Genomic DNA, 72,089 nt, shown 5'->3' on the forward strand with positions numbered 1-72,089 from the left:
ACAGATATACACAATCTCCTCAGTGAAGAGGAAACGGACATCCTTTTCCTCAAAGAAGCCTGGCAAATGGATGAATTTAAGGCAGTTGCACAAGAATCCTGCCGTGGCAACTTACAACTGAGGCAAGCCAACTAAGAAGAAAAAAAGAGGAGGTGGCCGTAGCTTACGGAGAACGCCCAAGAATCACAACACCACAGTCGCTTAAAGTTGCGGATTGTGAATCACTCTTCCTCAACCTAGAATGGGGCCACCAAAACAATCTATCCTTCCTACTCATTTGCAGTTGATCAACATACAAAATTATCCTCACCAAATAATGTGCAGACAGCATAACCAGCTTCACAGTCGAACACAACCCTCAGATAATACTAAGAGACTAACATCTTTTTCAAAGAGACTAGCAAGTCTACCAAAACACTAACCACCCACCTAACCAACATGCACCTAAAACAAATGGAGAAGGGGCAACCCACTCTGCCGAGCACACATTAAAAGCAATTGTTTGCAAAGAAAGTCTAACTGCAACTGCTCCCCAGTTCACATTCTCTGGAGCCCTTATGATTCATTTTGTGATCCATGATCCAGTGCGATTATGCGCTGCCCACAAAAGATCTAGCTCCCATCAAGAAAAGAAACTGGATATCCCTCAACATAGCAAAACTCAACACCATATTAGAATCCACAAAACCAGAGACTCTCTCCTAGACACGCTCCTAACCAGAAGAAATAATGGAGGCGCTCCAAACATGGATCACAGAAGCCTTAGATTCTGTAGCACCAAAGAAACTCTTCACTCCCTCCCAAAAGAAATTGCCCACAATATGGTTTACCCACCACCTCTGAGCTTTGCAGAGAAACTGAATATTAGAACAAGCATGGAGATGACCTAAAGAAGAACAAAATCTCCTACCAAAAACAGACAAGGATCTATAAAGCAGAGATCCTAAAAGCAAAGAGAATGCACTATGCTGAATGAATCTCAAAAGCATGCCATACACAAAGATGTTCAACATCGTTAACGAGATAAGAAACCAGACATCATGCTAAAATGTTGGCCAACCCCTCGAGAGAAGCTCTGACAGCTTCGGAAACCACCTTAAAAACAGGACGTAAGCAACTATTTTACTACGCATCCCCAGAAGCAACCACGATGCTGAACTGTTTTTGCAGCGATCTCCACAGAAGACTTTACTAAACTGTAGATGGAAAGCCTCAAAGCCAGCTCACCAGCAGACCGCTTCCCACTAGATACTAAGAAGAACATCTTCAGCAAAGGAACACCTGCACAATACTTCTGCAAACTTCTGCACCAGTCGCTGGAAACAGGATTCGTCCCGAGGAACTGCAAAGGCGCCTACATTAAACCCTTCTATAAGATCTGACAGGAAGAAGTAACAACCCCAGTAACTACCAGCCAATATCAAATATCCCTTAGCTGGCCAAACTCTCAGAAACCTCTGTATATGTAATGTAATTTAATGTAATGTAATTGTAATTTGTCTAGCACCTTTTCCCATCGGTATGATCTCAAAACGCTGTTGCAGAGCATCCTCAGGGGACCGAAGTACAGGTATGGGAAATTAGTCAGAGGAGTTTAGAATGCATTTGTGTATTTTAGCCAATAATGAAGGTAGGCTAGACCCATGTCAAGCTGTCATGTGGATGGGTGCTGGTAGGTTGTCTGGAGAGTATGTGAGAGCAGGAGGATCATTATGTGTGCAGCTAGACCAAATGTGTGTCAAGGGGGATAGCTGCATTCTTATGGCAATGGTGTTGTGCGATGTGTATTAGAGTACTGTATGATAGCAGATGTGTGTGGGTGGTGTAAGGATTGCATGGTATCAAGAATAGACAAACACAAGTGATTACAGAACAGGGTGTTTATTAAACTGTATAGGTAGGGTGGAAAAACACCTAATCTAAGCCTAAATCTAAGATGGGAGCAAGATACGACCATCAAATCAAAATAAGGCAGTCCTAGTGGTGTCTTGTAAAAACAAAAAGCCTATACTAAGAAAAACCTATTGCCAATCCTTACACTAAATACAAAAGAGTGTGGGATAGGGTTCATAAGAAATAGAGAAGTATTCACAAATAATATGTCAGGATGTGGTAGTCTTGGTCTCCCTTCCCCACGTTTTGAGCATGGGACAAGGCGGGACACTGGAGCACAGCACACGCTCGAGCTTTCCCAGTATGAGACGACAGTTCTGTTTTCAGCTATCAGGATGTTCGATGGTCAAGTCTGTACAAAGTCTCTTGCATTCGATGACATGATGTATTCAAAATAACAACACATTTTCTTCTTAATATGTACGTTGGGTGATGACTTTTCACCCCGGGATTCCCCCTCATCCGGGTCCAGATCCCCAAATAATTCTTTACGATATCAGGAACTACGGAGGTTAGCTTTCCTGCTTCCGATGGCCTGAAAGATTTAAAATCAAACAAACAAAAAGTTATTTTTGTGTTGCACTTGCAGTGATGATCCTTCACCATAGGGCCCCCCTCTTCCGGGCCTCAAACCCCTCTGAAAATCTGCCTCCCTCTGTCTGGTTCACTTTAGCTTGTATTCAAAACAATTTCTCGATTGCAATCACGCGTTGTTGGGGTGTGAGTTTTTCATCCTGGATCCCCTTCTTCCGAGCACAGATCCTTCTCAGCTTTTGCCTCCCTCAGTCGGGTTCACTATGGCTTTCAGAACAATCTCCTTTGCTTATATTCTCGAATCTTAATCTCCTTTGAAACAGTTCAATGTGGACCATCCTCTGCCGGGTTCACTCTTGTCAACACAATGTTCCTTTGGGACTTTAGACTTTGCCCCTTTTCATCTGCATCCCTCCTTCGGGTTTCAATCTTGCCAATCTCACAGTTCCTTCAACTTTCTTATGCTGTGGGATTCACGTCCCTTCTTCACGATCATCTGCCGGTCAAAGACTTTCGACTGTACAGAGGATTTTAATAGACCCCCATATAACCACTTTGACCCTCTTCTCACCTTTACCAAAGCTTTCTGGTTATAGTAGTTTCAACAATTGGGTAATCGCCCAGAGTTTCTCGAGTGAACACCCACGTGGTGCCTGGCTCATCTGCAGTTGGCTTTCCCCTTTTACATCAATAGTTCTTTGTACATTCTCCAATCAGCCGTTTTCTACTTTTGTTCAACACAGTTCGGTTTCTTTATCGGTTCTCCCCTTGACTCACTGGCTGTTATGAACCACTTGGCTTTCTTTGTATTGCGAGTGAAGGCCGGTACCACGGTATCAGGTATCTCCCTCTGTCCTGCTTATCAGCGTAGGCACGCTCCATGTACCATTGGCATCTGCTGCAACACACTTGGACTATTGTTTGCGGTCTTAGAATTCCTTCCACGGAGGTCCCAGGGGCCTTGGTCGGAAAGGGCAAGGTCGCTTCTCTCCTTGTCAACCTCTCGGTTCACGCCGTCTTTCTTCTCTTAAACTGCCGTGCCTGGATAGCTGTTAAGTCGAGCGGTCTGCTTTGCTTGTATGGTGATCTCGTGCTCCACCTTTTATCATTCTGGGGAAGGGAGAGGGCCGTCAGGTGTGTGTGATTCTGGTTAATTGCCTGACTTTGCCTGAACCTTGTGTTGGGACACGTCAGGTAAACGGCTCTGGTATTTGTCCGTCATCTTTCGTGATGTGCGAAAGTGTGAGTTGGAAAGGGTGCGGGTAGAGTGTTTGTATATCCTACGGGGTAGGATGGGTGAAAAGGTGTTATAAGAAGGTGGATACCGTGTCTCACCCGTCAGTGTCCCACTTCCACTCCCCAAGGACCTCCCATCCAGGTGATCCTCCCTCACTGGTCCACCCCCAGGAACTGGATCCAATAGCAATGGCAATGTCCTGGCCAGCTGGATGATGTACCCCCAGGGATTTGTACGTGAGACACCTTCAGGTTTCTCACAGTGGTCCTGCCTTTGGCTATGTACCATAAGCATGAAGTGTGATACATACCTGTGTGTCTTGGTATGTATGGACAAATCTTAACACACATGGAAACCAACCATCTACTGTACCAGGCAGAAGCCGGTTTCAGATCTATGAGAGGGACTGAATCAGCTCTACTCTCCAACTGAGACTACATAAAAATGAACTCAGGATCCAACCCCACCTCTGCACTGATATGATTAGACCTTTCAGCTGCTTTTGACACAGTCAACAATACAACTCCAATTAAAAGACTAGAATAAACAGGGGTACACAATATACCACTATAATCGATGAAATCCTTCTTCAAATAGAATGAAACACCATCTGGCTACCCACTTTCAGCTTACCCTCACACACACTCACAAGGGGTGTTCCACAAGGCTCATCTGTCTAACTACTACTGTTCACATCCACATGGCTCCTCTCACCAGAAAACTACAACAAATCCAGAATGCAGCAGTAAGACCCCCTTCTATGACTCAACAAGAGAGAACACAGCACACCAGCGCTAAGATCACTATACTGGCTACTAGTCAAGAAAATAATCTATTTCACAACTCTCTACATTATTCACAGAGCAATTCATGGCCAAGGAGCAAAATTCCTGCAAGAACAAATCTCCATCTACAGACCTAATAGAACCCGAAGGTCTAGCAATGACATACGCCTTGAACCCAAAATGTATCTTGAAAATGAAATATGGTGGATCATCTTTTCCAAGTGTCTCGATGAAACTCTGCAACTTCCTCCAAGGGAATACGCACAATAGAGGAACACATGACCTTCAGGAAAGCAGTAATAACATAGCTGTTTAATATGCCAGGCTAACTCGTAATCTGTAGGTCATTGTCAAAGGGAGACCAAACATAGCTGACCATGGCACACTGGGTTTCAAACAATGAATAAGCTCTCTGTTCTGCCTTGACTTAGGCCGAAGCCATGAGGATTGCACTCTTTGCCTCACTTATCCATACTAAAGCCCTCCATACTGCTGCAAACATACCACACGCAAACTAGCTATTCCACACACACACAGAAACACAACCATAATCCCCCACCCCCACACTGACAAACAGCAGAAATCCACACCATCTCCAATTACTCAAACAATCTCAACACAGCCAATGCATCCTTACACCATGGGCACAGAAGGCATCCCATATGGACAGAAAAACGCCTTGCCTTGGGAGATCTCTAGTTGGAAGGACAATCTGGGGGAACACCACTCTGAATATCTAGACTTTTGGGGAAAAGAACACTCTGATGAGATGAGCACTTGCGCTTGCTGAAATGAAGGAACACATACAATTGGTTATTTTTCAGATTCGTTTTTTGGTTGCGTGGTTGTCAGGATCTGTTCAAGCTACACCCGGCAATTGCAGTTGCGGGCCGTGGCCCATCATCCCAGGGATTCCTGCTGGCATCTGAGTTGATGGTTGCCTTGGAGGCTGTCATGCCCACGCATTGCGGAGGCACACATTCCAACACACTGTGTCAGCACATGATGACAGCATGGCAACCATCCAATGGCGTGGCCTCCTCCGTGATCACTCAGAAATAAGTTTCTCTGGAGGATGATCAACAGTGCTTTTCAAAACAGGTACGTCTCTGTCCTGTACCGAGCAGCTTCTTGTTTGCTTCTGTTTAACTCGTTTTGAATCTGGCTTGTTTGGATACTGAATTATGTATGTTTTCTGATCCCTGGATTTGGCAACATCTTTTGATTTTGTTTTGTTGACCCTGCTTGTTTTCAGTTTTTCTGGTTTTCCGAAAGTTTGTTCCTGCACTCTAGCAAATTAGCATCTTGAATGCCTATAATCCTTTATTTGTCCTATAGTTGGTTTGTTGGAAATCCGTTTTGAAAGCCAGCCTTTTTGCTCTACCTGTGTCATTGTGATCAACCTGAAATCCAATACCTTCTGGGGCCTATTGAGGTGCTAGTGCGTCCTCATGCCGTCGGGCTAGGTCCTTGCAAACTGTGTACCCCTAGTTTGTTGCGGCAGTGTGTGCTGCAGCTTGGGGATTTTTCAGGCGGTTTTCTGACCTATGGACTTGATCATTACTATAGGACATTGTATAGTAATCTAATCACCTATTGGCTCCATCATTGGGACTTGTTCTTCGTGAGATTCCGAGTAAGTGTTTTTTCTTGTTGTCCTTGAAAATCTGGAGAAGAACTGTGCCACAAATACTTTCTTTTTCTGTAGTTGGTGTCCAGTAGGGTCTGTTACCCAGTTGCTGGTTCACGATTCCCTTCTTTTTCATCCAATCCCTCTGGACAGATTGTTGATTAAGTTTGCTCATTCAGAAGTATTGGGAGGAAAATTAGCTCACGCATGTTTTGCTCTTATCTGTAGCGCTTTATCCAGGCTGAGACTTGTTGTGATTAGTGCAAGTATCTTGTCTTGTTGAAATATGTGATAGTGCTAAGATTCCTTGCTTTATACCTGTATGCAACAATGGCGTTGTGTTCTCATAGAATACCAGTTTCTGTCTGCACGACCTACTCATCTAGGTAGATGTAGATGTGCTCATGAAAGAACCTTAGGAAGGCTGTAGTCACCTCCATCAACAGCTAAATGCCCAGTGGACAAAATGTACATGAAGTAAAAGGACCTTGCAATTACAATAGTTCCCTTCTAGCACAGACCAAAGTAGGCTCTTGTGTTGGTTGCCAATAGGTATGTGGAGGTCTGTCAAGTTAAGGGATACCAACCAATGCTCATCTGTAAGGCATAGAAAATCTGTTCCAGGGCCACCACTTTCAATGTTTCTTGTGGACAATCCAATTTAATGAATGCAAGTCCTGTAACTTTAAGTAGGCTACATATGGTGGAACGTTTCATATGGTTAACAACTGCAGCAGCAAAGGTTCAGCTAAAAAAGATTATGGGAAGGAGAAGACAAAGGGTCTGTTGGAGGATGAAGTCTGAACTTCTTCCCCATACCCAAACAATGTCAGCGGTCTATAACTGCTTGTACACCCAACTACCTATCCAAGACCGCTTTGTGAATGGGAGGGGATTGGGAATGATCACATAGTGTCATAGTGTCCTTTCTGAAGGGTGCTCCGGTCAGCAGGACAGAGTCTGTGTGTGCTTGAGGAGGCAGATACTTTGGATTCAGGGGCACCTGAGTGTGATTTTGTGGCTGTGCCATATGTCTGTTCAAGGGAAGGTTCTCCCATTATTACTTTTGATAACAATTCAGTCATAAGGCCAGACCCTATAATAGTCGCATTGCTGGTCCGAAATAAGCATACCATAGGATCTCCATGGACATAGCTCAGTCGAGAAACAAATTCCTTGTTGGGCCACCTATGCGCCTTAAGGTCAAGTGTAGAACTCTCAAATCAAAGGATAGGTTAAAATACATCTCCCATATTGTCCAGGCATTAGCATCAACACTGAGAAGGGACAATCTCATCAGAACCTCTTTACTCTGGGCACCTACAAGCACCAAGCTCCTAGGGTAACAAAGCTATGCAATCCCTGGCTATACCTCCTTCCTACTCTCACTACTGTCTGAGGATTCATACTGTGGATAAAGCAGTTGATTACAGGCAGATAAGATGGCCAGGGGGTTATCTCTGATGACATTGCAAGGAGAAGAAAAGCAGTCATTTCCTATCTCAGCCTCTCAATAGACTTTAGGTATCCTCTCACTGCCTCATAGCTCCTCCCAAATACCTCCAACTCATTACTTCTAACTCACTGTCAGACCCCCTAATTCTCACACTTGCCTTCATGTGATAATGACTTAAGAACATTGATGGTTCCCTCAACCATGTTTTTTCTCTGATTTCTCTCATTTGGATGGGGGCACAAACCCTTCTACTTCTGCGCTACCATTGAAGATGTAAAGTCTCACTGTTTTTTGTTTGATATTTCTATCGGAATCTGCATTTTTCTGTTGGTTAAAGCACTTCTCACTCTTACCTCCGCTCTCAGTCCCTTGTCTGTAGAGTTGCATCATGAGACAATTTTGCTGACAGGGAACCACCCAGCTGATAGGACCAGGCATCGCCTTCACCTTTCTGCTAAGGGACCGACCTCCAGCAGTCAAACACTGCAGTGGTTGCTAACCTTGAAACTGCTGCATCCACTGGGCACTCATTAACAGGGGAGCAACCACCACTGAAATTATGGGTGGGACCAATATTGCCAGAGGTATATTTTGGATTGCGGTGTTGCAGCAGTTTAGTAGCATTACTTTTTAAATTACTGTGTTGTTACTATTGCAAAATAAATTAGTTGCGTACAGTATCAACGTGGTTGCATCCTGCAGGAAGGAACAAATGACTTGACGGAAGGATGGATTCTGTGAGGAATGCCTTTCACTTAGGAAGTATGCATTTGTTTAGAAGCTTTTTTTGGAAAGTATGAGCAAAAGGGATTTATCAAGCCCCATGGAGTGTACCCAAATGACTGATGGTGTCTAGGAGTTTGCCGATGGAAAGAAATGTGTGACATTTAGGGTGTGAGATATGGAAATGTGTTCATCGACAAACTACCTTTTACCTGTAGGGGCAGATGGATTGTGGCATTACCACTGGGACAAAACACTACATTTCACCTTTAAGGAATATACATTATGCCCATTGTTCCAGGGACAACATGCTGCATTTCACCAGTTTTGATGCTAGCTACTGTCTCATTCAAAGGAAGTCTGTAACACATTTACCTGTTGGAACTGTGCGTACATGGGAATTTCCAGTCCCTAGAACAAACCTGAAGGTTAGGTGGCTCTACGGATTGATAGAGGAATATAGAATCTTTGCCCTGTAAGAAGGGTGGATTCTGGGAATTTTCTCAGAGGCAAAAACACCTTTTCCCTTGTAGGAAGTAGGGGTTCTGGGGATTCACACATGGACAAAGAGCCTGTCAACTTCAGGACAGATGAGCTTGTGGGATTCACCCTCTCGACAAAGAACTTTCTACCTGTAGAAAGAATGGGCTCTGGAGATCAGCACAAGGACAGAGAACCTGTCAATAAATTGTGATAACTGCTCCAGTAAGAGTTATGCAAACACAAGTTATTGTAATGTTTATTTCGGTCTGCGTCTACTATGTCCACATATAATAAGATCCTTAGGTCCTACATACACAATTACATTACTGCGGCTTACAAGGTAATATGGATGCAACTATATTTACCAAGATAACAACAGAGGTTTCTCTTTCCTTAGGCCAAATTCCATAGAAACTACTTTTCTTTGGTCAAAACAATACAAGCAACAATATCATGACTGGGTGAAGGACCACAAAGATCAGTTGGCCATTTAAGACAATCAATATATGTTGAATGTGGCAATTAACAACTTCTCCAAGTTGCTCTAAAAGTGCATTAACAATATTAATTCTGAATTATGTATCGATGAATCTAGCTTACTTCGAGAAAAAATTTGGCAATTTGCTCAGTACATTGCCCAAACTCCAGTTAAATTCACTGGGCCCATCACAGGGCGTCTTTTCTAGCCTGGGTATTTTAGATAAGATCAATAAGTCCAAAATCTCAAGGGCAGCGGGGCCAGATTGGCATGCTAACTTGATACTCGAAGGGGACCCTGATTTGTGGGCAGATATACTATTCAAATTATTTATGAAAATTGCGAGGCAGGGGTTTTTCTGCCATTGTGGGACTCTTCTTTCATTGCTCCAATCTTTGAGAAAGGTGACCACACCAACCCGGCACACCATAACCCCACAGCACTACATAACGCGTCCTCAAAAAGTTTTGCATCTTTATTATTAGACGACATAACCACTTGGGTAATGATGGTGAGCCAGCCACTTAAATTATAATCAGGCTCTCATAAAAAAAACTGGAACTTCCCTCAATGAGATAATTATTCAATGGTTGCAAGAGCAATCCTGGCAACAATCTAGCATGCGTTGATTGCATTTGATTTTGTAGATAGGGGAATACCATGGTATTAACTCTGTGCCTGGTAAATTGTGGGTGGGCTATTTAACATGCTGATTCAGCTCCACCAGGAAACTACAATACAAGTTAGATTGAATAAAAGAGGGTATCTTAGGTCAATAGATGAGTACCTCTGTGGGCCTTTGATAGGATTGCATTCTAGCTCCCTGTCTATTCAATCTTTTTTTGTTTGCGATCTGGTGGAAAAATTGGCCACTTCAGATTTCTTGCCTTATTATTTGCTGAGCATATTGTCCTATTTGATAAGGAAAGTTATTCCATCAATGCTATATGGGCTTGAGATGTTTCCCTGGTTAGACTGAAATAATATGAACATCTTGGAAGGTCTCCTTTGGAAAAGGCTTTTGAGCCTTCCAATTACATAGCTCGTCCTTTTTATACGTCATGAACTAGTGATCTAGCCCTGGTATTATGGCATATCATGTGGATGAAAGTAAAACTGTTTTATAAAATCCTAGATTCTCCAGATGGCGTATTGTTTGTCAAACTCAATTATGCAGCTTCGAGAAAATTGTGTCCTCCTCTAAATTCCTTCATGGTTGACTGTGACAATAGCTGTTGAAAGTGAACAGTAATCGTCAAACCCTATTGTCTGATCAAGCTCTCGTAAAAGGTAAACTTAGAGCTGTTGAATGGAGCAGCGATCAAGATCAAATTGGCAAAGCTCTTTTATGTGCATGGAAAAATTCATAGGTATTATACTACACTTCCTAAGTATTTGGTGAGGATTCCATATTTCCAGATCCCAAGTTTCTTCGTATGTATATGTGCTTTCACTTTAATCTCCTTGGAATACTCCAAAAATAGGGCCCTATCAGGGGCATCCCGTCTCAGCGTACGGCTTGTTGCCTCTGTTCACATCCAATAGTACAAAATCACTTAAACATCTCCTAATATGCTGTGTGGCGTGTGTGTGTGTGTGGGTGTGGGTGTGTGTGTATGTGTGTGAGTGAGTGAGAGAGAGAGAGAGAGAGAGAGAGAGAGAGAGAGAGAGAGAGAGAGAGAGAGAGAGAGAGAGAGAGAACGAACCTGTGAGGAACATACTGGGGAATGTGTGTAAGCTTAATGACTCAAGCAAACCTCCAACAATGCCCTATTCAGCCTACCGCAGTCAGAGAGCAACCAAATACCTCTTCAAAGTACACCTACCTTTACACATAGGTAGCATGGGCCAATCTCAAGGCTTATATGACAGATATTGCAATTTATTAATGACCCACAATTACATTTTGATTCCTAAAAAAAGGATGGGAGTCTGTTGACCCCAGGAAGGAAGGGTTCATGCAGGGATAGAGAATCTGCCATCTGCAGAAAACATGAGTCTCGCCATTCTCTCCAGAGACTGATAACTTTGTCGGTAAGAAAGATGGGTAACTGAGGATTTATTTATTGAATTTATTTAAAATGTTTATGGCGCCTATACAGAAAAAAGGGTTTCCAGGCACCACAAGACAGAAAAAAAGGTGTGGGGGTACAGAGGAGAAAACAATAACGGTCCTACTAGGCCTTGTGACATTGGTATCGTGCAAATGCAGTAACAAGAAGTGCAGGGGCAGGTGGCAGATCACGGTGAAGGGATGGGCTAGGAAGAGGGAGAAGTATAGGAGGGAGGGGGCCCCAGAGGCTGGGCATTTGCTAAGAGGAGCTCGGAGGGCAAGTGCCCAGGGAGCCAGGGTTGGGGTCAACAAGTGCAAGGACAGGGATAGAGCAGACTCAGTAGGCTAGTCAGGCAAGGGTGCCCGAGGGCAAGTGCTGGTAAAAACAGGTGTGGGAGAAGACTGATTGAAGGAGGGCCTGGCCCCAGTAAGACTCATAAGGGACACAGGCAACCAGTCGCAGCGTCAGGTAAGGACTAGCAAGGGAGCGGGAGATGAAAGGAGGAGGCAAAAAGGAAGGTTTTGAGAAGCGTCCGGAACTTAAGGAGATCCGAATCAAATCAGAGAGGGGCAGGAAAACCACTCCAGAGGGGGCTCCTGCCAAAGAAAGAGATCTATCCCCTACTCTCTGCTCGGAGAAATGTCTGATCTGCAGAGAGTTAGAGCTAGAGGACCGAAGGACTCTAACAGGGAGGTATTTAGGGAGAGAATGTTGAATGTAGCGAGGTCCCAGACAGCAGAAAGCTTTGTGGATGATACAGAGGGTTTTGAATTTTGAATTTGGTCCTTGCAACCACTGGGAGCCAGTGGAGAGATGCAGTCCCTAAGCTTGAGGCCAAGGATAAATCTTGCAGTCCTATTCTGGATTGGTTGAAGAGGGTAGAGGGAGGAAAGAGACAGATTAAGGAGGAGGCTGTTGCAGTAATCCAGCCTGGAGAGAACCAGAGCTCTGGAGACATTGCGTTTCTGGAGGAAGGAGAGGAAAAGGACAATGCCTCTGAGGAGATGAAGCTAAAAGTGGGCCTTGTTGGCAAGGTCAGCGATATGAGGTGAGAAGGAGAGGGAGGAATCGAATATGACACCCAGGTTTTTAGCCTCACATGAGGTTGAGGGGAAGGGGGCCCAAGGAGGCGGCCAGAGAGTAGGAGGCAAGGAAGGAGCAGGAGTCCCAATGTCTTAATGGCGTTAAGGCAGAGAATGTTAGCAGCACACCGTGCCTGAATAGCAGTCAGACAATCGGGAATGAAAGAGGAAGGAGAAGAGGAAGAGGAAGGGAAATCCAGAGAGAAGGAGGAGATCAAGTGGGCAAGAGGGGCAGGGTAAATGCTGAAAAGCCACATCGCAAGGGATAGAGCCCTGAGGGATGCTGTAAGTAGAGAGAGAGGTAGAGGAGAGAAAAGGGTCCAGTTGTACGTGAGAGGGCCGATTTGAAACAAAAGAGATTAACCAATCCAGTGCCTCGTCCGTTATGCCAAGGGTATCACAGAGCCAATTTATGAGGATTGAATGATTGACTGTGTCAAAGGACAGATTGAGGAGGATGCGAACAGAAGGACAGTTGGAGTCAATGTTTGAGAGCATGTCATCACGGGTGTTCAGGAGAGCAGTTTCCGTGCCTCTGGCTGTTCTGAAGCCAGACTGGTGGTTGTAGAGACAGCCAACAGTGTGATGGATTAGTTGAGAGATTACCAACTACTCCAAGAGTTTGCCGAAGAAGGGGGTGGTGGAGATAGGGCGGTAGTTAGCTGGGCAGGAAGGGTCAGCAGACGGCTTTTTTAGGAGGGGTGCAAAAGGGAGTGCTTGAGGGGTGATGGGAAGAAGTCAGTGGCAGAAGAGTGATTATAGAGCTCAGCCAAGGAGGGAGCGAGAGAGGCAATGTTGTCTTTGATAATTCTAGAGGAGCAGGTAAGCACCTGTTTGGAGGAGACTTTCGTAGAGCAAACTGTCTTGCTAACCTCATCCGGTGCTATGGGTTTGAAAGAAGAGAGTAGGGGGGAAGGAGAGAGGGGGAACAAGGGAGGCGGAGGAGGGATGGTAGTAGAGGAGAGAGAGGACAGGATGTCCTGAGTTTTGGTTGTGAAATGGGAGGCCAAAGCCATGCAGAGGGCCTTGGAAGGAAGAGGAAAAGTCGAGACTACAGTAGGATTGGCAAGTTCCTTACAGATTTAGAAAAGTTCAGCCTTGTTGTTTGTGGCCCCAGAGATGCAGGCTTCGATATGGGCCTGCTTCTTCAAAGCGAATGGAGAATCTGTAGTGTCTTTGGAGCAGGCGACAGGCCAGTATTTCAGAGGATGTGCTAGAAGCCAACCACTTCCACTCTGCAACTTTGTACTTGCGTTTCAACGAGGCTAGGTCGGAATCATACCAACAACAGAGTCAGTACGAGAGTCAATCGCAGGAGTGAAGGAGGCAGCAACAGCAGCAATAGACACTTGATTCATCGGTCGAATGATGGAGAAGGAGACTGGCAGTGCGGGCAGAGGCTTAGCTGTGGGGCCAAGGAGCTCCAGATGGGAAGAGAGGAGAGCATGGTTGGACCAGAAGAGAGGAGTAGTGAAAGGGTTAGAGAAGGAGATATCAGTTGAGATGAGCGCATCCAAGGTGTGCCTGGCTGAGTGGGTTGGACCAGGGGGAAGAATGGTGAGGGAAAGAAGGTCACAGAGGTTGCGGGAGAGTAAAGTGGCTGCATCATGAGTCAAGATGAATATTGAAGTCTCTGAGGAGGAGAAGCTTAGAGGTAGAGCTCAAAAGAGAAGAGGTGAGGTCGGCACACTCCGAAAGGAAGAGGGCGATCAGCCTGGGGGTCCTTTAGATGGTTGCAGGAGTGAGCGAGGGGGTAGGAAAGATGCAAAGCTTGCAGACAAGACATTCAAAGGAAGAGTAGGATTGCGTGGGTATGATGGAAGCAGGAACCCACTCAGGGAAGACAAGGACCACTCCACCTCCAGACTGGTTAGACCTGGGCTTGGAGAGGATCTTGTAGCCCTCAGGAAGGAGAGTGTCAAAAGCAGTGACAGAGCTGGCATTGAACCAGGTCTCAGTGAATGTGAGGACGTCAAGGTCAAAGTCTTCAAGGAGGTGACAGTTGTCAGAGGAGTGTTTGACAGCAGAGCAAGAATTGAGGGTAGCTAAGTGAAGCTGGTTGCCACCTTTAAAGGTCTTCCAGGGCAGGGAACAGGGACGAGGTACACCCGTTGGTGGGGACAAGGAGGCCAGAGGGGTGGCAGACTGAGGGATGGCAGGAGAAGGGAGGAGGTTAATGAGAGACAGAAGATGCCTGTCAAGAAGGAAGAGGTTGAGTTTACAGCCCTGGGCCATGATAGTGCCATTCTGGTAGACATTAATGATGCACCTAGATGATAGAAAAGTGTGAAGAGAACTTCCCATCTGGTTCTGCCATTAATGAGCAAGGAAGAAAAAGGAAAGAGGATAGAGACCACATGGGGAGTCCATAGGTCAGGAGAGGAGACAGTAAAGAGGATGTCAGTGAAAGTATGCCTGGAGGAAGCATTGACGTAGGGGTCTGCATTGGCCAGTCCTGGTTTGTAGATCAGGAGTGCTATTTTAATTTGTTCTTCCAGGCTTTGAGAGAGAGGTAGGAAAGGTTATAGAGTAGCAGTTAGAGTAGATAGGAGAGGTATGGGGAGCACCATGCTTGCAGGAGCGGGGGAAGAGCAGAAGAGGAATTGCACAATGCACGAAGAACTCACCAGGCGGCCTAGCAGCAAATCAGGAGAAGATATATCAAATGAGACACATGAACAGTAAATCAAGGGTAAAGAGGGATAGGCCTAGGTTACACCAGGCAGCACAGAGCAAGAAACCAAGAAACAACATGCAATTGCAGGCACAAAACAGGTATGACATTTAAAGAGAGGGAGAGAGAAAATTTGGGGGCAAAGCAATTAGAGTGAGCATTCAGAGTAGAGGTAAAAAGGCCTTGCAGTTACATACAGCAGTATATCACAATAGTATTCTGATTTGACTCTCGCAGATCGCTAGAAAGCCTACCTATAAAGCATAACCAGTGAATTTAGAAGCAGCCAGGTTCGACTTGAAAAGTATACAGGTAAAATGCCAGTATTTGAACAATGCAGTAGGTTAGAAACAGCTAGATTCGATTTTCAAAATAACAGGTAAAATGGCAGTATTTGAACAGAAAATGCCAGCTGATTCAGAGCAGACCAAGTAGGCTACCTAGAATAGAACTGAGGAGCTTCAGAATTTCATACAGCAAACAAATTGTTGGGCAGCACGCAAGTAGGATTGTTGTTGGTCTCAATAACAAGCAACATGCTGAGAATAGGCAGGTAGGGAGCAATTGCAGAGACTGACATCACAGCCGTCGAAATGCATGGGATGAGAAAGTCAGGTTCAATAGTGCCTGGGAGAAGTAAAAGGCTCGGTGCAGGCCAATGTGCACAGAGAGTGCGGGCAAGTCAAACAGAAGGCACTTTGTGTAGAATGGTAATTAAAGAACAGGGTAACTCATAGGAAGTTGGTGGATCCGGAAAAGTTAGCAGCACTAGGAATATGCACACATTAGCAATGAGATGTCAGCGATGGGGGCTCAGAGACAGGCGCAGCGGGCCGGACAGTACGGCCAAGGTGATGGAATAGAAGAGCTGAAACAGTAGGCCCACAAGAGTGTGAGCCACCGCGCTTACCTTTTCGCAAGATGAAGGAGGGGCTTCACTAAATGGAACCGGTCACCTGCAGAAACGATGCTTTCTTGTTATTGAGCCTATAGGATTGCTTGGTGAGTTAAGCGCTTGCCTCAGACATATTTATTTAGCCTGGACGACACAGGTTCAAAGCACATCCAGTTCAATTCAGCACTGCGCCAGTTTGAGGTCTGCAAATTGACTACTATTACAATGGCTAATAACAACATCTATTATCGCAGGAATTAAGGGCAGGAGGAAACCCGGCAGGACTGCTACACTAAAACAGTGTTATTAACCTAGTAGTAAAGAACCTCTCAAAACAGTATTGTCCTCTGGCATCTATACTGCTGTATAAACTTGCATCTAAGTTTTGCCACAGGGATGAAAATCCTCTCCCTTTAAAGCAGGATGGGCTGAAGTGGTTAGCCCCAGGATGCAGAGCCTTTCACCTGCAATGCATGATGGGCTCCCTTCCAAGGACCCCTCCTAAGGACCCTAGTCCCTGTCTGGCCCTATCCGGCCATGGGAGGGCTGCAAAGAACGCTATTGAGGTATGATTTATCTAGCCATCCTAAATCCTGGATTAGGCTAAGAATGTGCAGAGCCCTGCTAGAACACACGGCTATTCCCATTACCCCCTTTCTTCCTCACTGTGTTCTTCCATTGAGAAGCCTCTCAAGACACGGGGTAGAAAACTCCTCTATTACTCCGATTCACACACCCCTGGCTAAACAAGCACCGCATTACCCGTCAATGTACTGCCTGGGCAGTTTAAGGTTGGCTTGCATCTCCAAGCCCATGCTTCCAACATGGTCTGTGTGGAGGCACCACACCCAACCGCAAGCACCAGAAAAATATATGCGCCTGTGGCCCTCCCGTGCTAAGAATGTCCAGGCACATCTGCTCACAGTCCCACTACTCCCACGCTCCACTGAATGCGCCCCTGATCCCAACAACTGCCAAATCACACTGTAGCAGCACAGCACTCGCTGCACCCACCATTGCTGGACAATCGTGCATAGCAGAAACAAACCTCCGACATACTACTGCTGGACCATTTAATCATTGTGCCACCACATTTGCTGAGCCACCACACTCCTAAACCAGATGACCAACCTCGCCTGAACACTACCACGACTCCCCCCACCATATGGCACACACAGGACCCCTCTAACCCTCTGGACGAGCATCCCAACAACAACTGTCCTTCCAGCCACTCCTCCAATACCACTCAAAATGACAACACTACTCTATCCCCTTGCAGCCGCCTCACAGCGGGTCTCTCCCCAACAAGTGAAACCATCACATCTGAGGTTCACAGCAACCACATCCACTACTCTCCACGCACTACAGCGAAACTAGGCAAGCCCAGTAACAAAACCTACACCACCTCCCCTAAGGGCAGCCCTAGTGAATGCTAGGTCTATTCTAGCCCATGCCCTGGATATCTCTCCTTTTATTTTTTAACTGTTTTTATTAGTTTTGATTTTCAATCAACAATACAAAGAAACACAAAAAAAGGAAAGAAAAGGAAACAATCTTCAGCACACCCCAGCCTCCCCTACATTAATACATTTCTAACCCCTTCTGCAAAGACAAGCAATTAAGCACAAGCAAAGGAATGACATGACCAGTCGGCGTTACAGCAGTCCGAGGCTTCAGAATCCCCTCTGCCGATCGAGAACAAGTAGGCAATGTATGGCCCCCATATGTCCTTTGTCCTGGAGGCCGGGTGCCTCAAAACCCCATAGTCAGTTTCTAGCTTGTGGCACTGAATGATGTCTTTCTCCATTGCCCATATTCCGGAGTGTGGCCCCTCCCCCAGACCATTGCCATCCTTCTCTTAGCCAACAGCAACAGCAGCCCCAGAACAGGTCGTACTTGTTTAGGCAGTCCCAACATATGTCCAAACAGCGCCGTCACTGAGGATGGGGTCACATGCTCTCCGGTCACTTCTCCAATCATATCAAACACCTTAATCCAAAAGGAATGAACCGGGGCACAAGCCCAAGCCAAATGTAAGAAACCTGCAGGAGAGGCACCACAACTCTGGCTGGATTCTGGCGATTCCTGTAAAAACCTATGAACATATTTGGGGACAGGTAGTACTGATGCAGGTATTTAAAATGAATCAGTTTGAAGTTACTATTAATCGCTACTTTTGGAGTCTGCAAACAGCAATATCTCCAAACCTTCTCACTTAGCGGTACCCCCAGTTCCTCCTCCCATTTGGTGTGAGAGTCTGCGGCCCACCCAGTGGACCTACTAATTATAACAGTGTATATTTTGGAGGCTAGCCTGGTCCTGTCCCCTACACTGACCATCTCATGCAATAGCAGGGCTACTGGGGGCTCTTTTGGGAAGTATGTAAAGCAGTCTCTCAATCCTACACGCAACCTAAATAAGTGAAAGTATCCAATGCCATCACATCCCTTTAGACTTTACATTCCTCCAATGACAGGAATTTTCTGTCTGGGAATAGATCCCCCCAGCTGATTAAACCCATCCTATCCATGTACTGCGTGTAAACCTTCTCATTCATTAGGGGTATTCCCGGTACGTACTTTAAGGAGAGGAGTGGGTAGTAAAGCATCTCGGCCTTAGATTTGCCTGCTATACTCTTCCAAGTACTACAAGTCAGCTCTACCATACTATGGGGTTTTGTGACCAACCGTGGAGAGGTGAGGACCACCCCCCTAAGTAATGACGGCGACACCAGTGCCCTCAACCTGTACATAAGCCGATCTGGCCTTGCCTCAAGGCAGTGTGGCAAATAAGACGCCTGCGCCGCCGTCTAATATGCTTCCAGGACCGGGATTGCTAATGCCCCTTTCGCTAGAGGAGCCGTCAACTTCTCCCACTGAATTCTGGCCTGTTTGGCCCTCCATATGAAGAATGTTGGAGCAGATTTCAGAGAACCCTGAGGGGACCAGTAACGGGACATTAAGGAAGGTTTATAGAAACCTCAGTAGTATAACCATTTTAATTTATGCAATGCAGCCAAGTATAGACAATGGTAGATTCCTCCACCGCCCCAGCAATGACTCAGTGCCCTCCAACTTCGCCTCGTAATTCTCCTGATAAAACAAGTCTGGAGATCTGGCCACCGTCACCCCCAGATAACAGGTCTGCTCGGGGTGTCACTGAAAATCGAATTTGTCCCGGAACCTCACTGTCCCATTGGTTAAAGGGAACAGAACAGATTTGGAGGGATTAATGATGAGTTTGGAAACCCGTCCAAAGACCAAAACATCCCTCATGACAGGCGCACGATTCTCTTCTGGATCCCTAATGAAGAGTATGAAGTCGTCTGCATAGAGCGAGATGATTAATTTATGCATGAAAAGTTGAAACCCCCTGTCAATATGTCGCGCCCTGACCATCTCTGCCAAGGGTTCCACTGAAAGGGCAAAAAAAGGGGAGAAAATGGGCACCCTTGCCTAGTTCCCATTGCCATCTTCACAGGTGCCGAAAGCATACCACTCACTCTAATTTGGGCCACTGGGCCCCTATGCAGATGTGAGACCATATGTATAAAGTTTTCCCCCATTCTCATATGCCTCAGCACAGCGAAGGGAAACGGCCACTGATTGAATCGAATGCCTTTTCAGCATCGAGGAGGGCTGCTCCACCAGAGTCTGTTGGTCCAGAGCCGACATTAGGCCGAATAATCTACAAAGCCCATAGGACGTGGATCGCCCAGGTATAAACCCGACCTGATCAGCCAGGACACACTTCGGCATTAGCGGGCGAGTCTATTAGCTAGTGCTCTTGCCAGAATCGTATTGTCTAATTATAGGCCTCCCAAAGCCTAGCGCATGATGCCACTGAGCCCACGTTTTCCTAAAAAAAAAAAGAATTTGCACAATCCCATCCTGCACCTCCCTCCAAAAGATCAAGTCCTGCAGGCTATCATTTTTAAAATACCAGCTCCTGTCTCCATAGCCCTTGCCAGGCACTACGAGAATGGCAACCACCGGGGCATGATCGGATAAGGTGTGTGCCAACATCTTGCAGTCCGAAAACCATCGAGACCCACTGTCAGAAGCAAGGAAATAATCCAGCCAGGATTCAGAGCCATGCACTGATGACCAAAATGTGGACCCCTTTTCTGTACAGTTCCTGACCCTCAACACATCAAGCAAGCCCTCATTGGCACATAACTGTTGTAATTTCCCCGTTGCTTTGGAAGCCCCTCTGCTGCCCACCCAGAACTATCTAGTAGGTTATTGATGACTGCATTGTAGTCCCCTGCCCAGAGTACCATGTTTCCAGGGTGCCTCCTTATCTGACCCTCCATGAGTTCTAATCTCCTTATAGAGTATTTGTTTGGCCCGTAATAATTCACAAGGGTGAACCCCTGCCCCTGAATGAGCCCATTAAGGATCAGGGCTCTCCCTTCGTCATCCCATCATGCTTCTGTGCTCCGAAATCCCACTACACCTCTGACCAGTGTACAGACCACCTGGGAATAGCTTGAATATGATGAAAAATATCTGTGGCATCCCCATGCCCTGGCGACAGCTGATTCATTGCTGGGCAAAAGGTGGGTCTCCTGAAGGAAAACCATGTATACGTTATCGTTATGCCGCTGCATGTACAATATAACCCTCCTGGCCTTTGAGGGGCAGTTCAGCCCCCCCTACATTCCAGGACATACAGGTGATCCCACTATCAACCATCGCTCATGAAGTTTGGTGTATATTGCGGGGCCTAGCCATTCAGCCTCGCCCGTCGATTTGTTGGGGTTAGTAGTGTTGTGTGCTGAAAAAAAGCAATCATTCTCATCCAACTTACGAATCGCAATCAACCAGAAACCCCTGATCACGCTGATTCCCCAACCTCCACCTCTACCGACAATCCCAATGAGCCAGTCAAGAGCCCCCCACTACATTCCTACTGAGCCAAACCAGATAGAAAACCCAACTCACCCTAGTTTTCCACCCGCCACCGCCACTGACAACCCCAATGCACCAGTTAAGTGCCCACCCCCTCCCCAACCTATACTCATTGAGCCGATGCATGGGGGTCGCCCAAGGCCCAGCTGCCCCCACCCACCTTATTCATAGCTTCTAGGCCCAGCAGCAGGTTACCCGTTCCTACAGTACTAGTTTCCACTGATGCGGGTACGATTCTCCAACGGTGCTCTAGCCCAAGTCCCTGGGCGAGGGTCCCCCCCTGCCCCCTACTGTCTCCCATCGGACCAGCTCTGCCATCCATACTGTCCAAGAATGTGCTTGCCTTCTCCTGATTGGAAGAACATAGCCTTGCTTTTATGCTCCACGTGCAGGCGTGCCGGGAACAGCATGGCGTATTTGCATCCTTTTGCTTGTAGCCTCTTTTTTACCACTATAAAGTTTTTCCTTTCTGCTTGCACTTTGTTGGAAAAGTCCGGGAAGATCAGGATCGGGCCACTTCTGTGCCTAAGGTGCCTAGTATCTGGATCGCTGTAGCACATGGTCCCAGCCGCGGTAATTAAGCAGTCTGGCTATAATCGGCCTGGGCGGCGCCCCCGGTATTGGCAGACGGCCACTTGGTATATGGAGTGCCCTCTCCACCACGAAGGAAGACGAGAAGCCTGTTTCCCCTAGCACCTCGCACAGCATCGTTTCCACTCATTGTTGCATAGGTCTCTTGTCCATAGCCTCCGGCACACCGAGGGTCATGAGATTATTTCTCCGGAACCTGGATTCCAGGTCATCATGTTTCTCCCACAGTTCTTTGCTTTTTTCATTTGAAACAATTCCTGTGCCGATGTTGCAGATCCATCTTCTACCGTGGACAGTCGCTACTCCGCCGGTCACCATGTCTGTTCAACCTGACCTGCATGTGGTCACTATACTGTGTGAGCTAGAGGCCCTTGTGTCCACCCCTACAATCGCATTCAGAATAGCTCCTGGTGCGCCAATATACAAAAACCCTGCTGGACAAAATTGACACACTCCAAAAAAAGATTACTGGAAACAAAAAATACTCTGAGCAAAGCCACTCCGACCACTCCTAGTGCTAGGCTCCAAGGGCCCTTACCTGACTCACCCCCTTTCGACTTCAAACTGGTTTCAGAATGGGGATCATCCAAGGGCTGAAACGATTGCATTACCAAGGGAGACAACTGCCCTGCAACAGTCAACTGTCATCAAGGACTATGCCGAATCTCTCATGCCCTTTATGACCGCCCTTATCAATGCCTCCATCTCCTGTACCCAAACAATTGAAGGATGCATGGGACTGTCCTCTCCTAAAAAAACACATCTTGACCAAGACGTCCCCATGAACTATCGCGCCATTACCACTGTCCCTTTTCTTCTTAAAATTCTGGATCATGCAGCGTACCTTCAGATCCAACCCCACCTGGAATCCAAAAACCTCCTTGTGCTATGCTATTCTGGATTCTGCCCAGGTTTTGGCACAGAATCAGCTCTCCTTGACTTAGAAAATGCAGCTGGACGTCATCAAAGACTTTGGCAAAACTGCCCTACTTCTACTACTCGACCTCTCAGTAGCTTTTGATTTAGTAAACCACCAAATCTTGTGTCGCCACCTAGCTAAAGCAGCTCACTTCTTCCTGAGAGCCATCGTCTGGATAGCCTCCTTCCTATCTGACAAGACCATGAGAGTGTTTTCAGCGAATGCAGCAGCCGCGCCAACACCTGTCACCTGGGGGATCCTGCAAAGGTTCCTGCTTCTCCACAACACTAAACAGCATTTTTACCAAACCTTTATTTGACCTTCTAGACGACAAAGGAGTCTCCTACACTAACTATGCCGATGACACGCAGATCCTCCTCCCACTCACCAGTGACTACACTACTGACTCCAACAATCTGACTTCAGTATACCACACCATTCAGGCTTGGATGGCCTCTCATCTCCTGTGCCTTAACGCTGACAAGACAGAGCTGCTCCTGGTGGGTTCCCAAACATAGATTAACAGGCTCCATCAATCATACAAATCATTTACCATAAAGGGCAACATCATCCAAGTGTCTAGTAAAGTCAAGACTCTGGGTGTGTACCTCAATGCCACAGTGTCTCTATCCAGGCAGGTGAACGCAATCGCTTCTTCTACGGCAAATGCATCCAAATTAACCAACGCATGCAGACCTCTCCTGTGATATCTGCGTAACCATTGCTAGAAAACTTATTGGGTCCAAATTGGACAGGTGCATTGTCCTATTTGCAGGTACTTCATCACGCAACATTAACAAACTGCAAATGATTCAGAACAATACAGATCACATTTCGGCAGCTAGGAAAAAGATTCACTGGCTAACAATCCGAAAGAGCATCAGATCCAAAACTTTAGCAATCACGCATAAATGCCTCTCCAACACAGCCCCCAAACATCTCTCTGAAAAACTCTCTACAGTTCAATAAGCTAGACCCACTCATTCTTCCTACTCTCACCAACTTATCATCCCTCCATTCAGATGCAAGAGAGTGGGTGGGTCCTTCTTCCCGGTCATAGCCTTGCCTTTGACATTGAGATCTGAACAGTCTTACTGGGTCTGTTCTGTCCTGTCTGCTTCGTTATATTTTTCTTATTGTTAAAACCAGTGCCTTGATGCCTCTGGACATAGTGCGCTTAATAAATGTAAAAAATAAAGGAATAAAATGCTTTTGGCTATGTAGTTTGGGCTGTCATGTTTCAGCTTCAGACATTCCCTGTATTTACTTCTCGTGCATGCAATCTAACATTGGTGAGGGATGAAGGTTGCGGGGGAATATTTGGGTGGGAACAGGAGGTAATAATCACATTTTGAGGTGGTCAGGACACCCTTAACACGTTGGCAGTTGCGCCCAAGATCATTAACATTCGTCAGCTAATCAACGAGAGGTCCAAAATCCAGGCTTTAACATGTTTACCCAGCAAAGTGGCTGCAAGAAAGCATGTACCACTCAATAAAACACCTGCACAAATAAAACCATGCAAGATTATTACTTACTGTGCTCCAGATCCTGGAGTGCCTCCCTGTCCACCTGGGACATATCATAGTTGGAGTCTACGGAGAGATCCTGCATTCCCAAGAGCTGTCTCCAGCTTCCGTTACCTGTGAAAAAACACATTTACATATTTATATACAAAAGATCAAACCATTAGCTGCATGGAGTTCCTAGCATATGTGAAATTACTGTTGTTTGTATCATTTTGCATGAATGATTGTGTTTGAAACTAGGCAGTTCACCATTGTGTGCTTGGCCTAGCAAAAGAAGTGACTTGTTTCCTTGTTTCCTTGGTGGCTGGAACATATGCAGTAGGCAGCGTCCGAAAGACCTACATCCCATCTGATTGGCAAATCATGAACGTGGTGCGGGAACGTCTGCGTCCGGGGGCATCTGCGTCCGGCTATATCAACCCTCCAATGGATACTGGGTTATTCCTCGATGGGGAAAATTGTATAGAATTCCCCTCTGTGCGGTTTGTGATCAGATTTGGGAATATGTGTTTCAGACGAAGAAGCAATAAAATAGAGAACCTGCTCGACTAATCAGAATACTTTTAAGCAATGGTTACACACTTTATAAAGTGACTCATTTCTGATCAAATGTGATATCATGCACCTCAATGGTTATCGTTTAATCAAACTAAAGGAAGAAAAACCCTACTGTTGCGCTTCTCGATGTAACAAAGTGTTAGTAAAAAGTAAATGGATTCGAATTTAAGTGACAGATGAAGTATTTAATGCTTTTATGCGATTACAAACATATTTGAATCAAACAGCAAGGTTTATCGCACCTTAAATTGTAACAAGAAAATTAATTGTTAAAGTCATAAACTGAAGTAGCCTTGGCATCAGGTGTCAAAAATGGAGTTCAGATGTTCGTGATTCTCTTGAATCAGAATTTTAGATAATCCAAATTGGTTAATACTAAGTTACTTGCAAGTAACTTAGTATTAAGCAATTTGGATTATATATGTTAAATACTTCATCTGTCACTTAAATTCGAATCCATTTACTTTTTTACTAACACTTTGTTACATCGAGAAGCGCAACAGTAGGGTTTTTCTTCCTTTAGTTTGGTTCAAGCCCAGGTCAGCCTCTGTGGCATCCCTTTGTTGCTGCATCTCTACTCTAGCCATTTTTTGCATTCTTCAGATCCTCCCCATTCGGGGCGCCAACACTGTTTCTAAGGCTGATCCCTTTTCTCATTATCGTTTAATCAACCCTGAGAGGATGCAAGACTCAGTGGATCAGCTGGCATTTGTGATGGTGGCCTTCAGGTTAACATAGCGCTAGGTCGTGAATACTTCAGCAGAGCTTTTTAACTAGATTTAAGGTTAGAGAGCTATGGGCTTACCTTATTCGAACCCGTGCACTTATTTCATTACTGTCCATTAAAGATCATGGTTCTTTGCACAGGAGTGCAAATGTATTAACACCATTAACAATAGCAGACCCATTCTGCGGCAGGATAGAAAAATTAGTGGCAATAGCCAAGTGGAGGAAGAAACGGCTCAAATTTTAAAGATATGTAGTTAATAGGATATGCAGCATGGAAATGTGGATGTCAAGATCACAGGCTAAACGATGACACACATCAGCACTTAATGCACATCCAATGCACTTTGTCAAGGCAGAAGTGACCCTGTCCCACAATTAACAGTTAAAATAACACATTTCAAATATCAAACTTAACAACAAATGATACAAGTTGAAGGCTAGTGGAGTTAATGCATAGCAAGTCAAATCATTTTGTTGCACTAGTCAATTTCCAGCTGTGCTGATTAATGACAGTGGAGAAGAGAACAGCAATATTAAAATCCCCAACACATTGTGATGGGGCAAGGTATAATCCAAAAATGAAATACATTTGCTATAAGAAAACAATTGGCTGTCCAAGGACAAAACCTAATTTCATTGCGCCATCATTGATATATTTAGACAATTTGAATAATCGCCACTATCAGCAAAGGAATCTTCAGTGTTCGCCACCCAAAATCTTTCACATTTTACTTCTCTTTTCAATTCCCCTCTCTCCTCTTAAAACACTACCATTCTTTCTATTCTCAAAAATCCTCCCTTCTTGATCCAACCCTTTGCTCACATCATCCTACTTCCCTTTGCCAATTTTTTTGCAAACCTCTCAAACGTGAAGTAGCTTTTGTCTTGACTAACTTGCCATATATCCCCTACTTCAATCTGGAATTCACCCGACCCGCTGCCTTGAGACTGCAACTTTCTCACTTTTGTTTGTCCTGCAAAGAAATGCTCCCTTCTTATTCTCTTCGACCCATCTGCAGCGTTTGACTCTCTGCTTCTCTTTCCTCCTTTGACATCTACGGGTCTGATCTATTTTGTTTTTCTTCTCATTTCTCAGATAAATCCTATTTAGTGTAATGGGATTTTGGGGACTCTACCCCCTAGCTGTAGTTGTGGTGTTCCTCAAGGCTCCGTTCTCAGTCCTTTACTATTTTGTCATTCTACTAGTCCTCTCTCATTCCATCTTTTGGTTTAAATTGTCACATCTATGCTGATTAATTTGTTTTTTTCTCTTAGACCCCCATCCAGAGACGTTTTTATGGGAGGGCAAAGGGGGCACGTGCGCAGGGCCCCCAACTGGAGGGCGGGGGGCACAAGGCTAGCTGATCTGAAAGTGTAAGATTCCATTGTTCACCAGTCTTAAATAGCACAAGTCAGGATATTTTAAGGGGTGCTGTGAGGCTCTAAACCCATTGCCTTTCTGTTTTGACAAGTACATTCTGCCTTGATCAATTCATCATGTATTGCTCTCTGTGTTCACTGTGGTATACATAGTTTGAGTCTTCTTTACGTCACAACTCTGTAGCATTCTTTCCTTCCTGTGGGAATTATGTTGACCCTGTGCAATAGGCGAAATGGTGATATGCATATTGATAAATTGAGTGCCACATTAGTTCAGAAGTTAGCTCAGTGTGTGAAGTACCCATTGAAGAGATATGTGTTAATATGCACAATTAGAATGTCACATTCCAGCAAGGCTGGCTGAGCCTTTCCTATGTCTCAAGTGTATAAACCTGCCTGCATACGTACTTGGTTTTGCAGAACACCATCTGCTATTATCAGCAATGTACCTGCACCAGCTAGGGGTTGCTATAAAATCTAACATATCATCCATATGGTAAAGGTCTTGAAATTGGTTTGTTCAGATGGGGTGTTGTTAAACCTAGACAATCGCCTCCAACGATGGCATAAACTGTTGGTCTAAGAGGTGAATAAGTATCCAAATTCAAGACTATGGAACGAAAGCGTTCATGCTTGTATCCTGGATTTGCCAGCAGACAATACAGTGATCCTGGTCAAATCATCTAATATATCTTACATTACTGGGCTGTCCTCTGTGAGATTTGCCTTCTTGCATGCTGCTGGTATAGTGTAGCCCACTACTTGATCTTTCTTCTTATCTAGGCCATTTGGGTGGAAAGGATGGTAGACAGAAGAGAGCTTACCATATGTTGCAGGCCTCAGGCAAGCATATTTTAAGGTCTGCTTGTTTGACACAAAAACTGTTTGCTTTTTGGTAAAAGACAAAGGTTTTTATGCACGTTTATAAATTAAAATGTTCCAAGCCATTGTTTTGGAAGTATTTAAAGCTTTAACATACAAAAGACAAACCCAGATTAAATTTGTTAAATCACATAGATTGGTATGCTGGTTCTTATATACTTCCCTTGATGATGGAGAGAATGAAGCTAGAATCATTCCCATTTTGCATAACACCCTTCTATAATATTTTGTTTAAAAATGGTCGTCTTTGGTAATGTGATTTGTGTACTTTCAAAGTTCGTTTTTTTTAATAAAAAATGAGATTGTTTTAGTTCATGGAAAGAACTGGGAAAAAAAGTGTCCAAATGCAGAAATTTCAGAGTTGGCACAAATCCCAGCTATACTACTTCACCCCTTAACCAATGTGTGATCCTGGGCATCTCATTTAATCTTGTATTGCCTTACCTCGCAATATTGTCAGTCACTAAACCTTTCAAAACTGTCAGCCCTTCAGAGTGATTTCCTTCTCATGGTATGATCTTCATAAAAGCCTTATTCACTGTCTAACTGTGTTAATAGTGAGCATATTTATATCGCACACCACAGGCATTTGTCCATTTGATACCTAATGGCAACACTATTTGAAAACCATATCCCACTTCTAAACTCAGTCTGTCTGGATAAAGACACCTTCCTGGTAGCTTCTAATCTGCCTCCATTATCCATGCTACGGTATGTGTAGTGTTCTCCTCCCTTCTAATTGGTGGTCTCTATCTACGCATGAGCACTTTTGCATTCTGTGAGGTAGCTAATGTGATTTCTCTGTCTATTATGGTTTACATGTACCTTTTATATACAGTCCTGCATTAATACTATAGGCTGCATACCTTCATGGATGTTGTTGATTAAAAGTATCCTCTATGTACTAGAACAGTAACCTCTTCGTAGACTGCTAATGTTGTTCTTCAAATGCTACCTGTTTATCATTCTGAATGAAGAGGCTAAGGGGACTTAAAGGGAGCAAACCTGCTTATTGTGCTGCGAGACAGCATATCAACCTATAGGTTTGAGAGCGACGGGTGGGGGGCTTATACCTTAATTCCTTTCGTTTGGTGGAGGGGGGGGCCCAAAGGTGTCCGTGCCCAGGGCCCCAAAAGTGCTTAAAATGGCCCTGCCCCATCACCTTCATATTCTGTCTCTGTTCCCGCAGCCATCAAACTCTGAATGCTATTCCCGTCTCTATGACCTGATTGACCTGATTTATCAAGAACTGAGTCTTTGCTGCACCCTCATATCATGATTGTCCTCACAATCCTTCCATGTCTCTCTTCTGCCCCATATCTGGTCATTTTTGAACCATCACTTGCATTCACTAAAACAGTCCCTCTCTTGCCCACACTTGTCATATTCTACCTTATCATATTTGTCAATTCCACAATTGTCCCTTCTTTGCTGCTATTAATGTCTTTTTCTCATGCATATCTTTTCCCACCTTGCCTACTGTTCTTCACTTCTCCGCACCTGGGATCCCCTCTCCTCTATTTATTTTATTTTTAAATGTTTTTATTGGCATTTACATAATAGTCAATTCACAATAACATTTACATTAAGGGTAAGGGGGAAAGGAGAGAGGAAAAAAAATAAAAAAAATAAACGAGCAAACAATAAGTAAACTGAACAACTAGTCTTTTGCCACGTAAGTATGTTGGGGCTTGCGGCCCTGTTTATTTGACCTTTTGGGCGCCGGAAACTTCCAGATGGTGAATTGGTCAGAGGTGTTATTTCAGGTAATTCTGAGTTTCTCTTGTTGGGCGTTGAGTTTTGAGACTGATTTATTGGTGTCCCTGTGGACAGGGGATAGCTCAGGGGGGTTTATCGTCCGATGGGTGGAACATGTCTCATATTAAGGTTTTCCAGCTCTCATATGCTGGGCTTGCCTCCACTCCAGCTCTGTCCACTCCTTTCCCCCATACCATTGTTTCGGCCCCTGACCAGTGCTCTAGTTCACTGCGCTACCTGTCAAAATGTGGGCCCCTTGGAGATTTCCATGCCATGGCTATAGATCTTTTGGCTAGCACACACACCATATCCATAAGTTTCACTATGTGTCGCAGTTTGCTTATTCTTGGGTATGCACCCAGAAGACATTCTTTCGCGGACCAGATGCATCGTGCTACTCCTGCTCTTCTTCAGGTCTGCTCTATTTTGGACCAGAAGTTTTGAATCTTCGGACATCCCCAAAACATATGCATCATCCCCGCTCCCTCTGAGTTGCATCGGGGACATAGTGGGGTGTTGTTCTTGCTGAATCTGGCTATTCTCTCTGGTGTCATATGTGTTCTGTATAGGACCTGTAGTTGGATTAGTCTGAACCAGGCATTTCTCGACACCTCTCTGGGATATATTAGGATTCTATCCCATTCCTGTTTGGTAATGTCTTCTCCCAGGTCTGCTTCCCACCTCGATTTCAGCGTCTCACTTTTGGGATTGGGTCTGTCCGATAGTTGCGCATAGAGCCTAGATACTGGTTTCCATCCGTCCCCTAGGTTGTATAATAATGTTACGAGTGGGTCCAGTTGTGGTTCGCATAGCCACTCTTTCCATTTCGATTTGGTGCCCTATCTGATTCTTCTGTACCACAGGAATTGGCCAATGGGTAGACCTTCTTTCGCCACCATGGTCTCAAATTCCCTGAATGTCCCATCTTCATATGTGACTCCCCAAGTGTAGATACCGTGCCTTTCCCATTTTCTCATCAGGGCTAGGTCTGCTTTCCCCTTACATACCCCCGCTACAATAGGTATGTCTGCGGCGTAGGGGTGTGCCCCTCTTGCGGGTCTCAGGGTCCTGGCCCATACCATCCTGCCCAGCTGTACTAGCATCGGGATTTCCCTCAGACATCCCACCGGGACCCATAGTATTTCTTTCCAAGTTCGCTGGAGCTACAGGTTGCCTGAGTAATCTGGTTTCAGAGGTATATTCATCCGCCAGCCGTTTGGCCACATGACTCAGCTGTGCGGCCAGGAAGTACTTTTCTAGGTCTGGGAGTAGGATTCCGTCTGCTGTGTATGGCAGTGTTAGTACCTCGAGGTATATCTTGTGTCTGGTGTTGTTCCATAGTAATTTCCTCAGTAGTTTTTCTAGTACCCGAAAGAAGGAGGCGGGGATGAGGTAATGTATGTTGTGAAAAAAGTATAGGAACATTGGGAGTACTATCATTTTAACCACTGCAGCCCTGCCCATCACTGATAATGGTAGTTTTGACCAGAACTTCATTGATTTTCTAAACCAGTGTACCGCGACCTGAGTGTTGCCCCCGTGCATTTGTTCAGGTGTGTGCCAGATGTTGACTCCTAGGTATTTAAAGGTGTGCAGTTTCCATTGGATCCCTATTGCTGAGAGGTCGGTTTCAATTCGTCCAGCTAGGCCCACCAGGGGGAATACACTGGACTTCTCCTTGTTGAAGGAGATCCCTGACACCCGAGCAAAGTTCTCTAGGACCTCTAGGATTGTTGGTAGGTTAAGGTGTGGGTCTCTTAACAGAACATCATCTGCATATAGTGAGACTATGTGATATTCGCCCCCTATTCTGATACCAGAATCGAAGAACTGTTTCCTCATGTATATAGCTAGCGGTTCCAGTCCCAGAATATAGAGCATAGTTGATAGCTGGCAGCCCTGCCTGGTTCCCCTTTGGATGTCCCATAGCCCTGACACTGTCTTCCCAGTCTTAACTCTAGCCACCGGCGATTGGTATAATATTTTTATCCAACTAATGAAGGGTTCCCCCAGCCCAAACTGTCTCAGGACCTCGAGCAGCCACTCCCAGTATATGGAGTCAAAGGCTTTTGTGGCATCTAAAGACACCACCGCATATGGTTTGTATGAGTCTTTTGTTTGTGCCACTATATGTTGTAATCTACGTAGGTTCGCTGCCGTGCTCCGGCTTGGTACGAACCCGTTCTGGTCTTCGTGTATTAACGTACCTATCACCTTTGACAATTTTTGGGCTAGAATAGTCGTTAGTATTTTTATGTCATAATTGAGCATGGCTAGTGGCCTGTGTGAGCCACAGTCTTCTCTGGGTTTCCCAGGTTTGGGTATCGGTACTATCAGCGTTTCCCTCATGCTTTTCGTCAGTGTCCCTTTCTCATATGATTCCCTGAAGACTTCCCAGAGAGTGGGGGCCAGGGTTGTGGCATACATTTTATAGAACTCGGGGGGTAATCCGTCGCTGCCCGCGGTCTTGCTTGTGGACAGCAATTTAATCGCTTCGATTATGTCCTCCACTGATAGCTCCTCATTCAGGGTAGCCCTCTGGGCTTTGTTTAGTGTTGGCAAGCCTATTTCTTGCAGGGTATCTAATATGTCCCTCTGAGGTGTCACTGTTGCGTGGCTGTACAACTGGGAGTAGAATTGCCTAAAGGTTTAGTTAATTCCCGATTGCGATTTATGGATCTCGCCTGTGGGGGCTTTCATTTCAGTGATCGGGTGTTTCGGGTGTTCCCTCTTATACAGCCACGACAAGAGTCTACTTGGTTTATCACCTTCCGCATGTGCTCTAGTGGTCTTAGTTATGTAATCAAATTTAGCTAGTCATGTCCACGCGCTTTGGCAGTCATTTCTGATTGCAGAAAGTTCATCCTATGCTTCCTTTGTTTTAGGTGCAGCGGTTTCTAGCTGGGTGATTCTGTTCTCACTGGTCTCTATTTCTTTCCGTAAGGTTTTCCATATACCTCCGGCACTTGCGATGACCTCCCCCCTGATTACTACTTTCAGCGCTTCCCATATTGTATCCCATCCCTTTACGCTGCCTACATTGATGTCTAGGTATTCCTGTATTTTGTCTCGGAGGCCTTCCCTGAAAGCATCGTCAGTAAGGGTTTCTGTTGGCATTCGCCACAGCGGTATGGGTGGTTTAGGCCCTTGTGTTTTCCATTGCATGAGGAGTGAGGAGTGGTCTGATATTGTTCTTCCCAGGTAGGATGCTGTCTCCACTTGGGGCAGGTGTTGTCTGTCTATAAGCAAGTAGTCTATTCGGGTGTATAGCATGTGGGGAGATGAGAATTATGAGTATGCTCTGTCGTTTGGGTGGAGTTCCCGCCAGACCTCAGCAAGGTCCAAGTTCTCTATTACCTTGATCAGTGGTGATTGGGCTGGAGCAGTTAATAGTGTTGGGGGGTTGGATCTGTCTAATGTGTGGTTTGGTATGCTATTAAAATCGCCTCCCCATATGAAGTAACCATCTCGATAGGGTGTTCATTTGGCACTTAGCTTAGTCAGGTACGACGGGATGCCGCTGTTGGGGAGGTAAGAGTTGACAATGCTTATTTCCTGCTGTTCAATGCTGCCTTTCAGTATCAAGTACCTTCCTTCCATGTCCGCCTCTTTTGACAGTAGCTCGAATGGTACTGCGCTATCAATCCAAGTGTAAACTCCATGCGCATATTTGGAGTATGACGCACCGGAGCCCTGTCCCCCCCCACCATTCGCACACTTTGGCAGTGTGCTCGTCTGTTAGGTGTGTTTCTTGCAGGAGTGCAATGGAGACATGTTTCCTCTTCAAGTAGGATTTGATCCTGTTCCTGCGCATGTTTGAGCCCATCCCTCTGACATTCCATGTCAACACCTTTATGTTAACCGCCATCTTTGTGTTGCATTGTCCGGGTTAGTGTTTCCGATGTCCCTTGCTTCTGCGTGTGCGTCGTGGCAACGACTAAAAAACTTTTAAAACGTTTTAAATGGTAACTTGGTGAACTCAACCAACTGCACCTAGCAGTAGCACCTTGAGGGCGATGCTCGGATGCTCCACCACATCTTGGCCTCTAAAGGCCGTCCTTGGAGGATTGTGATGCAACGGCAATGGGCCTGCATCAGTCTTTTCGTGGGGTCGTGCCATATTGCTCTGGTCAAACGGTGTGGCAGGCCTCCCGTCTTTGTCGGCGAAAACATTGGCAAAGGTGGTTGCTTGTTTTGGGCTAGACGCTCCAGCCAGGTCTCATTGGGTCAGTGTTGTGATCGTGCATCCGTTTCCCCATCGTCTGCCATGTTGTTGTGTTCAAGCCACATGTTTGCCACTGCTGGGGTCTCCAAGAAAATGGCCCGTCCTTTATGTATGATCTTGAGTCTGGATGGGTATAGCAGCATGTACTTAAGGTTCAGTTGTCCCAACCTAGCTTTAACTGGTACAAAGGAGTTTCTTGCTCTTTGGACGGCCGGGTTTAGTCTTGGTATATTGTGATCTTTGCGTTGTCCCTGCTTATTGCACCTCTCTCACGTGAATGCCGTAGTATAATCTCCCTGTCTTGGAAGTTTAGGATCCTGGCTATGATCAGGCGAGGGTGTGAGCCGGTTGGTGGGTTTTTTTGAAGGGCCCTGTGCGCTCTTTCGACTGTGAACCCCTGTGAGAGTCGACCGGCACCTATTTCCTGTTGCAGCAGGGTTTCTACAAAGTTCGTTGGGTTGTGTCCCTCGAGGCCCTCCGGAACACCAAGTAGGCGGACGTTGTTGCATCTGGATCTCCCTTCTGCGTCCTGGGCCCTTTCCTCCAGTTTTCTATTGTGCCTTTCCAGCTCTTCCACTCTGACCTGGACATCTTTCAATGCTGTGGACATCTCACGCTGTTCTGATTCCGTGGCTGTTACGCGCTCTGCAAGGTTACGCATGTCTTGGCGCATAAGTTGCATGTCTGATTTTACATCCTCTATCTTGGTGTCTATGAAGGAGCGGAGCCCCGATATTGCTTCAAGTATCTGCTCACCTTTGGAGCGTGCCTCAGCTTGGATGGTGTGGGTGCGTGTCTGCCGGGTACAAGCCAGCCACCAGTTCCTGTGAGCCCTTGGGGTTACAGTGTTGTGCGGTCCAGTATTCGCCCTTAATTGAGGAGTCACTTTTGGCTGTGATGGTGACCCTGCTCACTGTGATATCACCTCCAGCTCTTGTGTGGTGGCGCAGGGCCGAGAATGTGTGCCTGGTGTCTGTCGGATGTTGCGCAGGATAGCGCCTTTGTGTTTATCTGGTGTTTTTATCTCCCCCCCAGTGGCGTGCTCAGCACGTCCTCACATTGCGTGCTCGGGCATCGCCCCCTTCGTTCTTCCTCTGTCTAGTTTTGGTGGCGCTTCCCCTGTGCTTCTAGTTCCTTTGGCGCCGCAATGCGTGCAGTGAACTCAGCAGTGGACCGTTTCACGGGGGCCCAGGTCTTCCTGCGCCCGCCAATTTCCAGCAGGCTTCCCCTGTCGCAGCGTTCTGTGTTTCTCTGGTTTCGGCCACACCAGGCAGTGCACTGTGAAGATGTTAGGGGCCTTCTGTGTTACTAGGGTCTGCCAGCAGCCACAGTGCCCTTTTCAGTGTTCACCCCAAGAGCGGCTCAATGAGGATGACTTTAGCAAACACCTCCTTGTCCAGTGTACAATAGGAGCGCCAGTGATGGTGTTTAGTAGCGCTAGATGTAATCTCCCGAGTGGAGCAATACCTGGTTATCACTGATTGCTGACTTCCATTTTCAGTGTCTTTAGTGCCCTAGGGTGCTCCAATCACTGATACGTTCGATACTCACAGCGTTGTTTACTCCCTCTTGGGGTCGTTGTGCGTTGCCTCCTGTTGTGCAGCCTTGTTGTTTTACTCTCCAGTGGGGGCAATTTACAACGTCCGCCTCTCCGTCAGCTCAGGCCCTCATGTGCCACCTTCCCAGTACTTTACGCCTCTGCATGCCCCGCTCCTCTCACTTAAGTTGTGGTGGGGCCCGGATACGCTTCTGATGTTCCGTTGTGTGGCACTGTCCGGGCCGCTTCAAGCTTCCTCAGCAGCCTGTGATCGGCTTCACGCAGGACGGTCTCGCTTTTCTACTCTCCGCCAGCCACTCGGTTCCAGCGCAGGCCAGTTCGGCTGCGGCCTCGGCGCTGCCTCATTACAGCCCCGGTGCGTCTCTGGTACCTCCTCCCGAGGGGTCCAGACTCATTCCATAGCGGAGTCCCCGGTGAGCTTCCCGCCGCAGACTCCTGCGTTCTGTGCTTTATTTAGGGGCTGTTAATGGTGTCCGGTGTCTCACAAAGCGCGCCCCGTCTTGTAGCTACTCTGCGGCACTCTTCTATGTCATTTGGGTGGAAAGGATGGTAGACAGAAGAGAGCTTACCATATGTTGCAGGCCTCAGGCAAGCATATTTTAAGGTCTGCTTGTTTGACACAAAAACTGTTTGCTTTTTGGTAAAAGACAAAGGTTTTTATGCACGTTTATAAATTAAAATGTTCCAAGCCATTGTTTTGGAAGTATTTAAAGCTTTAACATACAAAAGACAAACCCAGATTAAATTTGTTAAATCACATAGATTGGTATGCTGGTTCTTATATACTTCCCTTGATGATGGAGAGAATGAAGCTAGAATCATTCCCATTTTGCATAACACCCTTCTATAATATTTTGTTTAAAAATGGTCGTCTTTGGTAATGTGATTTGTGTACTTTCAAAGTTCGTTTTTTTTAATAAAAAATGAGATTGTTTTAGTTCATGGAAAGAACTGGGAAAAAAAGTGTCCAAATGCAGAAATTTCAGAGTTGGCACAAATCCCAGCTATACTACTTCACCCCTTAACCAATGTGTGATCCTGGGCATCTCATTTAATCTTGTATTGCCTTACCTCGCAATATTGTCAGTCACTAAACCTTTCAAAACTGTCAGCCCTTCAGAGTGATTTCCTTCTCATGGTATGATCTTCATAAAAGCCTTATTCACTGTCTAACTGTGTTAATAGTGAGCATATTTATATCGCACACCACAGGCATTTGTCCATTTGATACCTAATGGCAACACTATTTGAAAACCATATCCCACTTCTAAACTCAGTCTGTCTGGATAAAGACACCTTCCTGGTAGCTTCTAATCTGCCTCCATTATCCATGCTACGGTATGTGTAGTGTTCTCCTCCCTTCTAATTGGTGGTCTCTATCTACGCATGAGCACTTTTGCATTCTGTGAGGTAGCTAATGTGATTTCTCTGTCTATTATGGTTTACATGTACCTTTTATATACAGTCCTGCATTAATACTATAGGCTGCATACCTTCATGGATGTTGTTGATTAAAAGTATCCTCTATGTACTAGAACAGTAACCTCTTCGTAGACTGCTAATGTTGTTCTTCAAATGCTACCTGTTTATCATTCTGAATGAAGAGGCTAAGGGGACTTAAAGGGAGCAAACCTGCTTATTGTGCTGCGAGACAGCATATCAACCTATAGGTTTGAGAGCGACGGGTGGGGGGCTTATACCTTAATTCCTTTCGTTTGGTGGAGGGGGGGGCCCAAAGGTGTCCGTGCCCAGGGCCCCAAAAGTGCTTAAAATGGCCCTGCCCCATCACCTTCATATTCTGTCTCTGTTCCCGCAGCCATCAAACTCTGAATGCTATTCCCGTCTCTATGACCTGATTGACCTGATTTATCAAGAACTGAGTCTTTGCTGCACCCTCATATCATGATTGTCCTCACAATCCTTCCATGTCTCTCTTCTGCCCCATATCTGGTCATTTTTGAACCATCACTTGCATTCACTAAAACAGTCCCTCTCTTGCCCACACTTGTCATATTCTACCTTATCATATTTGTCAATTCCACAATTGTCCCTTCTTTGCTGCTATTAATGTCTTTTTCTCATGCATATCTTTTCCCACCTTGCCTACTGTTCTTCACTTCTCCGCACCTGGGATCCCCTCTCCTCTATTTATTTTATTTTTAAATGTTTTTATTGGCATTTACATAATAGTCAATTCACAATAACATTTACATTAAGGGTAAGGGGGAAAGGAGAGAGGAAAAAAAATAAAAAAAATAAACGAGCAAACAATAAGTAAACTGAACAACTAGTCTTTTGCCACGTAAGTATGTTGGGGCTTGCGGCCCTGTTTATTTGACCTTTTGGGCGCCGGAAACTTCCAGATGGTGAATTGGTCAGAGGTGTTATTTCAGGTAATTCTGAGTTTCTCTTGTTGGGCGTTGAGTTTTGAGACTGATTTATTGGTGTCCCTGTGGACAGGGGATAGCTCAGGGGGGTTTATCGTCCGATGGGTGGAACATGTCTCATATTAAGGTTTTCCAGCTCTCATATGCTGGGCTTGCCTCCACTCCAGCTCTGTCCACTCCTTTCCCCCATACCATTGTTTCGGCCCCTGACCAGTGCTCTAGTTCACTGCGCTACCTGTCAAAATGTGGGCCCCTTGGAGATTTCCATGCCATGGCTATAGATCTTTTGGCTAGCACACACACCATATCCATAAGTTTCACTATGTGTCGCAGTTTGCTTATTCTTGGGTATGCACCCAGAAGACATTCTTTCGCGGACCAGATGTATCGTGCTACTCCTGCTCTTCTGCAGGTCTGCTCTATTTTGGACCAGAAGTTTTGAATCTTCGGACATCCCCAAAACATATGCATCATCCCCGCTCCCTCTGAGTTGCATCGGGGACATAGTGGGGTGTTGTTCTTGCTGAATCTGGCTATTCTCTCTGGTGTCATATGTGTTCTGTATAGGACCTGTAGTTGGATTAGTCTGAACCAGGCATTTCTCGACACCTCTCTGGGATATATTAGGATTCTATCCCATTCCTGTTTGGTAATGTCTTCTCCCAGGTCTGCTTCCCACCTCGATTTCAGCGTCTCACTTTTGGGATTGGGTCTGTCCGATAGTTGCGCATAGAGCCTAGATACTGGTTTCCATCCGTCCCCTAGGTTGTATAATAATGTTACGAGTGGGTCCAGTTGTGGTTCGCATAGCCACTCTTTCCATTTCGATTTGGTGCCCTATCTGATTCTTCTGTACCACAGGAATTGGCCAATGGGTAGACCTTCTTTCGCCACCATGGTCTCAAATTCCCTGAATGTCCCATCTTCATATGTGACTCCCCAAGTGTAGATACCGTGCCTTTCCCATTTTCTCATCAGGGCTAGGTCTGCTTTCCCCTTACATACCCCCGCTACAATAGGTATGTCTGCGGCGTAGGGGTGTGCCCCTCTTGCGGGTCTCAGGGTCCTGGCCCATACCATCCTGCCCAGCTGTACTAGCATCGGGATTTCCCTCAGACATCCCACCGGGACCCATAGTATTTCTTTCCAAGTTCGCTGGAGCTACAGGTTGCCTGAGTAATCTGGTTTCAGAGGTATATTCATCCGCCAGCCGTTTGGCCACATGACTCAGCTGTGCGGCCAGGAAGTACTTTTCTAGGTCTGGGAGTAGGATTCCGTCTGCTGTGTATGGCAGTGTTAGTACCTCGAGGTATATCTTGTGTCTGGTGTTGTTCCATAGTAATTTCCTCAGTAGTTTTTCTAGTACCCGAAAGAAGGAGGCGGGGATGAGGTAATGTATGTTGTGAAAAAAGTATAGGAACATTGGGAGTACTATCATTTTAACCACTGCAGCCCTGCCCATCACTGATAATGGTAGTTTTGACCAGAACTTCATTGATTTTCTAAACCAGTGTACCGCGACCTGAGTGTTGCCCCCGTGCATTTGTTCAGGTGTGTGCCAGATGTTGACTCCTAGGTATTTAAAGGTGTGCAGTTTCCATTGGATCCCTATTGCTGAGAGGTCGGTTTCAATTCGTCCAGCTAGGCCCACCAGGGGGAATACACTGAACTTCTCCTTGTTGAAGGAGATCCCTGACACCCGAGCAAAGTTCTCTAGGACCTCTAGGATTGTTGGTAGGTTAAGGTGTGGGTCTCTTAACAGAACATCATCTGCATATAGTGAGACTATGTGATATTCGCCCCCTATTCTGATACCAGAATCGAAGAACTGTTTCCTCATGTATATAGCTAGCGGTTCCAGTCCCAGAATATAGAGCATAGTTGATAGCTGGCAGCCCTGCCTGGTTCCCCTTTGGATGTCCCATAGCCCTGACACTGTCTTCCCAGTCTTAACTCTAGCCACCGGCGATTGGTATAATATTTTTATCCAACTAATGAAGGGTTCCCCCAGCCCAAACTGTCTCAGGACCTCGAGCAGCCACTCCCAGTATATGGAGTCAAAGGCTTTTGTGGCATCTAAAGACACCACCGCATATGGTTTGTATGAGTCTTTTGTTTGTGCCACTATATGTTGTAATCTACGTAGGTTCGCTGCCGTGCTCCGGCTTGGTACGAACCCGTTCTGGTCTTCGTGTATTAACGTACCTATCACCTTTGACAATTTTTGGGCTAGAATAGTCGTTAGTATTTTTATGTCATAATTGAGCATGGCTAGTGGCCTGTGTGAGCCACAGTCTTCTCTGGGTTTCCCAGGTTTGGGTATCGGTACTATCAGCGTTTCCCTCATGCTTTTCGTCAGTGTCCCTTTCTCATATGATTCCCTGAAGACTTCCCAGAGAGTGGGGGCCAGGGTTGTGGCATACATTTTATAGAACTCGGGGGGTAATCCGTCGCTGCCCGCGGTCTTGCTTGTGGACAGCAATTTAATCGCTTCGATTATGTCCTCCACTGATAGCTCCTCATTCAGGGTAGCCCTCTGGGCTTTGTTTAGTGTTGGCAAGCCTATTTCTTGCAGGGTATCTAATATGTCCCTCTGAGGTGTCACTGTTGCGTGGCTGTACAACTGGGAGTAGAATTGCCTAAAGGTTTAGTTAATTCCCGATTGCGATTTATGGATCTCGCCTGTGGGGGCTTTCATTTCAGTGATCGGGTGTTTCGGGTGTTCCCTCTTATACAGCCACGACAAGAGTCTACTTGGTTTATCACCTTCCGCATGTGCTCTAGTGGTCTTAGTTATGTAATCAAATTTAGCTAGTCATGTCCACGCGCTTTGGCAGTCATTTCTGATTGCAGAAAGTTCATCCTATGCTTCCTTTGTTTTAGGTGCAGCGGTTTCTAGCTGGGTGATTCTGTTCTCACTGGTCTCTATTTCTTTCCGTAAGGTTTTCCATATACCTCCGGCACTTGCGATGACCTCCCCCCTGATTACTACTTTCAGCGCTTCCCATATTGTATCCCATCCCTTTACGCTGCCTACATTGATGTCTAGGTATTCCTGTATTTTGTCTCGGAGGCCTTCCCTGAAAGCATCGTCAGTAAGGGTTTCTGTTGGCATTCGCCACAGCGGTATGGGTGGTTTAGGCCCTTGTGTTTTCCATTGCATGAGGAGTGAGGAGTGGTCTGATATTGTTCTTCCCAGGTAGGATGCTGTCTCCACTTGGGGCAGGTGTTGTCTGTCTATAAGCAAGTAGTCTATTCGGGTGTATAGCATGTGGGGAGATGAGAATTATGAGTATGCTCTGTCGTTTGGGTGGAGTTCCCGCCAGACCTCAGCAAGGTCCAAGTTCTCTATTACCTTGATCAGTGGTGATTGGGCTGGAGCAGTTAATAGTGTTGGGGGGTTGGATCTGTCTAATGTGTGGTTTGGTATGCTATTAAAATCGCCTCCCCATATGAAGTAACCATCTCGATAGGGTGTTCATTTGGCACTTAGCTTAGTCAGGTACGACGGGATGCCGCTGTTGGGGAGGTAAGAGTTGACAATGCTTATTTCCTGCTGTTCAATGCTGCCTTTCAGTATCAAGTACCTTCCTTCCATGTCCGCCTCTTTTGACAGTAGCTCGAATGGTACTGCGCTATCAATCCAAGTGTAAACTCCATGCGCATATTTGGAGTATGACGCACCGGAGCCCTGTCCCCCCCCACCATTCGCACACTTTGGCAGTGTGCTCGTCTGTTAGGTGTGTTTCTTGCAGGAGTGCAATGGAGACATGTTTCCTCTTCAAGTAGGATTTGATCCTGTTCCTGCGCATGTTTGAGCCCATCCCTCTGACATTCCATGTCAACACCTTTATGTTAACCGCCATCTTTGTGTTGCATTGTCCGGGTTAGTGTTTCCGATGTCCCTTGCTTCTGCGTGTGCGTCGTGGCAACGACTAAAAAACTTTTAAAACGTTTTAAATGGTAACTTGGTGAACTCAACCAACTGCACCTAGCAGTAGCACCTTGAGGGCGATGCTCGGATGCTCCACCACATCTTGGCCTCTAAAGGCCGTCCTTGGAGGATTGTGATGCAACGGCAATGGGCCTGCATCAGTCTTTTCGTGGGGTCGTGCCATATTGCTCTGGTCAAACGGTGTGGCAGGCCTCCCGTCTTTGTCGGCGAAAACATTGGCAAAGGTGGTTGCTTGTTTTGGGCTAGACGCTCCAGCCAGGTCTCATTGGGTCAGTGTTGTGATCGTGCATCCGTTTCCCCATCGTCTGCCATGTTGTTGTGTTCAAGCCACATGTTTGCCACTGCTGGGGTCTCCAAGAAAATGGCCCGTCCTTTATGTATGATCTTGAGTCTGGATGGGTATAGCAGCATGTACTTAAGGTTCAGTTGTCCCAACCTAGCTTTAACTGGTACAAAGGAGTTTCTTGCTCTTTGGACGGCCGGGTTTAGTCTTGGTATATTGTGATCTTTGCGTTGTCCCTGCTTATTGCACCTCTCTCACGTGAATGCCGTAGTATAATCTCCCTGTCTTGGAAGTTTAGGATCCTGGCTATGATCAGGCGAGGGTGTGAGCCGGTTGGTGGGTTTTTTTGAAGGGCCCTGTGCGCTCTTTCGACTGTGAACCCCTGTGAGAGTCGACCGGCACCTATTTCCTGTTGCAGCAGGGTTTCTACAAAGTTCGTTGGGTTGTGTCCCTCGAGGCCCTCCGGAACACCAAGTAGGCGGACGTTGTTGCATCTGGATCTCCCTTCTGCGTCCTGGGCCCTTTCCTCCAGTTTTCTATTGTGCCTTTCCAGCTCTTCCACTCTGACCTGGACATCTTTCAATGCTGTGGACATCTCACGCTGTTCTGATTCCGTGGCTGTTACGCGCTCTGCAAGGTTACGCATGTCTTGGCGCATAAGTTGCATGTCTGATTTTACATCCTCTATCTTGGTGTCTATGAAGGAGCGGAGCCCCGATATTGCTTCAAGTATCTGCTCACCTTTGGAGCGTGCCTCAGCTTGGATGGTGTGGGTGCGTGTCTGCCGGGTACAAGCCAGCCACCAGTTCCTGTGAGCCCTTGGGGTTACAGTGTTGTGCGGTCCAGTATTCGCCCTTAATTGAGGAGTCACTTTTGGCTGTGATGGTGACCCTGCTCACTGTGATATCACCTCCAGCTCTTGTGTGGTGGCGCAGGGCCGAGAATGTGTGCCTGGTGTCTGTCGGATGTTGCGCAGGATAGCGCCTTTGTGTTTATCTGGTGTTTTTATCTCCCCCCCAGTGGCGTGCTCAGCACGTCCTCACATTGCGTGCTCGGGCATCGCCCCCTTCGTTCTTCCTCTGTCTAGTTTTGGTGGCGCTTCCCCTGTGCTTCTAGTTCCTTTGGCGCCGCAATGCGTGCAGTGAACTCAGCAGTGGACCGTTTCACGGGGGCCCAGGTCTTCCTGCGCCCGCCAATTTCCAGCAGGCTTCTCCTGTCGCAGCGTTCTGTGTTTCTCTGGTTTCGGCCACACCAGGCAGTGCACTGTGAAGATGTTAGGGGCCTTCTGTGTTACTAGGGTCTGCCAGCAGCCACAGTGCCCTTTTCAGTGTTCACCCCAAGAGCGGCTCAATGAGGATGACTTTAGCAAACACCTCCTTGTCCAGTGTACAATAGGAGCGCCAGTGATGGTGTTTAGTAGCGCTAGATGTAATCTCCCGAGTGGAGCAATACCTGGTTATCACTGATTGCTGACTTCCATTTTCAGTGTCTTTAGTGCCCTAGGGTGCTCCAATCACTGATACGCTCGATACTCACAGCGTTGTTTACTCCCTCTTGGGGTCGTTGTGCGTTGCCTCCTGTTGTGCAGCCTTGTTGTTTTACTCTCCAGTGGGGGCAATTTACAACGTCCGCCTCTCCGTCAGCTCAGGCCCTCATGTGCCACCTTCCCAGTACTTTACGCCTCTGCATGCCCCGCTCCTCTCACTTAAGTTGTGGTGGGGCCCGGATACGCTTCTGATGTTCCGTTGTGTGGCACTGTCCGGGCCGCTTCAAGCTTCCTCAGCAGCCTGTGATCGGCTTCACGCAGGACGGTCTCGCTTTTCTACTCTCCGCCAGCCACTCGGTTCCAGCGCAGGCCAGTTCGGCTGCGGCCTCGGCGCTGCCTCATTACAGCCCCGGTGCGTCTCTGGTACCTCCTCCCGAGGGGTCCAGACTCATTCCATAGCGGAGTCCCCGGTGAGCTTCCCGCCGCAGACTCCTGCGTTCTGTGCTTTATTTAGGGGCTGTTAATGGTGTCCGATGTCTCACCAAGCGCGCCCCGTCTTGTAGCTACTCTGCGGCACTCTTCTCCGCTGCTGGCAGCCAGTTCTGGCAGGGCTCGCTTGATGCGTGCAATCCACCACATTAGCCAGGTCGCGGTCCTGCCCAGGCAATCAGCGACTTCTCCCCTGTGTACGCGGCGCTGTTCAGCTCGGGACACAGTCCTTCCCCCTTCTCATCGCCCATTTGCCGCGGCATCCACCATCTTGCCGGATGGAGGGGTGTGCCCGTTCTGAAGCGTCCAAATTAAGCTTGCAGGCTCCGATTTCTTTTGGATTTCTTGCGCTTGTCAGCGAAATTGCTTCCTCGATCTGTGGGTGTCGGTAATCTTGCTAAATTTTGCAGCAACCTTCAAGTAGCAGGATCATAAGGAGGATCTGGACGGGAGCTGCGCCCAGACACCACCTCACGCCATGAGCTCAGGCCAGGCCCCCCTCCTCTATAATTAACTCTCCTCTACATCTCTTTTTCTTGCTCCTCTGTGTTCCCACTGGACACGCTCTCCTTCAACTCTCCACAGGCGTTCTCTCGCTGCCAAGTACTGTGTTGCTATTTTGCATTGTGTTTTAATACCTTCATGGTTTCATGTGTTCCGATCTCTTACCTCGTCTATTAACGCTCTTTAGTCCTCATGTGGCTTTCTATTAACTGTTCCCCAGCCACCTTGCGCAGAGAGATTTCCTTTCCCACTCTCGTTTGGCCCCTCAACTCTAGAATGCTCTTCCATATTCTAAAGAGTCTACTTTCACGCCTGGCACTTTTTGCATTTTACTTCAATCTTATCGCCCCCCCCCCCCCCGAACCCCCCCACGTTTAAGAGGTGACATTATACATGTTTCCTTGTATCGTCTTCTTTATTTTGCTACTGCTTTCTGTAGGCTTTTGCAGCTCTTTGGTGCAAGAGCTTCATCCAGTTAAATGCATACATAGCAGTAGCACTAACCTAATGGCGCATCCACTTAAAGCTCATCCATTGCTAGCCTTGAATGAGGTGAACAAGTTTAAGCTCTGTCCCCAAAGGCCTTCTCAGGTTCATACAACCAAAAAAGTGATGGGTGCAAGGTTTTGAATAAATCTGAACCACTGGCAATGCTCTGGGCAACCGTCCACACCACTGTTTTTTAGCCCGTCTGCACCATTGCAAAAGGTTCCTACAGCACAGAGTGCACGCCAAAGACAAGGCTGCAAACACATGTGTATATCTGTGAGCATCTGCAATGCTAATGAAATGGAAAGTAACTACTTCAGAACTGTTTCATGGATTTAAATGCCTTCAATGTATTCACAAGTCGTGGTTTATGGAAGAAAGTGCAGAGTCCTCTCTATCAAAATGAGCCCTTAAAGATGGTTTGCCCAACTTGGGATTTCGGATACGGCTTTCACATCCAAGCAGATTGTCATATATCGAAGGCCTTATCCATGATCACGCTTTGGATGCTTCTTGAAACTAAGTTTTCTGGGAACAGCCAATTAGCTTTCAGTAAGTAATGTTTCATAGAGGATACAACCAATCTCCGAAGTTACTTCATCCACGGGGTGTTGCAGCTGGAAGTAAAGCACCAACTATTTAAAGGGCCTGGACTGCTTTGTTCAGCAAGTGCTGGAATTTAGCAACCCTCTTCTCAGACTAATCTGAAAGAAATACTGTTAGTGAAATCGTTTGTTGTATGTGGAAGCCAAACCATTTTGAAAATGTTTCCAGTATTCCTTCTCAGCGCCAACTAGATCAAATAACAATTTGTAAATGGTTAATCTGCACTGAATGCTTGGAGTTCACCAACCATGCTAGTAGACGTGACAGCCACTTAGAGAAACACTCAAAAGAATAGCATGGAAAGCCACATCTGTGCATGGGCTGAAATGACCAGCACTAGTCTGGACTACATTATGCAGAAGCTGGAGATCAAGCAGGACTGAAAAGTCTCTGATTTCTCAAGAACCATATACCACTAGGACCTGAAAGCAGTGGAAGTTAAAGGGGTGTCATTCTACAGCCTCCCCAAATCCAATGTCCCACAAAATATCCTAAAACTCATGAAAAAGCAAGAAGTGATGAAGCTGCCGGATGAACTAGGGCTGGCATCATACATGAAAATTCTTCCCTACACTTGTAACTGATATCACAACTTTGGTCACTGTGTGTCTTACAAAATTGAAATCTTTGAAAGAGTTTCATTTCATTTTTTATTTACAGTATTTAAAGTTTTTGTCTAGGGCAACAAGCCACCATCATGTACGTACAGCACAGTGTGCGGGCAAGGGAAGAAGCAGGGGAGAGAAGTGGAAGAAAAGATGAAATTAAAAATAAAACTTAAAAAAATCAAGATCCGTGAGCATCAAGAAACAGACAAGCATTCAGTACTTGAGTGAAATTTACCTGGTCAGGTTTGAGACCAATATGCAAAGCGAGAAGTCTCGATGATGGAAAAACCTAGCCTATGAAGAACATCAATTGTGCGGTGCATAAGCAAACTGTGGCCCATCTGGTCAGCTGGCAGAGTGAATCCCTTCCATTGAGTAGCGGGCACATGGCTGTGGACAGCTCTGTGCATCAGGCATAGGAAGTTGAAATTAATGTATCTTTTTAAGCACAGGTGACAGGCCATTATTTTTAGGCCTGTGCAATTTATGCAACATTTTGGGATGGAGTGGAGCGTACATTCTGTTACAGCAGTCCAACCAGAAGAAATACTGCTGGAACCAGAGCAATACTTTGAGGAATCATGAAAAGCAAATGGGAGGATCCCTCTCGGCAGCCAGAAGGAAAACATTTTCTGATCACGTTCATTTTTCGGATGAAGGACAAGTTGGTATCAAAGCTGACTGGCAGCTTTCAGGTTTACGGCATAAAATCAGGCGGCTAAAAGAATATTAGTTCAACTTGGTCAACAAGCCCTAAAAAATCGGTCCACTGCCTTGAAGGCATTTAAAACGGAGGTACGTGGATTGAGCGCTCGCGGTGGCATCAGAAATCGAGAACAAGCCCTAATGAATCAATAAGCATTATACAGAGATAGGCATGTTATCCGCAGGTCAGCATTTCCCAACATAGTAATATAGCTGAGCGTGTTCCTGTGCTAGTTACAGTGATCTGCACAATACAAAGGCAAATACTAATGTCCCGTACAGATGAATTGTGGATCCACTCCCACTATTGCAGCCCCTACACAATCAAAAGTGAAAAACTGTCCAATGTACTACTAATAAAAGAAAGAAAACATTGGAAAACGTCTGGAAAATGTGTATGCATGTTTTTTTCCCCAAAACATAAAGGTTTCCTTCTTGTAGTGCTCTGCAATGATTAGTGAAAGGGAGGGGTTATTTTTTTCAAGCAGCTCCTTTGTGGCTTTTAATGTCCTCAAACATCCCTGCAGCATTAACAGCCCCATCTAAGGAGAGGAAGTCCAATACTTGCTACAGCATTGGCAACACTATTTCAGGAGAGGTGGTTCAATCCCTGCTGCAGCATTGGCAGCACCATCTCAGGAGAGGAGGTTCAATCCCTGCGGCAGCATTGGCAGCACCATCTCAGGAGAGGAGGTTCAATCCCTGCGGCAGCATTGGCAGCACCATCTCAGGAGAGGAGGTTCAATCCCTGCGGCAGCATTGAACGCAGCATCCCAGGGGAGGAGGTTCATTGTCTGCTGCAACATTTACAACTCCATCTCAGGAGTGGGGGTTGAATCATTGCAAAGGCATTTGCAGCAGCATTTTAGGAGAGGACGTTCAATCCCTTCTGTGGCATTGGCTGCAGCATCTCAGGAGAGAAGGTTACATTCCGGCAAAGGCAGCACCATCTCAGAAGACAACGTTCAATCCCTGCTGCAGCAGTAACAGCCCCATCTAAGGAGAGGAGGTTCAATCCCAGATGCAGCATTGGCAGCACCATTTCAGAAGAGACAGTTCAATTCCTGCAGCAGCATTGGCAGCACCATCTCAGGGGAGGAGGTTCAATCCCTGATGATGCATTAGAAGCCCCATTTTAGGGCACAGGGCTAAATCCCTGCTGCAGCATTGGAAACAGCATCCCAGGGGAGGGGGTTCGGTGCCTGCTGCAGCGTTGACAGCACCATTTCAGGAGAGGATGTTCAGTGCCTGCTACGACATTTGCAGCAGCACCTTAGGAGAGGAGGTTCAATGCCTGCTGCAGCATTGGCTGCAGCATCTCAGGAGAGGAAGTACAATCCCTGGTGTAGCATTGGCAGCACCATTTCAGGAGAGGTAAAATTCATGGAACAGCATTGGCTGCAGCTTCTCAGGAGCGAAGGTTCAATGCCTGCTGCAGCATTGACAGCACCCTTGCAGGACAAGAGGTTGAATTCCTGCAGCGGTATTGGCAGCACAATCTCAGGAGAGGAGATTCAATGCGTGCTGCTGCATTAGCAGCAGCATCTAAGGAGAGGAAATGTGATATGTCCAATGTTGGTATAGGAGAGTGGAGAGGAAAATGTTCCTTTGGCTGTGGACTCTAGCAGGGCCTAGTCTCAAAACCAAATTTAAATTCCTGACATGGCCTGCCCCATTGGTCTGGGTGAAGCCCATCCATCTGTGGGTGTTCAGGAGCCAGTACCCGAAAAACTAACAGACCCTTTAGTTTACAGAGTAACTGAAATAACATTTGTAAGAAAAGGGTTCTTATTAAATCGTGGTTCAGACAGAACAAAGCTGGAAAAAATCAAATGCCTGGTTCATGTCAACGAGCGAATGGAGGAGGTACATAGTTTGAACAGGCCTCACAAAATCTACTCAACCACTAGCATTGTCGAGTCATTTTTTATGAAGGTCAAGTACTATTTACATAGTACTCTACCTTTCTGGCAAGTACAGTGAAATTCTGGGATGTTTGAAAATTTTATTTGCCATTTACTGTAAACAAAGTTTGCAGCAAATGGCAAATACAGGTTTCATTGTGCATGGCTAGTCTCTGGGTGGCAGCAGTAAGCCAAACATGAAGTGGGCTTATGGTAGTAGGCACCATTTTACAGTAAGAGCTGGTAACATTTGTGTCAGCCGTCACCATTGGTAGAGTGCATTTCTCTTATGTCTAGTAGGTAATCTAAATTACTGTTCCTGCAGCTCTAGTGAGTTTTTAAACAATTTGCAATGCTTGAATAATAAGAATGTGTTCTACGAATCTCCTCCCTGTCAAGATACTTTCCACTAAACATTGGTTCATCAGTAATCAGTGCCAAATTTACATTTAGAGCAGTAATCACTGGTGCCATCAGAAATATGTTCAGTCACATACAAATGCAAGCACCTAGATGTTGGGAAATTCAATCCAATTATAAATGACAACCAATGCCTTACTGAAGAACACAAATCCTTAGAGTAGATGAGTAGAGAAGATTAGTTTATCTACAAACAGGATATGGCAATAAAAAACATATCCAAAATGCAAGGAAGAAACACTTTCATCCAAAGTTTTGTTTCTCTTTTTTGAACTACAGGAAAGGACAGGGATGGGCTGAAGTTTGGAAATACAGTCCTATTCCTGCAAATCAGATGATATTACTTTTGCTCTCAGTACCAAACTGAAACCTACATATGTGTCTGGTACTTTTCAAGCACTGGCATGCTACAATACTGCACATTGCGAGTGCTCCAAGGCACTGTCTAGATTCCAAAATTTGGAAAAATAAAACAGGATTCAGCCAATTCTGGTCAACAGGAACCGCATCAGACTGCCAAAGCCCCTCCGCTGGGGCCCCCATTCCCCACGAACATACAATATCCACTTTCCAACAACTTGTATGTGTGAAATCCACCACCAGTGAAGACACCACTGGAACAATACGAAAAAGAAAAACCGTGCTTATGGCGATTGCCTACATAAAGGATGTTTCGGCTTGTAAATACCAGCACCTTCACCTTCTTTGAAAATGCGACCAGGTCTCTGATCAATACATTCTTACTCCCATAACGTTCATAACCTAACTTATGGCAATGCATGAACTCTCCAAACTGTTCATTTTACTCATCTGTCAATTCCCACATCCTTGTGGCACATAGGGTAACGTGAAAGGGAGGATGAGTGGCAAAAGGGAGAGGGATTCTGAGGGACACACCGTCAGAGGGAGTAAAAGGGAGTGAGAGTGACAGCGAAGGGCAGTGAGAGTGACAGGGCAAGCGAGCAAAAGGGAGAACGTGTTTGACAGTGACAATACGAGAAAGTGAAATGTGACCTGTGGTAGAAGCACAGGGAGGACACAAGGCTAGGCCTTTTCAAGTGTTTGTATGATGTTGAATGCCTTGTGAAGTATTTCGAGCTGTGCTAGGCCAGGTTATGATCTGCTGCTATATGTGGCTTTCAGGTTGGTCTGACAATCAAGGACTGATTGCCCCCAATGCTAACACCCTCAAATTCTACATTTCAGTACACCATTACTAAACCAACTAAGCCAACCACACATGGCAACTAAACACCCCTCCCGCCAGGCATCAAACATGAGTGGCTTACACCTCGGTTACCAACTTGCAGAACGCCTCGCGTCAATGTCCAACCACCAGGGGTACAAATGGCTCCCCTGCCGACACAAATGCCTCTTTGCTGTCGACACAAATCACCTAAAAATGGGCCCACATACAGAGGTCAGGGTGCTCCTGATCTGCAGGTATCACCAGAACAGCAAAGTTATCTTGCATTTTCGTTCCCTCCCCACTAAACTCACCCACCCCACTTCTGTCAGATCTACCAGAGCACCTGGAGACCATGCAAATGGCAGCAGCAGAGTGCAGTATAAATCCCAATAATACAGCATAATATGCTTAGATACCTTCACTGATAAAAGTGGAGGCTTCAGGGCAGGTGCACACTGCAGAAGTGTACCTACTTGTAATAAGGGGGTAGGTGAAGAACTCTTCGTCATCCTGGCTTGTACTGCTGGTGTCCCCTGGTTCCACTTCCCACTGGAGCATCATCTCACAAATGTCTTTGTCCAGTTTTCCAAGCTGTTCATCAAGAGCGTCCCAGCTGCGCTGAGCTTCAGGATCCACCGGGAACGCTTCTAAAGCCACACCATCCTCCATGAGGGGCACCTTGTGCAGGGCTGAAAGATATGCAGCAAAGAGGTAAGGGGAACGAGGGGATAACTAGGGAAATGCCACCAGGTTAACAGAGGCGGCAATCACAGAAGAACACCACAAGTAAAACAACAAGTCAACGCATGGGTAAAAATACAAAGGCAATACATGCTGAACATAGCCAAACATGAGGCAATTACAGGAGTGCAGTGCACCGGATTTTTGAGGACTGCAACATCAACATGGAAAACAAACTCTGGAGATTTCCGAGGTAGGCCTCTGCACCCTGGGCTTTTTTGTGTGTGGTAACCTATTTTATTTTCAACTTTTCTCATAGGAAAATGCTGGGCTTGCTGAAAATGTATAATATGGGACCACTTTGAAAATTATTTCCAGCGCCTCTTTTGGTTCCCAGTCCTCCACTGGAGGCAAGACCTCATTTTATTCTGTCTACCAAAAAGTCATAAATCTTTGAGCTCACCATTAGATAGACCCACTGTCTCTTAATGGGACCGTTTGTTTGAGCCACTGCCAAATTTGCTGCATTACTATTTACAACAACTCAATCAGTCGGTCATGGCAAACCAGTTTACGACTGACATCACAGATTCCCCTTTGAAAGTTGGGGACATTCCATTACCAAACAGACCAGTGAGGCTAGTGACTCTGAATGCGGTTTCGTCAAATCAACTATTCCACAGAACGAAAGCATGGAAGTGCTCAGTTGCAGCTTGCAAAAATATAATATCGTACATACGAATAGGGACCGTGCTCAAAAATACTTTTCCCCCCAAGACATAACAAAAACAATGACGTGCCAATGGTGGAAATCTTTCTTCTAATCGGGCAAACATCTAAATGTAGTTTTTCGAGTCCACACATTTTCGGCCAAAAGCTTTGAGCAATCGTTGTTTTCACTGGAGTGGGCCTCATTACAACCCAGGCGTTAAGGGTTAACGCCGTCGTTAACCCTTAACGCCTGATTCCAATTTGAACGGCTGCTTTTAGCAGCCGTTAAAATCCATGCCGCTAAACCGCCTTGGTGATAATTACGGCACCGTAATTTACGGTGTCGTAATTAGCGCCTTCCCCTCTCCCATTATGCCCTATGGGGCAAAAATGGGAATGGGGAAGGGTAAATGGGAAATGGGGATTTACCGCCCCACTCACCTTGGAATGGGGCGGTAAATCCCCCAAACACCATGGTGTAAACATAGTTTACACCATGGTGGTAAAGTCGGTGTACTTACCGCCTGGGTCGTAATGACCCCCATTGTGCTTTGAAACACTTGTGTACAAGCGCATAATAAATAAACAATCAATCAATCTGGATGGTTACTTTCAGTGCTGGAAATTGAAAACATTTATTGGGGGAACCGTCACTTCTTAGGAGGGGCAGGGCTTTCGGATGGAGGGGGTGTGGCAAAGGGGCGTGTACCCCAGCCAGGTTGTGCAAACAAAACAAACCACACATAGCTTTGCTGAACAGCACATGGCAGCTACCAACCGAAAAACACACCTAATCTCAGCGAACAATGTAAACCAAACTGAAGCTGCCAACAGCACATCACAGCTCTCTTGCTCTTTCTCCCGCTCAGTCCTACTAACTTACCTACCCTCTTGCTTTTCAGATCTGCCAGAGCACCACCGGACCACTCCGGTGGTGACAGTGCGTGGTATAAATCTCCTTTAACATAACATAACATAACCTACATTTAAATGACTAGCAAATAATCTATACATTCAAAGCTGCACACAATTATGTGAGTATAAATGCCATTTGTTCAAGTAACTTTTCTCCAATACCATACTTGTTTTGATACTGAAGGGGAAAAAGTGTTTTTGAAGAATTATGAAATTGTTTTATATAAATATGCACACACACTGGCTGATAAGTGGCAATACTATCACTGAAGCACACTGTGGTGCTTAGATAGAAGCAATCATAGAAGGATTGCATTTGGAATATACTATATATACAGATCCCTATTGGCTAGTGCCTAAATAAATTCCCTACTGGATTATTGTAATATTCTGTTTTCAGGCAGTTCAACAGCCAATTTCCAAAAGCTTCAGACGATTCAGAATGGGGCAGTGAGGGCTATTCAGGGAATTGGTAGGAGAGATCATGTTACATCTGCTAGATGAGCACTATATATAGCCCAAACCGCTTTTGTGTATATAAACAAACGCTTTATTTACAAGCCATGGTCCATTAACAGACCATCGGCCTCATTATGAGTTTGGAGGTAGTCATGCCGTTTTTTTGCAGCATGGCTACCCCCAAACCGGGTACCGGGTCTGGGTTCCAGAAATAGGGAATTACCGGGCCATGCCGACTTTGGCAGGCCCGGTAATTCCCATTCTCAGGACCCGGACCGATACATCCCCATTCCCATTTGAGCCCCTATAGGGCTTAATGGGAATGGGGAGGATGCTAACAACGGGCCTGTTAATGACGGGCCCGTTGTTAGCATCCTGGTCTGCTAGGGGGTCCCACTAAGGACGTCTGGCCAGACCAGACATCCTTAGTGGGACCCACTGCAGACCTCGGAATGTGGCGGCCCGGAATGAACGGTGCCGGTCCCTCACCGGCACCATTCATTCCGCGGCCGCCTTCCTCGACATGAGGCCCCATGTTTATATATTCACACTAAAAATGTGCAATATACGCATATGTTTATTTCGTGTAAGGGCTTCATTTTAATTTAATTTTACGCAATGTTTCCCCAGAAGCTGTCTTCTGCTGCTGACATATCCATGTTTATACTTTATAATTGTGGCTGTCTTGAGCAAACATGCACCATTGCAAAATGTCTGTGCTTTTTGCACATTAGTATTGCCTCAATGCCTAAGCCAGTTTGTAGATATTCTGGCAGTGAGACCATAGAGACTAAGACAGACTTATCAGTCTGTTGTTTGTATCACAACCTTCCAATGTGAACAAGCGGATTGTTACCGTGAAACACGTCGTTGCCTGCAGTTCCTGCCTTCCACAGCACATCTAATAAAGGAAATTTGCTGATGTGGAAACATTCATTGTTTGTCTGGCAGTTTTGGGTATTCATCTATACTGCTGTTCCTGGAGGGCTGTCCGTTTTTTGTACTCTGTGCAAGCTTTTTTGTATTACACGGCACACAGTAGTGGCCGTGTACTTATGGTTAGTTGCTAATCCCATAGGAAGAGCACTTTTTGGGCGGCTTATAACTTCGCTCTCCCCGGACGAATCCTCACCAAACTTTGCAAAAATAGTATATGGCCCACTCTTTTTTTGCAAAGTTTGGTGAGGTTTGGTCCAAGGAGGGCAAAGTAATGGGGTGGGGGGACCCAAAATGTCTTTTTTTCCCATAGAGTGAATGGGGAAAAAACTTTGCTCACGCCTACAGCCCAAACCGCTGGACGGATTTTCACCAAATTTGCAGCAGTAGCAGCGGCTTGGTCCCGAAAGCGTGCTTTTGTAAATTTGGTGATAATCCGTCCAGTAGTTTCTTTTAAAACGACCAAAAAGTAGGTCACAAATAATTAGTGATATCTATGTCCGGACACCTATTGGCTTATTGGCTTGCGTCATGTCCGCGGACACGTGACGTGTTTGCTGATTGGTTGGAATGAAGCGTGAGGTGCGTCACATTGTTTTGATGCGCCCACCATCTTGGATCCGCGGACAGTGCAGCGACGAATGGGGGAGAAATACAACTTTGGGGAGTGTGTTGGTGTGTAAGAGTGCTTGGGAAGGGTGGGGGAGTAAGAGATGGGTCAAATGCTTGATTTGTTTAGGTGGCAGGCGCCCCGGATGTGTTCGTCATGTCCGCTGTCACTGTGGCTGTCCGCGGACATAAAAAATGCAGTAGCCCATTTAGCCAGTTAAAATGTTTGATTCTATGGGTGTGTTATGGAGCAGTATTTGTGAGTTGTATTATAATATACTTACTGTTTGATTTTTTGTGATTGGATATATTTTTTTCATGACTTGGGTAACTGGAGCAGATATTCTTTTTCAATTTCTGTGATAAAAGAAAAGATCATGTTAGTGTAGGTAGTTTATAAAGACTTATTGCATTGCATAATAGACATTTCTGCATTATTTCGACCCTCATATCTAGTAGTTTACAAACCAGTGTACTGTGCAATTTGCTCAGTTTCTGTGTTTGTTTCTTAACTCATTGGATCTGTGGGAAAAACAATCCATGTTGGATTAAAAAAAAAACTTTTTTTGTTATGGTACAGTACATTTCTTTCTTTGTTTTCGGTGTTTACTTGTTGTTTCTGGCTAATGTTCTATCTGTTGGCTTGTTGCAGATTGTTAGATACCTGTTGGCGAATTCTAACTGGTTGTAGTTTTTTATTTATATTCTCAAGTTGCTCATCTATCTGTTGGGTTGTTGCAGATTTTTGGGGCAGTTAGATACCTGTTGGCGTATTCTAACTGTTTATTTCTTGTTATATTTTAGTGGTATTGATTTATATGTTTGGTTGTTGCAAAATCTTGGGGCAGTTAGATACCTGTTTGCATATTCTAACTGTTTATTTCTTCTTATAATTTAGTGGTATTGAGTTATCTGTTTGGTTGTTGCAGAATCTTGGGGGCAGTTAGATACCTGTTGGCGTATTCTAACTGTTTATAGTTTTCTAATTGAAGTTTTATTAATGTTTATTCACAGATTAGTTATTTAATTTTGGTTTTAAGAATTTTAAAGAAGCGTTTATAAGATTTGCTGGTAATCTCTGCTTTAGAGTAATGGTACTATCATTACATTCGAACCATCCACAATTTTTTTTTATATATGCAGTGTAGTGACCTGCACTGGTTGTGGCTCCTGTGTGGTAGATTATACCTATTGTTGTGAAGGTTTTCTTACCAAGTGATACTTGACCATGTGTGAATCCAGTCAGCTTGCAGTTGTTTTTGGTACCATCTGCATTGTAACGTAGAAGCATTAGTATTACATATTTACTATGGGGGTCATTACGACCCGGGCGCAAAGGGATACCGGGCACCGGTAATGACAACGGTGCCGGTAATCCCTTTGCGCCCTATTTCGAGGTCCCTTCGCGGGTCCTTCCCTTAATGCCTGGTTTTAGCGTGCCTTAAGGACAGGACCCGCAAAGGGTTACCCGGGTCAATAACGGTACCGTAATTTGCGGTACGGTTATTGCCGCCTTCCCATTGAGCCCTATGGGGGCTCAATTGGGAATGGGGAATGGCATTTTAAACAGGGACTTACCGGTCCCGCAAAGGGCGGAATGGACCGGTAAGTCCCCATACCGCCACGTCAGTGGCGGTACCAGTATTGGTGCTAGTCATGGCGCTAATAGCGCCATGACTAGCACCAACCTCGGAAAGAGGGCAAATGTGTTTGTATTTGTAAGGTGGAGCGATTAGCGGAATTGCAGGTAGTACATCATCTGCCATGGTTTGCATTTTGTACAAGTTGCTGAAATGGAAGGGATTCACAGTTAGGTAACACGAAGCGTTCATTAGGGATTTGTTCCTGTGCTACATTGTTGTAGAGAGTGTATGTATGTTTCCACATGTATGAAATCTGGAAGATTTCATTTATAGGTATGTTTTTGTTTTTCAGTACTTGTAGTAAGTACATTAAAAATTCTTGTGGATCTTCTTGTGAGTTTATAGTGAATTTCACCATTCCAGCACAGTAGTCCAATTCTTGTCTTATTCCATGAACACTGTATGGGCCTCATTACACGGAAGGCGGTAGCCATGGTGCTATTAGTGCCATGGCTACCCCTTACTGACGTCGGAGGCCGGGTTCCCGGAATAGGGAGTTACCGGCCTACTCTGACCTTTGCAGGACCGATAAGTCCCCTTTCCAGGAACCATTCCCCATCCCCATTTGAGCACCCATAGGGCTCAATGGGAATGGGGAAGGAGCAAATAACGGTACCGCAATTTGCGGTACCGTTATTTGCACTGAAGTCCCTCAGCAGGTCCTGTCCTTAACGTGTGGTCTGACCACACGTTAAGGATGGGACCCGCTGAGGGACCTCGTAGTAGGGTGGTGGGGATTACCGGCACCGGTGCCCTTACCGGTGCCGGTAATCCCCTACCGCCTTCCGTGTAATGAGGCCCTATGTGTTGTCAGGATTGTTGCTTGCATTTCTATGAAGGACTAACATTTGCAAACACAATTGATCTGTATTGTGTAGGTAAATGTTGTCAACAATTGGTGGCAATTGGAATAGAATATTTATTGCTACATTTGCATAGCAATTTACACCAGTTATATTAGAAAATTTTAATGGACCAGATAGTTCTGTGTCCAAGGCATTTCTTCGGAGTGTGTGTTGCTTCTTTGAAGAAGTACCTGAGTTACATTGAGTAGTAGATTCTTCTTTGATTGTAGTAATTGGTGAAGTATTAGCTTCTTTTACTCTCTTTGGAGGATTTGCAGTGAGATCCTGCTGCATTTCTGTTTGAAGTAGTTTTCTTTTACAACGTTTTGTTTTTTGTGGAACAGGATAGGTTTTTAGATGGGGGTGTACAGTGAACGTAGTCTATTGTATTCTAAAATGCAAGGAATATCAGCGTTTACTTTACTTGCATCAAAGTTGATTAGAAATAGACTGTCAAGTGTACGTAAGCGTGATAGTGCTACGTAGCTCATGCCTTCTTTAAAGACTGTGTTCCCAATATCTATCAATGCGTTATCTAGGGTAAGACCTTGTGATTTGTGAATGGTGACTGCGTATGCTAGAGTTAGAAAAATTGCTCTCTGCGTACATACATGTCTTTGAAAGAAGGAATCGAGCTGTTGAGCGTCCTATCTTTTTTACTTCTGATAGTTTGTCAAAGAGAATATTGACAAACGGAATGTTGTTGTCACGTGGGAATGTTTGAAAGCCAAAAACTGTACCAAGTGCTCCATTAACTAGTCCTTGCTCCAAATCAAGGTTTGGTTTAAGCATTACTCTGCAGTTTAAAGATCATTTTAATATTTTCTCCAAACCAGCTGTGTTGGAGGTACAGTTTTCTAAGGTATTTAGTCTTGTTGTGACTTGTTGGCACATGGGTAGTGTCATACCATGGGTGTCCAGTTTGTGGAGCAAATTTCAATTATTGGTTGCATTTCTTTTTTCAACATTGTTTCACTGAATTTTTAACAGCTTGCAAGAGTTGGCATCAAGGACATACAAGTGACATTTTTGTGTGCTAATTTTTCCATTACATCAGTAGCACATGAATTATGGCCATACAGTGCATGGATGTGCCAGGTTTTTAATATTGATTCTGCTTCTTGAGGTAGTACACTAACTCTAATACTTTTTAAAATGTTGGCGTATGTGAGGTCTGCAGAATGGCGCATGTTTTCTGTTAATTCTCTGTATTGGAAATATTGCCAAAGGTTGACATTTCCTATTCTGCCAACAGTTTTACGGCAGAGTTTGTGTTCTAAGGTTTTAAAAATAGGTTCACCTTTCACTGGTGTCAATTGAAGATCTCCAAAAACAATAATGTGTTTTCCTCCAAAGAGCTCTTCGTAATTTGTTTTGAGTACTTCTTGTAATCTGAGGTGAATCAAAGCCAACATTAGGTTGGAGACCATGCTCACTTCATCTATTAGTAGCATTTTCATTTGTAATATTCTAATTTGTTTTGGTGTTCTACTGGAAGGAGTAGTAATTGGTGTAAAGTGACACCGCCTATGTTGTAGGCAGCTAAACCTGTGGTGGCAGTTACAACAGCTGATATTTTGTTGTTTGTCAATTGCTGAAGGAACTTGCTGATGATTTTGATTAAGAATGTTTTGCCTGAACCAGCTTGACCACTGACGTATAGTAGTGTAGGTTTGTAATTTTGGCAGGTATATTATTTATTTTCGTGTTGTACACCATGTGCAATTTCTTTTGTTACTTCTTGAAAAATGCTACGCTGCTCATTGTTCAGTTTTGATTGCAGTACAGTTAAGTCTTCTGTATCTTCTTCATAGTGACACATGGGGCCTCATTACAAGAGTGCCGGAATGGGTTAATGGGTACCGCAAAAGGATGTGGACCCGTTAACACCATTCCGCCACATTACGAGGTCCCCTGGTGTTACCAGACGTGCAGAGCGGGTCCCGCGAGGGGAAGAGGGAGCTAACAACGGGCCGGTCGTAATCGGCCCGTTGTTAGCTCCCTCCCCCATTCCTATCCAGCCCTATGGGGGCTGAAATGGGAATGGGGAAGTTCCGGGCCCGGGTTCCTGGAGGGAGGAATTACCGGGCCCTCCGAACTCGGAATGGCCTGGTAATTCCCCATTCTGGACACCCGGACCCGATTTTGGCGGCAGCCACATGGGTACCGCCAAAGTCGTAATGAGGCCCATGGTGTTTTCTACTTCTGTCATAGCTAATTCTGCCTCATGTGCTATTAGTGGCTGTCCCAGTGGTTCTTGGCTTCCTGTTATAGAAGGTTGACTACTGTCGGGAGTGTCTTTATCTATTTGGGCCTGGAGTTCTTCTTCGTGTTGCTGTTCATTGTGCAACATTGTTTTGTACTGTGTAAAGTTTATATCTTTTATGGTGCTTTCATTTGCTTTGAAAGCGTCTTCATAGGAGTCATAGATATCTACTAACTCTTCTTTTCTCCATTGTTTAAAAAGTTGTAGCAGGGACATGTAATATAGTTCTTTACGTTGAGAAGTTTTTAATGACAATTTGATATGATTAATTAAGCTTTGTTTGGTAAGTTTCACTAAGCTGCCTTCACAATTTGTCACTCTGTATCTACCTTTATTTTCATCTGGTTTTATATTATTTTTGTATGTGAAGTTTTGGGCTATGTGGTATAGACACATGGTTTCCTGTGGTACTCCTGTTTGGGTAGTATGTGTCTAGTAAATTGTTTTTCAAAATGTCTCGGCTGTTGGGATCCTTTTTGGCTATTGTTTCTATATCGTCGTATGATTTGAGAACTCTTTTTCTAGATTTAGCAGGACTAAGGGCCTCATTACACGGATGGCGTTAAGGATTTACCGGTACCGGTAAAATACCGGTACCGGTAAATCCTTACCGCCTTACTACGAGGTCCCTTTGCGGGTTGGGGGATTTAACACCTGCTTTTTGCAGGCGTTAAAAACCAACCCGCAAAGGGACCCAGGGAGCTAATTACGGTACCGCAATTTGCGGTACCGTAATTAGCACCTTCCCCATTCCCATTGAGCCCTATGGGGCAAAAATGGGAATGGGGAAGGGCAATGGTGGAAGGGGGAATTACCGCCCCGCCAACCTTGGAATGGGGCGGTAATTCCCCTTTCCGCCAAGGCGGTGCCGGTATTTTACCGGCATGAACCATGGCGCTAATAGCACCATGGTTCTCCGCCATCCGTGTAATGAGGCCCTAAGACTTAGCCATACTATATTTCCAGATTTTCCATACAAAGCAGTACCGGTTAAATGATCTGCAGCTTCATAGCAGCCACATTCTCTATGAGGGAGCATTTTTATGCCTAAGCTGTACAATTTCCGAGACAGTGTTTTGTCTGATTATAGGTCATCCCAGAGGTCTTGAAGCTATGTTTTTTCTGCTTTGGTTAAGAAGGCTGTAACATATTGTGCAACTGCAGTGGCATTGGGGGTTATTACAAGGTTGGCGGTAAGGGATAGTGGGCAGCGGTAAGCAGACCGGTGCCAGTAATCCCTTACCGCCCAATTCCGAGTTCCCTTAACGGGACCACACATCCTTTGCGGTTCCCGTTGAGGGACCTTGGAGCTAATAATGGTACCGCAATTTGCATGTACCCCCATAGGGCTCAATGGGAATGGGGACTTACTGGGTCCTCCATGGTCAGAATGACCCAGTAAGTCCCCATTCACCCAGACCGGACCCGGTATTGGAGGCAGCCATGGAGCTATTAGCTATTAGCTCCATGGCTGCCTCCAATCTCGGAATGAGGCCCATTGTCTGCAATGTACTGCACATCTATGTTTGCATTCCATAAGAGGGCAATAACTGCATTGTAATCACTGATATATTTTGCTTCTTCTGTTCTTTTTATGTAATATGTGTTCTTAGGTGATTTACCTTTAACACTATGGGCCTCATTACACGGTAGGTGCTAAGGGATTACCAGCACCAGTAAGGTCACCAGTGCCGGTAATCTCTTAGCACCCTACTACGAGGTCCCTCAGCGGGTCCCGTCCTTAACGCCTGGTTTTACCAGGCGTTAAGGACGGGACCTGTTGAGGGACTTCAGAGCTAATAACGGTACCACAAATTGCGGTACCGTTATTAGCTCTTTCCCCATTCCCATTGAGCCCTATCGGGGCTCAAATGGGAATGGGGTATGGTATTTGGCAGGGGGATTTACCGGGTGCTCCAGGGTCGGAATGACCCGGTAAATCCCCATACTGCCTACCCAGACCCGGAATGCGGTAAGGGGTTAGCCATGCCGCTAATGGCGGCATTGTTACCTCCTACCGTGTAATGATGCCCTATATCTAACTGAAGACATGAAGTTGTTTACTTGAACTGTTGCTGTAACTGGTCTAGGGAAACCAAAGCGGCATTTGGTGTAGTATTTCCCTGGGTTTTGTATTTGCAACAACAATATTTGCCACATTTGTTTCTTTGAAATTGTACAATTTGTGCATAAGGATCACTATTTATTGCTTCTGGTGGAATTTCACAAGTGACATATTTTTCGATAAACTGTAAAACAGTGGCATCACTGTCTTGACCAAACTTAGGAGCATCTTTAATCCATAAAAGCATGTGGATATATGGTGCTCCTCTGGCTTGGTATTCTTTTCTCCAAAAGGAGCATTGCACTTCTCCGAGGGGAGGAACAGTTTTATTACAAATAAAGTGTAGCATAGCAATGAAGCGATGATGGAAATATCTTGAAACATTAACAGGATCTAGAGAGCAAAGTTCTACAGGTGTTAGTATATCTATGTTTGTTTTGTTATTGTTTGATATGCGTAGGAAATCATGTAAATCTTCCCATGCATATTCTGCACAACTTAATGTAACAAACCAAGTGGGTGGGCCAAGGTTTCTTATCATACAACGTACATCTCCGTGACGTCGGAACCAGTACTCTTTAGTACCACGCATGTTTGCTAACAGATTTGTAATGCTTGATTGTAAAACCTCATCTTTTTCTTGCACTTTTTGTAGTAATTGCGTAGCTGACATATTTTGAAAGTGGGTACCTGATTTCAATGTGTGTGCAACTCCGTAGCACAGAGTTGCTAGTTCACTTTCAAAGAATAGGTGGAATATGTATTCCACATTTTGTCTAAATCTGGGATCTTCAGAATACATTTGTAACGAGCGGTATTCTGATGCTGTTATCTGAGTGGGTCTATCATCGTACCTTCCTCCTTTCCCAGTAGGAAAGAGTAGAGGAAAAGCACGTGCTTCTATACTTTTTTCCCATATGCTGATTGGTGATCCTTTGGTTTGTCGCATTTGGTACGTTTCTAGTGCATCATCTATGGTGTCTTTAGAGTCTAATGGATGAATTGTATAATGGTCTAAAATATTGGATACTGTAGCAGGATCTAGAAGTTCAAATTGACCAGTTTCTGGTGACTCTTGAATTATTTCAGTCGTTTCCCTCAGGTTTTCTTCAATATTAATTTCTTTGTAGTATTCATTGTTGTCTTTTAGATATTGCAAGGCTTGTCTAACTGTCTACGAGTTGTTGCCAATTTTTTTGTCTTTTGTAGGTACACCATTTACTAAGACAATTAAAGATTGCTCTTTTCGATGTTGCACTCCTAGAGTGTGTACATTTTCTTTCAAATCTAATGGTAAATAAACTACTTTGCCACGAATACCTTTCACTAATTCTGAGGGAGGTCATTTTGCTGTTTTTGGTTGAAGGTGTATTATTGCTTGAAATGGATGCACTGTTTGAATTATGATGCGCTCATATAAATTGAGTTGTTGCATGTGTTTTGGTAGTGGGAATAAGTCTAAGTTATTTGTGATAGCACGTGAAGGAGTTTGGTTGTTGTCAAGTTTTGCAGTGCAGTAACTACAAAGTATTAGGGGGTCATTTATTTCGTATTTGTTTTCTGCTATAAGGTAGAGAGCTAATTCAAACCATTTGAAAATCTTCATTGTCTTCTTTTGTTGTATGTTATGTCTACAGTTTTTGTGCTACTTTTATAAAAGGTTCTGCGGCAACACACACACATATGGTTTGGTACTTCAGCGGATGTACTTTTAAATGTTAGTATTTCTTTTTTGTATGTGTGTAGTAGAAGGTTGCCATTTGTAGAATTGTTCCTAGTCTGTTATAAAGCTATTTCTTTTTGTAAGTGGCTTTCACTTCCAAAATATTTTCTCTGGATAAGCTCTATTTCTTCGAGTACGTCTTTGGCTGTACCATGTAGAAGATTGTTATTTAAATTGTCTAATGCTAAAGCTGGACTTTTAGCATCGTACAGTTTATGGACTGGATTTCTTATAGTTGAATGATGTGTTTATATAATTTTGATATGATGGAAGGTGCTTTTGCAATTAGGTCCTGAAAGGCAGGCTAATGAATGTCCTTGTAGTCCTGTGTGTTTGCGCACTGGACAGTTATCCATAGTTTGTAGAAGTTTTATTTTGAATTCATCTTTTCTTTTTACATATTGATTAAGGAGCTGGCGTAAAGATTTGAAAGATATTTTGTCAATGTTACACATTGACGTGCACGGCCATTTGTACACTGGACGTTTTGGTTCAGTCTGATGGAGAGGTGATGCTGAGTTTTCTGGGGATATTTTTGTGAGCAGCGTTTCTTGTTCCATAATGGTATTATTACATTTTTCATACCCTCGCCCACTGCTATGTATGGCAATTGTGTTTGTTTGCTTTTGTTTGTATGCTTCTTCATTGAAATATGGTTCGTATGCTTGTGGTGAGACTCCATTCACCTCCAGAGATATTTAAGAAGTTATATTTGTTGACATTCCGTTTATTGAGAAGTCTTTTTTGTAATTTAGTAGTTAGTTTTGTTAGTGGTTATATTCTGTTTAAAACTAAAATAAATAACTTCCTTTTGAGAAGGATTGAACTGTCTATGAGAGCTTCTAAGATTAATTTTCTACAGTAGGTTTTAAGGGTTGTGCATGATTTCTCTCCTGTTTTTATAAGATTCTAGAGGACTCTGTGGCCGAACATTTTTTGTAAAATACTTTTTTTGGTATGGGTACTTGCCACTACAGCAAGATTTATATGAGCAATGTTAGAAGCAGTGGTAGCTGAATTCTTATTAATCACTTTTTGTTTCGTTTTACATTTTGAAAGAGGAGGCAAAGTTTTTGTACTGGAAACTTGTCTTGTTTCGCTTGACAATTTTATTTTAATTTGCTCTACTTCTGCGTGGCTTTCTACGGACTTGCTTTTGGTAGGCATACTTTGGGGTCTGTTGGAAAAAAAAAAGGTATGGGTTGGGCTGTTCTGCAATTTATGTGTGCTGTATGCATGAGTGTCTGAGTGTGATGGTAAGGATGTATGTGGAGGTGTGTGATTGTGCAATGGGCAGCTACAACTAGTTGGGAAGGCTATTCTTGCATTTGTGTGTTACTATACTGGGGTTCAGATGACAATACAAAGTAAGCTAGTGGTGAGGAGAAGCACTAATACTAAATCTAATGGTATAGAACTAAAACAGTTCTTTCTTCTGCAATATTAACATTCTAGGGGCTGATTTATGGAATTTGTGCACCGAAAAAGGGGGATTTGTGTGCCATTCTGCCCGCAAATCCCTGTTTATCAAATGGGGATTCGTGGGCAGAATGGCGCACAAATCCCTGTTTTTCGGCGCACAAATTTCATGAATCAGCCCCACAGTGTGTTTGAGTAACAGTTAGAACATTATGGTAGTATTGTACTTACTTTTTTTGTTTGGAATAAGCAGGTGTCTTCTGAGTTGTTGTTTGTACTTCAGATGCTGCTGCTTTTCAGGAGAGTGGTCTTCACTGCAATTGTAAAAGAAAGAAGTTAGTCATTTTGTGTGTTTATAGCACTGTTGTTAATTTAGATGTTGTTTATGTTTTTGTAGTAATATTGTTGTTTGATAACTGAACATAGTGTGTGCATGCAGTTTCCTTTGCCTATGTGCAGCCTTTATATTTTACTTACAATCTGGTAGCTCAACATGCTTTGCAAATGAGTATAATACTAAGCATATGAAACTCACTTGGTTTCTTAAGGCTGTGTTATTGGATGTTAGGAGATAGAAGAAATAATCATATACCTATTTTGCTATTTTTATAGGATAAATGGCGGAAACTGTATGGAAAATCATGGAATGTATGCATTTGCGAAGGTGTGGGTAATAAAGCAGATGGATGTGATGTAGAGGCACTGGTGTCATTTCAGCTGGGAGATTTTTAATGATAGTGTCTATCTCTATGAGTGTATAAAGATGCATAATCTTATCCTGGCTGTGTGTAATTTTATAATACACTAATAAGTGTTTTCGTACAATAATAATAATAATAATAATAATAATAATAATAATAATAATAATAATTAGGCTTTTATATAGCGCTACAAACCCTCAGGTATCTGAGCGCTGCTTATTATTACCCACGGTGTGTGGTGCTCATTTATCGACCTCGGAAGGATGAAAGGCTGAGTTTGGCCCCGCCGGGATTCGAACCTGCGTTAACAGGCTCTGCACGGGTGTCAAAGCGGGCGCTCTACTCGCTGTGCCACTTGACCGGCTATATATATTATACTGTTATTTTTCCCATCTTTTAATATTAAATTAGACTTTTTTAGATAGCTGTGTGTGTAAAAAAAGAATTTAGATAGCAGACAGGTTTGGAGGTGACAGTTGATTATAGCAGATAGGAAAAATAACAGTAAGTTCATTTTATAGGTTATACAGGTTAAGTGGCAGTTACTCCGTTTATATGCATTTATAAGAGTTGTACATGTACTGTGCAGAAAATATGAATACCTGTAGTTTGTATTCATGCTTGTGGATATGCAAGCAGCTGCAAGTAGAAATCTTGGAGACTTGTACAATAGTTTTTGTAGTAGATGCTTTCCAATGATATGAGACTTGTACTCAGAGTGATCAACAGTGCATTTGAAGTGCTGAACTATGATGATGGAGTTAGATGTAGAGGTCTTGGATGTGATTGGTGATGGTTGGTGACTGCTCAGCTGTATCCAATGAGGGAATGGCACAGAGAGTGAAGTGGAAAGGGTAGAAGGGCTGCCCAAGAATTACACGCTCCGCCGACACCGTGGTTGTCTGCGGACAGGGTGTCCCACATCCGGGGTTTTCCAGCAAATCCAGCATGGAAAGGGGACTGTAGGGATTAGCCAATAAGGTGTTGAGGTTGTGGATTTGTGTTGAAAGAGGCTGTGTGTAGTGAAGATGGCAGAGGTGGAGAAAGTCAAGGTGTTGGTGGTTGGAGATATGTTTGTGCGTGGTTTACAGCAGTATGCTCAATGCAGGCATGTGGCAAACAATTTTGATGTTAAAGGAGTGGAGGTGTTGTGGAGCACTGTGCCTGATTACAACGTACAGGGAATTGTACGAGTTTGTGAAGATATGGGCAGGATGAACAGTCTCCATGTGGTAGTTTTGCACTGTGGTGTTTTCCATTTGGGCTATATCAGTGCCGCTACTTTGTTGGCAGATTTGGAACACTTGGTTCAAGCAGTAATTAACATCCTTCCAAATGCCAAAGTTATTTTTTCTGGATTAGTACCTAGGGCAATATGGGACAATAGTTCTGTTTTCTGTCCTCGGCAATCAACCGAGGCATGTGTGCTTTCATGCTTAGAGCTGGTATGTTCTTCTGTAATAATGAGAATATTGATTCCAGTAATGCTGTTTATTTTAAAGAAGATGGCATTTCTTTATCTTTTATGGGAAATGCCATGCTGTTTTGGAATGTAAGGGTTGCTTTGGATAAGGTTATGTGAAGATATTAGGAGTAAAGTAAGAAGAAAAAAAATGAAAACAAAATACAAAATAACAGGTGTCTGTCAAGCAAGCTGGAGTCCATGTACTTATGCTGGCAATCAGATTTTTCTGAGAAATGTACAAAATGCATTGCAACCTTTTTTGGAATTACAGCCATCCATTTTGCAGTAGGTGTTGACCATTTGAAGTTTTTCAAACACAAAGAAACACCACCAAAAGGCTCTTTTCAGAGCCACCACTTCCTCCCAGAGAAAAGTGCAATGGTTACGATAGGGCAGCACCCCAAAATTTTATATGTCCGCAAACTGTCCGCGGACCTCTAAAAATACACAGGGCCCTGCTCCATTTATTTGCCACTTCTATTTGAAACTGTGAAAGGCGGCTCTGAAAAGAGCCTTTTTTTGGGTGGGGTTTATTTGTTTTTTATTTTTTGTTTTTTTTACACATGACACACTAGGAAAGGAGGGGAAAGGAGGGTAAGGAAGGGACACCAACCACGGGGATAAGAAAGGGCAGGTGGAGAGAGGAAGATGTAGGTTGGGCCTTATTTAGGTAGGTAGCAGATCTTCTCATGCTCTGTGACCGCAGTCATGAAAGCACTCCGAAGACTCTCCCCCCTGCAGAGTACTGCATCGCAGTACATACACAATCTTGTGACCCTCGAAAGCTAAGGGTCAACAGCATCATGGATGGCCTATGAGGCAGCTGGAGGGATGCGCTGTCCCACAGGAGTGTCTCTTGTGGTGACAGGAGCGGAAACAGAGGATGTTGTAGAGTAACTCAAGCTACTACGTTTATCACAAGGTACAACCTTGCGAACGTCCCCACCATGGAACGACCTTAGGTGTTGCTTCATGGATGTCGTACCAAAGCTGTACAAACCAGGCCTCCCACGACTCAGCACCATTTTGCACTGGTTGCAGGTGACCTTGTTCGGACATGCTTTTGGCACTCCACCATGAATGGTAAACAACCACCACACCCAAGATTCACGGCGAGTGCTGGTAGTAGGGACTTCCACTACCTCATCCTCTTCATCCTCCTACGCTACATCTTCACGTCTGTTCCCCTCTGCAGGCCCTTGGGGAGGTGGTGACGGTGGAGGGGGTGGGAATGGTGCTGAGGCACAAGTAACACCAGCTGGAGCAGCAGCAACCATAGATGCCATCAGGTCTGATGAAAGGAAGCAGAAAGAGCAGCAAGATCAGCAAAAGCTAAAATAGATAATGCTCTGTCAGATAGCCAGAAGCACAATGAGGATGAGCTCTGGGGTGTGGCCTTTTATAGGGGTGCTGGTGTGCGCTTCAGCGTGGCTGTCCGCGGCCAGATCGAACACTCCAAAAAGGCTAAAAAAGTTCCAAAAAGTATGTAGAAAGCCAGGGTCATTGTCTGGGACATGTGCAATGGTGAATTTTTACTGTAAAGTACTTTGGATTGTCCAAAAAAGTACTTTCAAAATGTTCGGGGACCCGGACAGTGTCCGCAAATCAGGACACACGCTCAGCGTGGGTGCGGTCACATGATGACATCACGAACACGTCCGCGAATGGGTCAGGTATCCGCAGGACACCAAATGCGTAGGGACGGTCGTGCACATGCGTGCGGGTGTTCTACGGACAGTGTTCGGGTCCTCAAATTAATTCAAAGTGTGACACATGTGAGACGGACAGGTACGGACAGGCCCGATGTTCGTTGGACTTATGGGTGTGGTGCGCATGTGCGTAGATGTTCTACAGACAGTACGGACAAGTATAGTGTCCTTAGGACACCTCCATTTTGGTTAATTGCAGACATTCCGGACACCGAGTGTGTTCTAAGAACAGTTCCATGTTTCATGCGGACAGTACGGACAGGTATAGTGTCATTAGGACATCTCCATTTTGTTTAATTGCGGACATTCCGGACACTGAGTGTGTTCTAAGAACAGTTCCATGCTGCTTGCGGACAGTACGGACAGGTATAGTGTCTTTAGCGTACCTCCATTTTGTTTAATTGCGAACATTCCGGACACCGAATGTGTTCTAAGAAGAGTTCCATGTTGCTTGCGGACAGTACGGACAGGTATAGTGTCCTTAGGACACGTACATTTTGCTTAATTGCGAACATTCCGGACACCGAATGTGTTCTAAGAACAGTTCCATCTTGCTTGCGGACAGTACGGACAGGTATAATGTCCTTAGGACACCCCCATTTTGGTAAAGTGCGGACATTCCGGACACCCTCGCTGTCCGTGGACACCCTAACTGCCTTTTTAAAAAAAATAAGACACAAAGAACTGAATTAAACCACACATAATATTATTTTTTATTAAACACAGATATAAAATGTATGAAAGAGAGGGGTAAGCAGAAACTGACACAAATACAGGGGAATTAGGGGTTTGGAGAGGATGGTTGGGAGGGCATGAAGGGATGGAAGTCTCATCATAACGTTTTTCTTGGTGGTGAGGGTTTGGGGATAGTTGACTGGGACATGGAGAGGGGGAACAGTTACATGTGGGACAATGATATTTAATTTTTTCTTTTATGTGGTCCTCCACAAAATGTTTTAAAAGATTGAAATTTTCCATAAGCATATCCATTTTTTGTTCCATGCACTGCAGAGTATTTTGCAATGTCTCTTTTGCTATATTATTTTCAATGTTTGTATGGTCTGTTAAAAAAATATATATATGTTAAGTACACATAAAGTAATGATTATTAATTTACTTATGTAGAGAAGTGTCTACCATTAGTATCACTGTCCTCAGTCATTTCCTCACATGGGAAATTCTCTTCAAGCCATTCCAAAGTAGTAGACATTTCTGTGTAAAAAAAAATATATTACTTTTAGTGTACCTAATACAGAAAGTTTAGAAATATGTAAGAAAAATGAAGTTTACTTACTAGTTTCTGGTAAGTTGTGTTCTTACTGTTGTGTAGGTCTGTTGTTGCTCCTAGCTGTGCAGTTTCTGTGAGGTAATTATGTTGGAAGCATATCTTTTTTGTTTTGGTAAATTCCATTTTAGTACATATGCTATTTAAATGGACGGTAGATGTGCTACATTTATAGGTTCCACTTCTTATTTATTATTACATATAATGTGTTTTTGAACTTGTTCAGTGTTTATATGCATGATAGAACAATTTAAGATACCCCCTGAGTTTTTGGACAGTGTTGATGTTCTCCGCGTCCGTCCGCAGACACATGCACAGTCCGCGGACATCAAAATCACTAGCTGAGGGTTCAGTATGTTCTATGTTACATGTATATAAAGTAAGGGAATCCTAGTTAACATCTATCAAATTTACACTATAAATATGTATATTCAGTAAAATAAAATTTGATTGATAAAGGGAGGTTATGGTTAAGTTACGCTATTAAAAACCTATGAAATTCAGTAAAAACACTTTGTTAAAGGAACGTTATGGTTAAGTTGCGCTACTAAAAACCTATGAAATTCAGTAAAAAAACGTTGTTAAAGGGACGTTATGGTTCAAAGTAAAACAGAAAAACCCCTGAAATTCGCTAGTTATGGTAAGCTAAGCATCCATAACTCGCACCACCACTGTGCATTGCTAAGACTAACACCCAGGACATCAAAGACAGAGAGTGCACCCCAGCACTAGCGAGAGGGAGCTGGCAGCTGCGAATGAGGGGAGTTGGCAGTGGAACTAAATAGAAAGAAAAAGCAACATCTAAGGAGAGTGAATGAAAAAGTAACAGATAAGGTGATAGAAGGTATCAAAGAAAAGGAATGAGTACAACAACAGTTAAAGCACAAGCAGAGCAGGCAAGGCGCAAGAGAGGGATAATTAAGTAGAAAAAGGGCGACAGGTAAGGAGAGCAAGGCAGCGAAAGGTAAGGAGAAACAACGAAAAGGTAAAACGCAAGAATGACAGTGAGGTGACCATTAATGAACGCGAGTGTTACAGGGTTGGGAAGTGAGTGACAGTTTAGAAGAAATGAGGGAGTGGGACTGTCAGGTAAAGAGTGCTAGAAGGCTATAAAGGGAGAAAAGGTGGTACAAGAACTAAAGGACATTTGATACAATGAATCAAAAAGGAGAGAAAAATGAAATGAAATGATATATGAGAGAGAGACAAAGAGACAGAGAACGATAGAAAGAGTGAGAAAAAGAAAGAGTGGAACAGAGTGAGAGAAGGAAAAAATACCCAGAGCAAAGGACCCACCAAGTCAGACAGAAGAAAGCCAGACAGTGCTGAACAGAAAAAAGGATGGACGAAGGAAAGAGGGGTTGGCAAAAGAGAGGTTGATAAGGACCAAAAAGATGTGAAAAAGCAATATACGAGCCACATGACACAGATCCCAGTTGCCGTTCTGCTGTCATGTGTCATACGAGGAATCCGCTAAAGAAAAGCACTGCCTCCTTACCTCCGGGATGGGGCTTCTTTACTCTTTTCTGAGGTGCAGCCGGAGTCTGGCGAGAGCTCTGAATTGCAGCCGACTCCCTGCCTGAAACACATGGACATTTATTACATGTTAGCTCTAGGCTGGGCATACAGTGCACATTTCTGGTGGTGAATCCTGGCTCAAAAAGTGCTCAATGTTAGTCATGTAAGCAGAGTACTTGTTCGGTTGCTGTGAGACAGTAGGGAAATAGCTCAACCGCGGACAGGATTAGAGGAATGATACAGTCAAATGGATGCATGTTGTACTGCCTTAACACAAATGAACATTGACTTGACAGACATCAAGTGTGGAGCTTGCAATTCAACACCAGGAATCAAAGGTGAATGGCTTGCCATCCGTCAACCTTTTCAAGATCCACAGAAAAAGAACACTCATGGGTAACCATCCCTGCAACAGAACAGTGCACGCTCAATGGGCAATTTTCTTGACCACTGAACTGCAAATCTAGAATGCTTGCCATAGCAGTCATCACAGACTTTTTTTGTAATCTCCACCAACTCTAGCCCAGTAGTACCCAAGGCATAACTGATGCCAGATGACATGCCTCCAGGGAGGTCATCCACATGTAGTCATTGCATTTCACTTCCTGTGAGTTCAAATTTGGATGGTGGCATTGGAGTAAACCATGCAACACCAAGAATCTTGAAATGGGACAGCCTTTGGCAGGTTGTCCATCATAACATGCCGTGATGGCACTGCTAACGACTAAGTCTATAATTTTGAAGTGGTGCCAATCTGCTTTCTTCAGCAGTGGATGTGAACTTTGAGACTGTGCATGAAGTGCCCATCTACCCTGACCCTCAGAGACCTGATTAAAAGCTTCTTTGCCAATGGGAATGCAACATTTAATCTAAGCTGAAGCACATCCGGCAGAAGATAGACCAGTCCAATTCAAAGACAACCAAAAGCCTTTTCAAGACTGATCTAAATGTGTGCAAGAGCCACCTGAACACCACAGACTATCTGATTTGTGGTACCCCTCCCCCATCCTTCCTAGAACGGGCTGAGCCACAGCATTATGCAAGTGTGGTAGACGAACAAACTTGCACACACATCACCCAAAACATTCCTGTCTCATTGATAAAAAGGGAGTTTTCAAGTTTCAGTCTTACACCTACATTTCAGAGCC

The sequence above is a fragment of the Ambystoma mexicanum genome, chromosome 1p (assembly GCF_040938575.1).
Source record: "Ambystoma mexicanum isolate Mex_15411 chromosome 1p, UKY_AmexF1_1, whole genome shotgun sequence".
Taxonomy (NCBI): Eukaryota; Metazoa; Chordata; class Amphibia; order Caudata; family Ambystomatidae; genus Ambystoma; species Ambystoma mexicanum.